At 42.5% G+C, this 72,089-nt stretch overlaps 1 protein-coding gene across 1 annotated transcript; it reads right to left on the bottom strand.

Annotated features, from left to right (window-relative positions):
• Positions 1-48,620: 48,620 nt before the first annotated feature.
• On the bottom strand, positions 48,621-52,153 carry LOC142376960 (WD repeat-containing protein on Y chromosome-like). The gene is made up of 3 exons (XM_075460678.1): positions 49,370-52,153; positions 49,062-49,117; positions 48,621-48,630 (listed from the first exon to the last, which is right to left on the bottom strand). The coding sequence occupies exons 1-3, from the start codon at positions 52,151-52,153 to the stop codon at positions 48,621-48,623; spliced, it is 2,850 nt and encodes a 949-aa protein (XP_075316793.1).
• Positions 52,154-72,089: the final 19,936 nt, after the last annotated feature.

Genomic DNA, 72,089 nt, shown 5'->3' with positions numbered 1-72,089 from the left:
GTTTTTACCTTACACTCGTCGGTCATGGTCAGCAGATCGAAATCAGGATCTGCTCCGAGCGGTTTAACTGACATCACCGTCTTCTCAAACTGCTCGATGACCTCTGCGACAGCCTCCTGCAGAAATCATTCAGGTGTAAGGTTCTGAAGAGGAAAAGGAAACTCCAAACTAACAACTGAAATCTAAACAAACCTGCCAGTCTTCCTCGGAGGGTTTGAAAGTCAGACCGTTTGAGTCCAGCATCGGCTCACACACCAACAGAGGACGGACGTTTGGGTCCTGCGACGCCGCACACTGAAGAGACACACCAGCAAAAACCAAAGTCAACGCGGCTCTGCTTCTGCTCCACAGGCTGATCTGCTGTGAGTGTCCTACCTTGGTGTCGGTTTGAGCTCCAGCAGCCTTAGCGTTGCGGCTCCAGCTCTGACTGACGGCATGGCCGGGCGTCCGAGCCACCTGCTCCTGGATTACAGTCAGAAGCTTTTCGGCTGCGTTCACCACCGGGTAATGCCAAGTGTAGACCAGCAAATAGTCGACCAAATGAATGAAGCTGGGCAGGTAAGAGACAAAGAGTGGGCGGAGTGATAACTGACCGGGGGGGTACAGTACCACACTGAGTAAAAGGTCAATTAAAAACAAGTTCAATCATTTGCAAATTATTTAGCCAGTTAAAAATAGTATAATATAACATTTCAGATGATAAAAGTAGAGATTTATTTTCTTTGTATGATAGAATATGAACTTAATTTATGGATGCAGGTTTAAACCATGTGCACCGAAATGTACACTGAAATGTTTTTAATGGACTTTTGCCACCGACAAGCATAAAACTGAAAATAACTTTGGAATAGTGGGGGGGTGCTGCAGGGTACCGGAGTCCTTTCTGCGAGCTATTCGGTCCATTTATAACCAAAGTAAGATCTGTGTCCATGTTCTTGGTACAAAGCGGAGCTGGTTTTCTCCACCAGGCCTGCCCTTCGTCACCGATCCTGTTTGTGGGATCAGTGACATGGTCATGGCTTCTTCAAGCCATGACAATGTCGGGATGAAAGTCGGCTCCTCCAGATCTGAGCTCCTGGTTCTGGGTCGGGGATGAGTCTCTGCCACAGCTGGAGAAGTTTCAGAATCGCCCACCCTCCAGGGGGAGGAGCTCCACCATCCGGAGGGAGCTCGGAGTCGAGTCGCTGCTCCTCCACATAGAAAGGAGTCAGCTGAGGTGGTTCATCTGGTTAGGATGCCTCCTGGGAGGAGGCCCCGGGTCAGAACCAGAACTCACTGGAGGGATTATATATTCCATCGGACCTGGGAACACCTCGGGATCCAAAGGAGGAGCTGGAGAGGCTTGCTGGGGAGAGGGATTTCTGGGTTTCCCTGCTGGACCTGTTGGCTCTGTGACCTCTGATAAGGTTGAGGAAGACGATGGATGGATAATAGAAGACAAAGACTTGCTGGTCATTCTGTGGAGCCTTTGAGGCAGAACAACTTCAAATCCTGGTTCATTGAATTCTTCTATCCTGAAGGCAGATCACTTTGATTATTCTAAGTAATATTTTTAATCTGAATTAATCACATTTTTATTGCTTTTAAAAGCTGGAGAAGACCTGGAGCCACCGGACAGATAAGTTGGGAATGTTTCAGATATCACTTGCATCCCATTTTTTTTTTCAACTGTTTCTCACTTTTATATTTTGTCTTTGTACTGTTCTCCATACACAGGGTTTTAGAAAATGTGTAAATGACAGCATTCTTATTGACCTTTTCCACAGCTTGAGACAAAAAGCACATAAAATCAACAAGAAGTAAGAAATGTCCTCACTGGATGAACCGGCAGGAGAAGCAGTTTAGCCCCTGAAGAGGTTCCTCGTCATCTTTTGGAGGTGAGTGAAACAGCAACACTTGGATCTCGCTGCTTCTGGACTGATACTCCAACATGTAGTCACGGCCGGCACCAAGTGTAATCTCCTTAACCTTCTCTTTAAACTTCTCAAGAACAAGCCAAACCTGAAAAAAAAAAAAGGCCCACAGAGATGTAAAAATCCATGGATATACTGCACAACGGAAATGTTTCTGCACAGATGGACGACTGCACCTCTTCCAGGTGTTTGATCTGGGTGTCCTGGAACTCCTGCAGAGTGTATGTGTGCTTTCTCTTAATGTGACAGAAGTCTGGGACACAGACTTGGCTGCACATTTTCCTGATTTCTCTCAGTGCGGGACCAAGAGACTGCGCGACATTTTCAAATGTTGACAACAACACAAGATACAGATGGTTTCTTTCAGCATATTTACACTGCGTGGTGTTCAGTTTTGAACAAAATTAACATCTGAACAAACCTCACTGGCAGAAGGCAGAAGGTTATGGAGGAAACCTCTAACACAACCAGACTTGAATCTTTTCAGCTCCAAAACGTTGGCCTGCCAGATGTAGAAGTACTTCCACTTTTTATAGAGAGCAAAGAAGGGGATCTGAAGTAGCCTGCGGAGGTCCACCTGCGGCTCTATGGCAGTGTACTTAGCCTTGTCCATACTCAGCGACATCTCACGAAAAAGGTTGTCGATGTTGGAATCACGGTACAGAGAGTCACGCTCCTGCTGGGTGCTGCGCCGAACCAAACGTGGCCTTTTCAGGAGACTCTGGGATAACAGAGCAGAGACAAAGTGGTGGAGAAACACAAGGAAGGATGAATTTCCTCCTGCAAACATAAAGCTGGAGCTAAAACAAAAGCTTTGGCTGACGTGTATGAACCTCTTAAGCACATAATGTGAACTCTGCCTAATCTTAATGTTGCCTTTATTCTACAATAAAGAAGTTACTTCCTCATAGAAAACACTTTGAGGAACTCGTCCACTCTGCTCTGTGAGCAGTGTTTAAGGTGCATGTTTGATTAAACTATTACACCTGTGGAAATAAAAGCTCTTGGGTGTTTGACCTTGGGGTCACCTTGCTGGGACATCCACTCCTGGGAAGATTGACAGCTGTCCTGAATGTTTTCCACCTGTGAATAATCTTTCTCTCTGTAGAACGATGAACTCCAAATAGTTTGGAAATGGCCTTATAACACTTCCCAGATTGATGGGCAGCAACAATTGCTTCTGTAAGATCATTGCTGATGCCTTTCCTCCTTGGCATCGTGTTAACATACACCTGAATGCTCCAAAACTTCTGCTTTTATAGAGGTGCTCACACTGACTGATGATCAATTAATCAGTGCATTGATCAGCAGAACCTGGCTGCTAGTAAACAAAGACACAGTGTAATATGTCATGTGTTCATCTGAGTTTGTTTTTACTGAATTTTGCCACCTGCTGAGGAGCAGATTATCTTTCTTTTTTAATGTCCGAATTGGTTGAACCTTTGAATTCAAAAAGAGCAAACTTTCTATTTTACCTGCCAGTAGACGGGTTGATTTATATGTGATCACAAAATAAATTCAGAGAAAGGAGCAAAGACCAAAACACAATTCATTCGTCATACAAGCCTGTCACTGACCTTTGTAGTGGACTGTGGCTCTTTCTCAGCTAAAGACAACTGAGCGTTCCTGTCTGGAAGCAACGTCAGCTGACGGGCTTTGATGCGAGGACTGTCTTGTTTTTGTGTTTCACGCCTCTTGAGCTCAACCTATTTTAACAAGAAGCAAATGACATCTGCAAAAGATCCATAACTATGATTTGATCACAGAGCACAATTTCAAATAATATCTTACAAATCATTCACATATTACATTCAATAGAAAATAGTACAAAGACAACATGTCGCAAGCAGAAACTGAGATATTATTAATATTTTGGCGGCATCCTCATTTTCATCCACTTTAGCTCGCCGTGCATGATTTCTAAACTGAATTTCAGATTTTATGAGGTTTGAAATGAGGAGGGTGGATCACTCGTAATGGGAAGAAACAGCAGAATGGACTGAGAACCTTTTCCAGAACTCTGAAGTCACATTAAAAAACTGTTCAAAGAATGATGGTGTAGCCATTCCTGAGGCAGGCTCTCTGTTCCAACAGCCCTCCACAAGTCTTCAGTCTTATTTCATTTGTTGCAGATTGATTAATCGGGTCAATTTTTGCCATTAATTTAACTCATTGGCTGCCAGCCATTTTCAGTGAAGAGAGAGCCATACTGCCAAGTGTTTTACAGTATTTTGACTGATTTTCCAAGACCCACAGAAAACTGTGTCTTATGACTATGTACACACCGAAATTACCAAACGAAAGAGTAGACTCTCTTCTTTCATCAGGAAAAAAAAAGCTTGTTTCTACCATTTTCAGTCCTTTAGTAATAGACAGTACAACATAGGTTGGTTTCACCAAAAACAGCTGTTTGACCAAAAAAACGGAGAAAACAAGCTTCTTTTTTTTTGTGCAAAGTGGCACTGCTGCCACCTTGCGGGTAATGTTGCCAGTATATTCTCTGTTTAGTGTTTGCAAGCCTAAGATTTAGTGACAAACTCCGCTAGATTGTCCCCCAGCCCGCTCCGTTAAAAAACGCAATTGACGTCTATAGACGTCTTTGGCAGTCAACGTTTTTTTTTTAAATTGACGTCTATAGACGTCAATGGCACCGAAAGAGTTAATAATAAGGAGGAGATAAACCGCCTGTGACTGACCTTTGCAGTGGACTGTGGTTGTGGGAGGGCATACGGCTGTTCGCTGTGTTCATGTCGCTGAGCGTTCCAACCTAGAAAAATCATCTGGTCACGAGCATTCGTGTGTTGAAGGATGGGATGTTTCCATGTCACACGTCTCTTCAGCACAGCCTTCGTTAAGAAGCAAATGATCCACACTGTAACTATTTATTTCAACTTCAATCCTGTTCAAATATCATCCTGAAATAATAAAACCCCGAATCCTGAAAAAGGGCGGCGTGTTTAACGCGAACAAAAACAGAAAGCAATGATCTACAAACCTCATGAACCAAGGGAAAACATGTGAAAGTGGGATATTTTAGCCCCTCGTTAAAAATGTGAAGCTGATGGCAGCAGCACGTCTGAAAAAAGGTGGAACAGCAGCTACAAAAGGCTGGAAAAGGTCGATTGTAATGGCAATAAACATTCTGCAACTATTAGGTTCATTAGCAACAGGTCACCTGAGAAGAGCACCTTAGAGAGGGAGAGTCTCTCAGAGGTAAAGATGGCCTGAGGTTCAGTAGTATGCAGAAACTGTGGAGTAGTATCAGAAAAATATCTATTCTGTTCATACTGTGAATTAAATATTGATTCATGAGATTTGCAAATTGTTGCATTTTGTTTTTATTTATATTTTACACAGCATCCGAGGAGGTTTTAATATTTGCTTTCACTCTGCTTCTTTGGACTGGCGTTGCTTCACAAAGGCTGACATACCACTGGAAGGATTAACCTCAGTGAATAATTTACAATATTCCCAAATATCTCGGTTTATCTTTCTCACCTGTGGGTCTTTTACAGGTCCTGGAGGTCTTGACGGGACAGTTAAGGGCTGCAAGTCAGGGAGCTTGTGCTGCCATTCTGAAACAGTTTGTCAATGAGAGATAAACATTTTTCTGATTGATTTATTTATGAAGTATTTAAATGTGTGGTATAAGCTTTTCCTACCTCTGGAGTTGCTGTGTTTGCTTTGACCAGAAACACCAGGCAGAGAATCCCTCAGAGATCCAGAAGCCGTGTCACTTATCCTCCCAGACTTTGGAGGGCAGGACATCCTGTTCAAATCCTCTTCAAAAAAAGAATTTGTAGAAGTCCTTAAATCTACTCAGGTGAAAGATAAATATACTTTATTGTTCCTCAAATATATACACAAGTTTAGTAGTATTTTGCTCATGTACCAACAAAAAGGTGTGCTAACTAGAGCTATAAGAAAAGTATGCTAATGTCACACTTTGAACAATTTTTCATAACACAAATAATTGTACTCAATTGGAATATTTTAAAAGAAAACAGGCCTTAAATATTTTTTTTTTTGTTAAATATATATTGAAGTGCACTTATTAGACTTGTTTTCAAAAGTACAAATACTTACACTTCAAATTCTGCTTTTCTACGATTTAATTTCCACTAAGATATGTTTTGCACAAATTCAGTTGTTTCAAAATATCAAACTTAAAGTTAACAAATCATTACCACACTTTACTAAAGATTAGTCTGACTGCAAGTACACATAAGTATGCTAAAATTATATCTTTTTGTTGACCAAACTTTGCCGGAAGCGAATTTTAGCTAGTTTTAGTTAGCTAATTTTAGGTCAGAGGCAGTTTTCAACATTGAAATCCGATTAAATTCATATTATCCAACATGGTTCATTTCTGGGAAAAAAAGGCTTTCTTGATAAAATATTATTTAAATGATATTCAAAAGCACATACCTTATCAAGGTATGTGTCTTTGTGATGCGAAGTTTTTCAATTAGCTTTCACGACCAACCGCAGTTATTTGTGCCGTTAATGACCGTTATGTAGCTGTAATGATCGGTTTCCCAACGACATGGATGCGAGCAGGGTTGCCCATAGATACGTAGACGCCTCGTAGACTGACGCTGCCAATTGGAGCTGACGTATCAGCGCGGCCGCCATCTTGGATGACTGAGGACGGTTAATATCTTTTTTTTTTTTTTTTTTTTTTTTTTTAAATTGCAACAACACATCAAAAACAAACATTGTAAAGGCGGGGTACAGTGCAATAACTAATCAAAAGAGGGAAAAAAAATTATAAGTTGCCATTAAATCAATAGTCCTTTCGGCATTTCGGCTGTTTAGTCCTTCTAAAGAGTTCAAATAAAATTTGAGTTCGTTTTTGAAAGCAACAAAAGATGGTTTCCTTCCTCCCCATTTACATTTATGAATATGGTATTTTCCCAAGATTATAAAAAGATTTAAAATAAAGATATACGGTACACAAAAATCATCTCTTTCAAAGAAAAGTAAAATATCTTTCATACTTAAAGAAACATGACAAGACCATACCTCAAAACACAATTGAACTCAACTAGCTTTCACGACCAACCGCAGTTATTTGTGCCGTTAATGACCGTTATGTAGCTGTAATGATCGGTTTCCCAACGACATGGATGCGAGCAGGGTTGCCCATAGATACGTAGACGCCTCATAGACTGACGCTGCCAATTGGAGCTGACGTATCAGCGCGGCCGCCATCTTGGATGACAGAGGACGGTTAATATCCCCAACTACAATAATCATAACTCCCCAAATAGCAAATAGCCCACGCCCTTTAAGTTTTGAAAACGTTTCTCCATGAATTCCCCCCCCCCCCCCATGTCTTAAGAGTAACCTGGCCAAGTTTCAAGTCTGTAGCATTAAATCTGTAGGACAAGTTCGATCTTAAGCAAGGCGTGAAATCGGTCAAAAATGGCACGAAAACGCACTTTCCATCCAAAATGGCCGCCTTCCTGTGTACGTGGGATCATGGCGGCAGGAGACTTTTTTGTGCGTCTGGGCATGATGAATGAGTGTACCGAATTTCGTTGTCCCACGCGAAACTAATCCTATTAAGGGGACCATTTTTAAGCATTATAGGGGCGCGCTACAGAGTCAATGAGCGACTCCCAAAAATATAAAGTTTAGATTCTTTCATGTCGTCGACTGGCAGGTGGCGCTCGAAAAATTTCCTGAGGTTTCGAGTACCTTTTGCAAAGAATAAGAAAGAAAAACGGAGAAAAAAAAAATAATAATAAACCTTACAGATACAATAGGGTCCTTGCAGTTTCACTGTTCGGTCCCTAATAATAATAATAATAATAAACCTTACAGATACAATAGGGTCCTTGCAGTTTCACTGTTCGGTCCCTAATAATAATAATAATAATAAACCTTACAGATACAATAGGGTCCTTGCAGTTTCACTGCTCGGTCCCTTATAAAAAATCCTTGAATCCTAAATGGGAGCTTGTATGTATGTGTCTTACAGAAGGGTCGTGTGTGTCCGTGTGTGTGTGAGAGACCGTGAAATAAATTCAAATGAACACTTAAACTTGTTTCTTTATTAAAATATGAAATTTATATTTAAATTCATTTATACATTTATCAATATGCCATAGCTTACCAATATATCTTTGTTAAAGAGCATAATACAAAGTCTTTCAGCATGAAAGCACGTATTTTTATTGTGTGACAGCGTCCTGTATCATAACTAAATCTTTGCCGTTGTAACAAACCAAAAAATCTGGTAAATATTTGGGGAGTTATGATTATTGTAGTTGGGGATATTAACCGTCCTCAAACAAGTCCTCCTCTGTTGGCTTTTGACCTACACACGCAACTTCTCACCTAACAAACAGATTATTTGGAACAATCATCTCATTACTTTTAAAAAGAAATTTATTTTTTTTTAAAATTAGATTAGTAATGACATCTTGTTTATTTCTCAGTTAATTAACTATCAAGGTTTGTTCCTTATATATTCAGAATTTTTAAATAAATTTGCTGTCCCAATTCAGCCTAGAAAGTACAGTATTGTATTTGATGCTATTCCTAATGGTTTTATGAGAATACTATCTCAAGCTCCCTGCGAGCAGTCTAATCCACACATTTATAGCAATATATTTCTTAATGGTGTAAACATTAGAGATAGAAAATGTAATAATAAATGGTTAAGACAGATGATACAAATACCTGTTACTCCAAGGTGTAAAAGTTATTGGAATGGCTTGTTTGCCTATGTTGATTGGGATAAAATTTGGCCTGGCCTTAATAAATCTGTACTAAATAATAAAGTCAAGGAAGTTTCATTTAAAATATTACATTTAATTTACCCCACAAACACACTTTTACAAAGATTCAAAATTGATCTGCCAGATTTATGTGTTTTCTGTGGTATTACGTCTGAATCTATTTGTCATTTATTTTACAAATGTTTTTACTCAAGATTTTTTTGGATTGAGGTTGAGCGTCTGTGTTTTGAGGTATGGTCTTGTCATGTTTCTTTAAGTATGAAAGATATTTTACTTTTCTTTGAAAGAGATGATTTTTGTGTACCGTATATCTTTATTTTAAATCTTTTTATAATCTTGGGAAAATACCATATTCATAAATGTAAATGGGGAGGAAGGAAACCATCTTTTGTTGCTTTCAAAAACGAACTCAAATTTTATTTGAACTCTTTAGAAGGACTAAACAGCCGAAATGCCGAAAGGACTATTGATTTAATGGCAACTTATAATTTTTTTTCCCTCTTTTGATTAGTTATTGCACTGTACCCCGCCTTTACAATGTTTGTTTTTGATGTGTTGTTGCAATTTAAAAAAAAAAAAAAAAAAAAAAAAAAAAGATATTAACCGTCCTCAGTCATCCAAGATGGCGGCCGCGCTGATACGTCAGCTCCAATTGGCAGCGTCAGTCTACGAGGCGTCTACGTATCTATGGGCAACCCTGCTCGCATCCATGTCGTTGGGAAACCGATCATTACAGCTACATAACGGTCATTAACGGCACAAATAACTGCGGTTGGTCGTGAAAGCTAATTGAAAAACTTCGCATCACAAAGAAACATACCTTGATAAGGTATGTGCTTTTGAATATCATTTAAATAATATTTTATCAAGAAAGCCTTTTTTTCCCAGAAATGAACCATGTTGGATAATATGAATTTAATCGGATTTCAATGTTGAAAACTGCCTCTGACCTAAAATTAGCTAACTAAAACTAGCTAAAATTCGCTTCCGGCAAAGTTTGGTCAACAAAAAGATATAATTTTAGCATACTTATGTGTACTTGCAGTCAGACTAATCTTTAGTAAAGTGTGGTAATGATTTGTTAACTTTAAGTTTGATATTTTGAAACAACTGAATTTGTGCAAAACATATCTTAGTGGAAATTAAATCGTAGAAAAGCAGAATTTGAAGTGTAAGTATTTGTACTTTTGAAAACAAGTCTAATAAGTGCACTTCAATATATATTTAACAAAAAAAAAAATATTTAAGGCCTGTTTTCTTTTAAAATATTCCAATTGAGTACAATTATTTGTGTTATGAAAAATTGTTCAAAGTGTGACATTAGCATACTTTTCTTATAGCTCTAGTTAGCACACCTTTTTGTTGGTACATGAGCAAAATACTACTAAACTTGTGTATATATTTGAGGAACAATAAAGTATATTTATCTTTCACCTGAGTAGATTTAAGGACTTCTACAAATTCTTTTTTTGAAGAGGATTTGAACAGGATGTCCTGCCCTCCAAAGTCTGGGAGGATAAGTGACACGGCTTCTGGATCTCTGAGGGATTCTCTGCCTGGTGTTTCTGGTCAAAGCAAACACAGCAACTCCAGAGGTAGGAAAAGCTTATACCACACATTTAAATACTTCATAAATAAATCAATCAGAAAAATGTTTATCTCTCATTGACAAACTGTTTCAGAATGGCAGCACAAGCTCCCTGACTTGCAGCCCTTAACTGTCCCGTCAAGACCTCCAGGACCTGTAAAAGACCCACAGGTGAGAAAGATAAACCGAGATATTTGGGAATATTGTAAATTATTCACTGAGGTTAATCCTTCCAGTGGTATGTCAGCCTTTGTGAAGCAACGCCAGTCCAAAGAAGCAGAGTGAAAGCAAATATTAAAACCTCCTCGGATGCTGTGTAAAATATAAATAAAAACAAAATGCAACAATTTGCAAATCTCATGAATCAATATTTAATTCACAGTATGAACAGAATAGATATTTTTCTGATACTACTCCACAGTTTCTGCATACTACTGAACCTCAGGCCATCTTTACCTCTGAGAGACTCTCCCTCTCTAAGGTGCTCTTCTCAGGTGACCTGTTGCTAATGAACCTAATAGTTGCAGAATGTTTATTGCCATTACAATCGACCTTTTCCAGCCTTTTGTAGCTGCTGTTCCACCTTTTTTCAGACGTGCTGCTGCCATCAGCTTCACATTTTTAACGAGGGGCTAAAATATCCCACTTTCACATGTTTTCCCTTGGTTCATGAGGTTTGTAGATCATTGCTTTCTGTTTTTGTTCGCGTTAAACACGCCGCCCTTTTTCAGGATTCGGGGTTTTATTATTTCAGGATGATATTTGAACAGGATTGAAGTTGAAATAAATAGTTACAGTGTGGATCATTTGCTTCTTAACGAAGGCTGTGCTGAAGAGACGTGTGACATGGAAACATCCCATCCTTCAACACACGAATGCTCGTGACCAGATGATTTTTCTAGGTTGGAACGCTCAGCGACATGAACACAGCGAACAGCCGTATGCCCTCCCACAACCACAGTCCACTGCAAAGGTCAGTCACAGGCGGTTTATCTCCTCCTTATTATTAACTCTTTCGGTGCCATTGACGTCTATAGACGTCAATTTAAAAAAAAAACGTTGACTGCCAAAGACGTCTATAGACGTCAATTGCGTTTTTTAACGGAGCGGGCTGGGGGACAATCTAGCGGAGTTTGTCACTAAATCTTAGGCTTGCAAACACTAAACAGAGAATATACTGGCAACATTACCCGCAAGGTGGCAGCAGTGCCACTTTGCACAAAAAAAAAGAAGCTTGTTTTCTCCGTTTTTTTGGTCAAACAGCTGTTTTTGGTGAAACCAACCTATGTTGTACTGTCTATTACTAAAGGACTGAAAATGGTAGAAACAAGCTTTTTTTTTCCTGATGAAAGAAGAGAGTCTACTCTTTCGTTTGGTAATTTCGGTGTGTACATAGTCATAAGACACAGTTTTCTGTGGGTCTTGGAAAATCAGTCAAAATACTGTAAAACACTTGGCAGTATGGCTCTCTCTTCACTGAAAATGGCTGGCAGCCAATGAGTTAAATTAATGGCAAAAATTGACCCGATTAATCAATCTGCAACAAATGAAATAAGACTGAAGACTTGTGGAGGGCTGTTGGAACAGAGAGCCTGCCTCAGGAATGGCTACACCATCATTCTTTGAACAGTTTTTTAATGTGACTTCAGAGTTCTGGAAAAGGTTCTCAGTCCATTCTGCTGTTTCTTCCCATTACGAGTGATCCACCCTCCTCATTTCAAACCTCATAAAATCTGAAATTCAGTTTAGAAATCATGCACGGCGAGCTAAAGTGGATGAAAATGAGGATGCCGCCAAAATATTAATAATATCTCAGTTTCTGCTTGCGACATGTTGTCTTTGTACTATTTTCTATTGAATGTAATATGTGAATGATTTGTAAGATATTATTTGAAATTGTGCTCTGTGATCAAATCATAGTTATGGATCTTTTGCAGATGTCATTTGCTTCTTGTTAAAATAGGTTGAGCTCAAGAGGCGTGAAACACAAAAACAAGACAGTCCTCGCATCAAAGCCCGTCAGCTGACGTTGCTTCCAGACAGGAACGCTCAGTTGTCTTTAGCTGAGAAAGAGCCACAGTCCACTACAAAGGTCAGTGACAGGCTTGTATGACGAATGAATTGTGTTTTGGTCTTTGCTCCTTTCTCTGAATTTATTTTGTGATCACATATAAATCAACCCGTCTACTGGCAGGTAAAATAGAAAGTTTGCTCTTTTTGAATTCAAAGGTTCAACCAATTCGGACATTAAAAAAGAAAGATAATCTGCTCCTCAGCAGGTGGCAAAATTCAGTAAAAACAAACTCAGATGAACACATGACATATTACACTGTGTCTTTGTTTACTAGCAGCCAGGTTCTGCTGATCAATGCACTGATTAATTGATCATCAGTCAGTGTGAGCACCTCTATAAAAGCAGAAGTTTTGGAGCATTCAGGTGTATGTTAACACGATGCCAAGGAGGAAAGGCATCAGCAATGATCTTACAGAAGCAATTGTTGCTGCCCATCAATCTGGGAAGTGTTATAAGGCCATTTCCAAACTATTTGGAGTTCATCGTTCTACAGAGAGAAAGATTATTCACAGGTGGAAAACATTCAGGACAGCTGTCAATCTTCCCAGGAGTGGATGTCCCAGCAAGGTGACCCCAAGGTCAAACACCCAAGAGCTTTTATTTCCACAGGTGTAATAGTTTAATCAAACATGCACCTTAAACACTGCTCACAGAGCAGAGTGGACGAGTTCCTCAAAGTGTTTTCTATGAGGAAGTAACTTCTTTATTGTAGAATAAAGGCAACATTAAGATTAGGCAGAGTTCACATTATGTGCTTAAGAGGTTCATACACGTCAGCCAAAGCTTTTGTTTTAGCTCCAGCTTTATGTTTGCAGGAGGAAATTCATCCTTCCTTGTGTTTCTCCACCACTTTGTCTCTGCTCTGTTATCCCAGAGTCTCCTGAAAAGGCCACGTTTGGTTCGGCGCAGCACCCAGCAGGAGCGTGACTCTCTGTACCGTGATTCCAACATCGACAACCTTTTTCGTGAGATGTCGCTGAGTATGGACAAGGCTAAGTACACTGCCATAGAGCCGCAGGTGGACCTCCGCAGGCTACTTCAGATCCCCTTCTTTGCTCTCTATAAAAAGTGGAAGTACTTCTACATCTGGCAGGCCAACGTTTTGGAGCTGAAAAGATTCAAGTCTGGTTGTGTTAGAGGTTTCCTCCATAACCTTCTGCCTTCTGCCAGTGAGGTTTGTTCAGATGTTAATTTTGTTCAAAACTGAACACCACGCAGTGTAAATATGCTGAAAGAAACCATCTGTATCTTGTGTTGTTGTCAACATTTGAAAATGTCGCGCAGTCTCTTGGTCCCGCACTGAGAGAAATCAGGAAAATGTGCAGCCAAGTCTGTGTCCCAGACTTCTGTCACATTAAGAGAAAGCACACATACACTCTGCAGGAGTTCCAGGACACCCAGATCAAACACCTGGAAGAGGTGCAGTCGTCCATCTGTGCAGAAACATTTCCGTTGTGCAGTATATCCATGGATTTTTACATCTCTGTGGGCCTTTTTTTTTTTTCAGGTTTGGCTTGTTCTTGAGAAGTTTAAAGAGAAGGTTAAGGAGATTACACTTGGTGCCGGCCGTGACTACATGTTGGAGTATCAGTCCAGAAGCAGCGAGATCCAAGTGTTGCTGTTTCACTCACCTCCAAAAGATGACGAGGAACCTCTTCAGGGGCTAAACTGCTTCTCCTGCCGGTTCATCCAGTGAGGACATTTCTTACTTCTTGTTGATTTTATGTGCTTTTTGTCTCAAGCTGTGGAAAAGGTCAATAAGAATGCTGTCATTTACACATTTTCTAAAACCCTGTGTATGGAGAACAGTACAAAGACAAAATATAAAAGTGAGAAACAGTTGAAAAAAAAAATGGGATGCAAGTGATATCTGAAACATTCCCAACTTATCTGTCCGGTGGCTCCAGGTCTTCTCCAGCTTTTAAAAGCAATAAAAATGTGATTAATTCAGATTAAAAATATTACTTAGAATAATCAAAGTGATCTGCCTTCAGGATAGAAGAATTCAATGAACCAGGATTTGAAGTTGTTCTGCCTCAAAGGCTCCACAGAATGACCAGCAAGTCTTTGTCTTCTATTATCCATCCATCGTCTTCCTCAACCTTATCAGAGGTCACAGAGCCAACAGGTCCAGCAGGGAAACCCAGAAATCCCTCTCCCCAGCAAGCCTCTCCAGCTCCTCCTTTGGATCCCGAGGTGTTCCCAGGTCCGATGGAATATATAATCCCTCCAGTGAGTTCTGGTTCTGACCCGGGGCCTCCTCCCAGGAGGCATCCTAACCAGATGAACCACCTCAGCTGACTCCTTTCTATGTGGAGGAGCAGCGACTCGACTCCGAGCTCCCTCCGGATGGTGGAGCTCCTCCCCCTGGAGGGTGGGCGATTCTGAAACTTCTCCAGCTGTGGCAGAGACTCATCCCCGACCCAGAACCAGGAGCTCAGATCTGGAGGAGCCGACTTTCATCCCGACATTGTCATGGCTTGAAGAAGCCATGACCATGTCACTGATCCCACAAACAGGATCGGTGACGAAGGGCAGGCCTGGTGGAGAAAACCAGCTCCGCTTTGTACCAAGAACATGGACACAGATCTTACTTTGGTTATAAATGGACCGAATAGCTCGCAGAAAGGACTCCGGTACCCTGCAGCACCCCCCCACTATTCCAAAGTTATTTTCAGTTTTATGCTTGTCGGTGGCAAAAGTCCATTAAAAACATTTCAGTGTACATTTCGGTGCACATGGTTTAAACCTGCATCCATAAATTAAGTTCAGATTCTATCATACAAAGAAAATAAATCTCTACTTTTATCATCTGAAATGTTATATTATACTATTTTTAACTGGCTAAATAATTTGCAAATGATTGAACTTGTTTTTAATTGACCTTTTACTCAGTGTGGTACTGTACCCCCCCGGTCAGTTATCACTCCGCCCACTCTTTGTCTCTTACCTGCCCAGCTTCATTCATTTGGTCGACTATTTGCTGGTCTACACTTGGCATTACCCGGTGGTGAACGCAGCCGAAAAGCTTCTGACTGTAATCCAGGAGCAGGTGGCTCGGACGCCCGGCCATGCCGTCAGTCAGAGCTGGAGCCGCAACGCTAAGGCTGCTGGAGCTCAAACCGACACCAAGGTAGGACACTCACAGCAGATCAGCCTGTGGAGCAGAAGCAGAGCCGCGTTGACTTTGGTTTTTGCTGGTGTGTCTCTTCAGTGTGCGGCGTCGCAGGACCCAAACGTCCGTCCTCTGTTGGTGTGTGAGCCGATGCTGGACTCAAACGGTCTGACTTTCAAACCCTCCGAGGAAGACTGGCAGGTTTGTTTAGATTTCAGTTGTTAGTTTGGAGTTTCCTTTTCCTCTTCAGAACCTTACACCTGAATGATTTCTGCAGGAGGCTGTCGCAGAGGTCATCGAGCAGTTTGAGAAGACGGTGATGTCAGTTAAACCGCTCGGAGCAGATCCTGATTTCGATCTGCTGACCATGACCGACGAGTGTAAGGTAAAAACCCAACAGCCTGATGGGTGTAGTCAGGATAACTGTCCTAAATGTTCATGTTGATATGTCATTAATATCACAGTATGCCTACATTTAATGCAGTTTTATGTTGAATTATAGGGGCTGAAGAACAAATACGAAGAAGGTCCCTGTTTGCAGATGATCCTCCAGACAGATACTCACTTTCAAAGTGTCAAGCAAAGCATCAGGGTGGGTTTTAACTTCCTGTTCACTTGTTTAGCTTGTACTCTGTCTGGACTGACCTTTGTTCCCTCCCCTTCAGGATTTAGTCCAGCAGGCCTTTAAGGCGGCAAAGGTGTACTGTCACACGTTTGAGTCTTTTCTAATGTCCTCCAAAGAGAAGAAGAGTCTGAATGTGGGTGTGATGGGGCAGCAGGATCGAGGTAATCTGCAGCACATAAGCACCACTTCTGTTTTCTATCACATAAACATGACATTTAACAGCACAAAGAATCTGGGGCGTTTCAAACCAACACAAATAAGTCAGAAAGAAAACCACAAATTCAGTTTGTTTGACTAAATTTATACAGTTTAAATGACACCACATCTACATTTAGTCACTTAGCTTTTATCCAAAGTGACGTACAAATGGGGAATAACAAGCTTCAGTGTGTATTCTTCAGTATAAGGAAGTGTTGGTCAGGCGTGTTCGGCTGTTAGAGGTGAGAGGAGAGGAGGTGTTCTCTGAAGAGATGTTCTTAAAGGTAGAGAAGGAGAAAAGAAGAGCTCATCCATCATGGCACCTGGGTTTCTTGTGGCCTTCGCTTAGAAGGAAGTTGAAGAGGCAGTTTTTCTGTTGGATTGAACGATTGGCTTGGATCTCAAACAGCTCAGTCTTTGAGAGGTTGAGTTGAAGGTGAATTTCCTTCCTCCATGTGGGTAAATCAGATAAATGAGCACAGAAACAGTGGGATCACAGTGGGATAGGAACAGTTTGGTATCATCTGCAGAGCAGTGATGCAAGAAGGAGGGTGGATCCAGGTGTTTGTCCCTGAGGTATGACCGGTGCCATGCCTGGTTTCCCCATCTCAGAGAGTACAGGTGGCAGGATCTACTGTGTCAAAGCAGTGGCAATTCTACTGATTTATACATGGGGTGGCAGGCATATATTGTAGGGTGTCAAATTTTTTAGGAAGCCCATCTTACTTTGTACTTTATATGAACCCATATACAACAGTTTTTTCAACACCCAAGTGTGATAAATTCAATATTTGATATATCCCCCCCGGTGGAAAATGTTGAGGTTCTCTCCGGGTACTCCGGCTTCCTCCCACTGTCCAAAAAATCATGCATGTTTGGTTGATTGGCATCTCTAAATTGTCCTTAGGAGTGAGTGTGAGCGTGTATGGTTGTTTGTCTCGTTTGTCTCTATGTGGCCCTGCGATGGACTGGCGGCCTGTCCAGGGTGTACCCCGCCTCTCGCCCATTGACTGCTGGGATAGGCTCCAGCCCCCCCGCGACCCGATCGATGGATTCAGCGGTATAGATAATGGATGGAAAATGTTGAACGTTGTTAATTCAATCGAATCAATCTGAGGCACTTTGAAAGCAAAATCAAGCCATAGGAATGATTTAGAAATTTGAGGACTTCCCAGCACTTTACAAAATTCCAGCATTATCCTAGAAGTAAAGCCCTCCCTCAAAGGCCTGCCTGCCAAAGTATTTTGTGAGTGTATGTGTACAGAATAGGTTAGACAGGTTTGTGAGAACAATTTCTTTATTTTTCCCCCATTAACAATAACAATAATAAAACATGTATATCAACTGATTGCTATACAGTATCAAATTTACAGAAGCTGTATGCGACGATTGCTGTGCTGTGCAGCAAATCTCTTAACAAACTTCAAGTTCAAGATGTCAAAGGCTAGCCAGCAGCTAGCTAGTTATCAACGTTTTTCAGTTAGGTAGCGCCAGCTATCTAGTTACCGAACTGGCTTGAAAAGCTATCTTGTGGCTAACCGTGACATGAGGTAAAACGTAGCTAGCGGTTATCCAGAGATTTTTTTTGGTGCAAATCCGTTCGTAACTTTACGAACGTTTCATGAATGAGACTCAAACTGGCTTGAAAATAATAATAATAATACTTTTATTTTGTACAGCGCCTTCCATCTATGAGGAATTATAAACGTTTGGAAACCATATTAAACTTGTTGCATGTTATCCACCTGTGAACAGGCTCCATCTGACAGCTTGAGTCCTGACTCCACGTCAAGGCAAAGAGATTCTGCGATATGGATGCAACCATTCGTGATGGGGGGGAGGGGGGTGGACCAACGTGTTTCTTTTTCAAATTTAACATTCTGCAGTTTGACACCGATTTCGGATTGTTTTGCATTTGATTTGATCTTAAAACGATATTAATAATAATTATCCAATAAATCATCAGCTGGTATTTTTTGACTGGGGTGGCAGGTGGGGTGGCAGACCCCTTTTCAGTGGTGGCAGCTGCCACCCCGTGCCACCCTGGTAGTTTCGCGCGTGTGTCAAAGGCAGCTCTACCTGCTTAAAGAAAGCTTGAGTGAAGGTTTACAGAAAGACTTCACAGAAGCAGAGTTACCTTTTGATCGGTTTACGTATCAGTGTATGCAAGCTGTACATTAGGAGTTATGTTTAAGGGGATCATTCTGTTTATTCTGACTTGGCCTCACAGGTTTGGTCTCCTTTGAGAAAATGCTGGAATCTTATAACAGTCAACACAAGCAGGCGTTAGACATCAAAGAGAAGAGACATTTCGGTTTGCTGCTGCTGAACAACACACAGCTCAAAGACCAGATTGTGACTTCTTCCATCTGTTCTCTGCAGGTCAGGACGAGCTTTTCAATTCTTAGATCATAGAAATAGTCTGCTCCCTATCAGACCTCACGATTCGGTAATACAACCTGCGATGAAACCAAATGGCCAATCTGTGCAGAAATCAGCGTTATCCTCTTCCACTTCAGGCCATCAACGAGGAGGCCAGAAAGAAACGAGATGTCATTCTCGCCGAGATTCGAGAAGCCAATTCGAAGCTGGAGTTACGGCCCTCTACCACTGCTGAGATGGCCGGCTCTCTCATATACCTGGATGAGATAGAAGACAGGGTGAGGCGTGCGCTTATTGTTAACAGGAGTAAATAACCAATTACCGTCAAAGGTGACAGCAAATGTTGTATTTGATGTCATCCTCTGTCCCTCCCAGACTTTGGACATCGGAAAGGAGGTGGAGTCAGTTTGTAAAATGTACAATCTGATGAGAATGTACTCACTTCCCATGCCCCTCGACGACCACGTGGAGTTTGCCTCAGTGGAGCCCTACATGGACGACTTCCTTGGCAACATCGCCTGTGCAGCAGTAGAGAGAAACTCCAGCATGAGCAAGTTCTGCAGATCCCTGAGCACAGACATGAAGGAACTACAGCACAAGGTCAACGAAATCAGAGTCCGGTCACAGGTATCTGGAGATTATCTCTGTTTCAGTGATGGATATCTTACAAGCTATCCTTATACTCCACATACTCCTCTTTTTTCGTGCTCCTGATGTGTTCGTGTGCATGTACGCTGCTTCTACTTATTTTTTTTTACGTGTAGGTTTCAGATATCCTCAACATCAACGCAGATTCCTCCCAAGTGCGTCTCCGACTGCAGGAAGTCCAGATTTCCATCGAAGATCTTCAGGCTCAGGCGTCTTCCTACAATTCCTTCCAGCAGAAACTGAAGGTGCCGCAGTTGTTTTCCGGTGCAGAGCAGAAACGGCAGTGATATTCAGCAGTTAGGGTTCACAAACTTCAGCCTGGCCACTCCCACATTTTACAACCTCCAGCATCTTTCTGAGTCGCTGCTAACTCAGAAATCACAAACCCTTTTTCCAGAAAAGTTTATTTAACAGAAACAAGAAAAAAAAAAGATTCTCAGAGTCTTCACTGACCAGCTTCTTTGTATTTAGGAAACAGAACCAAATGTAGAATCTGAAGCAGCAACACTCAGTTAAAGCTGTTCCAGAGTCATGTTTCCTATCTTGCTCCATCAGCTTCCTTTAATGACACTTTTTAATGCTTTGGGAACTGAGGATACTGATTGTTGCAGTTTTTCAGAGGAATCTGGGTCCATTCCTGCTGAATCCCAGATTTCAGCTGCTCAACGGAGTTCATCTGGTTCAGATGCCTCCTAGTCGCCTCCCTTTGGAGGTTTTTTCAGGCCCCGGGGCAGACCCAGAACTCACTGGAGGGATTATATATCCCATCTGGGCTGGGAACACCTCGGGATCCTCCAGATTGGTGAGGGATGTTAGAGTATTAGTTCTCTTTCTCCACTTAACTCACACCCCTAAACCTTGTGCCTCCAACATGGGTGAAAGGTAATTGTGTTTCAGTGTCATTTAGGACAAGTTTTAAAACTAACTGCCTCCAGTTACGAGCAACACAAAGGACCAAAGCCTAACTGAGTACTGAGCCCAAAGTAACCACTGCTAACAGGAAACTCTAAAACCAGAGGCCATGAAGGCATTTACACGGTGAACCACTGCCGCCCCGGATCAGAGTTTCTGAGCAGTTACTCTGATAAACATTCGAACTCCAATCAGTCAGGATGGCAGCTGGGAGGGAGGAGCAGGTGGGGTGATGGTCTAAACCTGGTTCATCACAGCTCTGTTCTTCCTCTGTTCTGGCGAATAAAGATGGAGGCCACTGAGTTTTGCTCACTGAAGGACTTGGCTGCAGAGTTCAGGTTGACGCAGCTCCTGTGGGACTCCCTGGAGGAATGGGACTCTTTACGGGCCAGATGGCAGCAGGTGAGGCGCACACCTGATGTCAGACTGATCACTCATACAAGGAAGTGTGGGTTCTAAGCTCCACGGTGTCCTTTAATGTTCCCCCGCCTCCAGACCACACTCAGACAGCTGGAGCCAGACCAGCTCAGCTCACAGGTCAGCAAATACAGCGACCGCATCTGTCAGCTGGAGACGGGCCTGCCGCCCAACAGTTTGGTGCCAGCTCTGAAGGACAAAGTGGAAGTCATGAAGCAGAAGGTAAGCGGGACAAAGTTCTGTGTTCTGCTGTGCAAAAATATGACCTAAATGATAGGGGTGGGACAATATGCTTTGGTCACGATTCGATTTTATCACGATTCTTGATAATTGCCATTCTACAAGTATTGCGATTCGATATAATCAGTAGGGGTGGGAATCGCCAGAGACACCACGATACCAAATATCACGATATATAGACAAATTTTCAGCTGCAAAGGATACCAACATAATTAATCTTGATCAACATGCTTATCTGTTAAAAAAAAGTTTTCAGTCAATTCACCTTACTTCAAATATTTACTCCAATAAAATGGACTGCTCATGAGTCACTCGGGAGCCGCGGGTTGGCCACCCCTGCACTATTCCATCACGTGGTTACGTCAGTTTTGAGTTTGTGGCTCGGAAGCTGCAACATTTTCTGCTTTCATTCCAAAGCGGCAGCGATGCGCAGCACTCTCGCCATAAGCCTGGCTACTGTTGGCAGCTTTAATTCCTGCTGTGATGCGAGATTAAGTTGACATGGACGTATCCCGACACAGCGACACAGATATTAGAAGCGCTGTCTGTTACAACAACCAAGTGTTTGTCTGCAATCCCCCGTTCTTCTGCTGCATTTCGCAGGAGGTCTGCGATGTTGGCCCCGGTGTGGCTTTCATGTACCGCTCGCGTTTGGAGTAGGCTACATAAGACTGCAGTTCCCAGTCCTCTGTGATGTGGTGCAATGTTACAGTCATGTACGAGTCCACTGACCTCGACGTCAAAGCGTCACTAGTTAATGCAACCCTTCCTGCTGTTCTCAAGGATTCTTCGACTTCAAGCTTAGTTCCTCGGTAGAGTTTAGGCACAGCCGTCTCGGCAAAGAAATGGCGAGACGTAATCACATACCTGGGCTCAAGCGTCTTTAACATGTTGCAAAACCCGGCATTTTCCACCACGCTGAATGGACGGATGTCTTTCACCATGAAGTAAACAATGGACTGAGTTAACTTCCTTGCACGCTCACAATGTGAAGGTAGCTTTGCCAATCTCAGTGTCCAGTGTCGGTTGATTTATTTTTTTTTTAATTATTGTGTTTTTGCAAGCGCTGGTTTCGTTTGGCCCCCCTCACCTGCCAGTGCTGCTGGGTGGTAACAGAAAGGTGAACTCTTATGTTAGTTGTGTTCCCGGAGTATTTCACTTTCGCACGAGAGTCCCTGCAGATCGCATGTGTCATGTCAATGTCTTTCTTTCCCTCTTTGTTCAAAAGTCCAAAATAAGTCCAGACATTTGACTTAAATTTTGATGGCGCATTCTCCTCCCGACATGTTGCTGTGCTGTGATCACCTATGACCTAGTTCACGTGCCAGCCAGATTTTACGAGAGCCGCGCTTCGCTGTGTTGAGCGCACCAGACAGTGAACGGTTAGCACCATTTAGTGGACTAAAGAAGCAATTGATTTTATTTTGGTGCATAATACAAAGTTTATTTTTTAGGTGTATGTGACCAAAATATCGATATTTGGTGTTTCTGAATCGATACAATATCGCCACGCCAAATGTCGCGATATGTCACTGTATCGATATTTTCCCCCACCCCTACTAAATGATGTTTTATCCTTCAGCTGCCTGTGATCAGAGACCTGTGTTACCTGTGTGTGAATCTGGAAGACTGGGAGACCCTGGAGGGATTTTTGGGCTTCTCACTGAGTGTTGAGGAACTCACTGTGGCTGCTTTGGAAGAGCTCAACATCTTCTCCCACGAAAAGGACATACAAGAGGTAACACACATGTTTACACTACAAGATTGTGCTCCAATTCTGCTCCGATTCTGCTCTGATTCTGGTCCTGAAGAGCAAAACACAAAGACGACAGAGAAAATGGAACGTTTCACTTCTTTCTTTTGACTGGATCATTCAGTCAGGATCATTTCCTGTTTCTGGTGTGTCCTGATCTCACAATCACTAAGTTGGACATGCAACCATTTCACTGTTTTTGGGGGGATTTAGACCACCTTGAACCGGGTCCAGATGAAAAACGACACTCTTTAGACTGGACTGGATCAGTTCTGGAATAGGTGTTAGATATCTAGGACCCAAAAACAAAGGTGAAAAATAATTTTAGAGCTGCCTGGTACAGGTTGAAAGCACCTCGGTCCGGCCCCAGAGCGCATGTGACACCATTAGCTCTAAATATTTAAGATGTTGGCTGAGAGTTAAATCAAGAAGGGGGATGTAGAGAAGAGAAATGAGTGAATAAAAGCCTGCACGATGCAGAAAACAGGCCTTTACTCCTCGTGGAAAACCTTTTTCCTGAATAAACTGCATCGATATTTGCTCTGATTCTTGTTCTGATTCCAGGATTTTTTAAGTTGTTTTTCTTGAAGTGTTGAGAAGTCTTGAGTTGAACTTTGACCTAGACTAGAATAAAGGTTTTCAACACACGTGAAACCTTTATGCTAGTTGTCGCGATGCAAAAAAGGGCCATTTCACTGCTTTTGTTGGCATATTGAGGACTTGAGACCAGGTCCAGGTCAAAACCATTCATATTTAGACTGATCAGCTCGTGACTTTCACGAATAGAACAAAGGTGTCACAAACTTTGCTTTGACCTCCTACGACCTGATGAGATCTGAAGAAAACAGGAAGTGACATCAGCCTGTCGTGTCAGATTTGTTATTTCCAGTTACAGCAAGTTATCTGTTGTTCCTACATTTTCACGAGAAGCTGAATATTCTTGTGTTTTGCACTTCAGGTTCACTTTTTAGAAAAAGAAAGCTTTAGCACAAGCTAATAAAACCTATCAATTAGTGTTATATCGATTATTAAAATGTATTTTGGTTTAGAAGACTTTCTAATCCTGTCAAAGGACATTTTAAAGGTTTGGTTTACATTACAAAATAAAGCATGTTGTGGGGGGGGGGTTCAGTTCTGCTGGTGGTCTGCCAACATTATGCTGCATGTGTACACACATAAATAAATGTGATGTAATGTTTTCAGGCCAAAGCTGTGACTGTGAGAGAGGCCAGATGTGCGAGTAGCACCCAGACACAGGAGGAGACGGCAGAGGAGATGCTGTGATGTTCAGGCTCCTCCTGTAGAGAAGATGGAGGCTTGTGCCATCAAACAGAGGTTCACCTCAACCACTCACGCTTTATTTATTGCTTTAACTTCTCCGACACTGTCCTGTGAAAGTGTTACTTTTATTTATTCATTTTCACAATTACCATTAAAGGAGATGAACTGGATGACTTTCACCATTTTTATGCATTATTGTTGTTATTAAGTGTACGCTCCCTGTTCAGGTTTAGCATGTGGAGATAACTGACAGTAAATATCAGGTTCGTGTTGATGGATGTGTCCTTCATGTTGACAGAAAAAAGAGGCAGTGGCATTTTGTGCAATTGTTAAAGCTGAAATTGTACAAATGAGCTGAAAGATGTTGATGAGTTGTTTCTGTTGAATATAAAACTGTCACATGAGACACAAAGTTGTGTTATACCATGGGTGTCAAACTCTGGCCCGCAGTGTAATTATATTTGGCCCACGAGGCAATCCCAAATGACTACTAGAGCTGACCACCCAGTGTTATAGACAAAACCCGAAAGTAAAGCAGCACCGCGATTACTGCGTGCCTTGCGTGTTGGTCCCATTAGCGGCAGCCCTGCAGGATGCTTTCATTGAAAAACCATTAGAGGGCACCGGCAACTGTCAGACTGTCACACTCTGCTGGCACGCAGTAATGGCGGCAGGCAAGATGGCGGGCCCATAGAGTTCTCGTCGGATTTTTGTATACAGCGCATTAGCCGCTAATACTACAAATCCCATAATGCTCTGCTGTTGTTTTGGCGCGTCAATCAGGACAAGACCCAGAAACTTTCACCGTGCTACCCCTTCCCAAAAATGTCGAAAAGAAAGGCAGAAAACCGGTGGGAGGAAGAATATCTGTTTACATATATAAAAGACAGACCTGTCTGTCTTGTTTGTGGAGTCAGCGTGGCTATAACTAAGGAGTACAACATTAGACGACACTATGAAACGAAACACGGTGATAAGTACAAGGACCTTGACATGACTCAAAGGAGACAGAAAGTAGAGGAGATAAAAAGAAGTTTGGTTTCACAACAGATTATGTTAAAAAGAAAAAGCTACATCACAAAGTGAGGCTGCTCATTTGTTTTCCACCAAAGAAGGGGGTCTCCATCCCGTGGTATTGGCTTCTCTTCTGAGTACCGGCGCATTTCAATAAAGGCATCAGTTCCAGGTGTGCGATGTTCCTGGAATGCAAGGACTTGGGAGTCAAATTCTGCCCATATCCCACCTATTGCTGCAGGTGAGCTTGAGGTAGTTGCAGGAGCAGCCACTGAGACAGAGCCGGTGGCAGAGCTTGTACTTGGTTCAGGAGCTGACACTGAGGTCCGGTTCACTGACTGCATTTCAGTGATCAGTCGTTTTTTCACAGCTTCAACATTTGCCATGTCACGGAACCCGAGGTTTTTAAATCTTGTGTCCAGGAATGTGCTGACAGCAAGACCATAAAAGGTTTCAATGGCTCTGAGACGGTGCTGGCATCGTGATCAGAGCTCAGCAGCTAGCTTGATACCTTGGCTCTCATGAGTTGCAGTTGATCTCCGAAGTAATGGAACCAGGGGTATCACTTTTGAAACTGAGGCATGTTTCTCTGTCGATATCTCTTTTGTGACCTCTTCGAATGGTCTCAGGGCATCAATGGAGAGACTAGCCATGGACCAATCTTCCTCACTCGAGCACAGTGAGCGTTTTCCACAAAGACAAAGTGCTGTAGTAACAGCTTCCTTTTGCTCAAGTAGTCTCTCAAACATGTAAAAGACAGAGTTCCACCATGTTTCAGCTGACTGGATCAGTTTGTGTTCTGGTAACTTTGGTTGTTTCTGAATTTCTTTGAGCCTCTCTGCTGCTCTTGTGCTGTGGTGAAAGAAAGCTACAATAGCTACAATTTGTCTCCCATTAAATTTTTCCTACTTGGAATCTTGTAGCGATGATCGAGTGTCTTTACAAAATTCCTAAAACCCTCATCTTCAACCACAGACACAGTTTGTATATCCTTAACGATCATTTCAGAAAGGGTCCTTGTGATATCCATAGCTCTTTGGGAATCCTCTAGATCACATATGTCAAAGTGAAGGCCCGCGGGCCAGATCCAGCCCGCAAATTAATTATCTATGGCCCCCTGGATGATATTTAATTACTATTAGAACCGGCCCGCAGGCCACAGCCGCCCGCTGGTGTTTTGCACGCACCAACACTACATTCCCCACAATGCAACGGTAGCCCGCGAAGTCACTGCAGCGCGCACAAGCAGCTTCATTATTCATCAGCAGTCAGAGCAGAGATCAACTTTCAACTATCCCCCTCCTCAAAAATGGCTAAACGTAGGGTGGACGCTGAGAACAGGGGGTTTCAAGCCAGGTGGGAGGAAGAGTACATGTTCACGGAGGTAAAAGGCAAACCTGTGTGTCTTCTGTGTGGAGAAAGTTTGGCTGTAATGAAAGAATATAATCGAAGAAGGCACTATCAAACGTCTCAGAAACACAAAGACAAGAATATGGACACGGAACAAAGGCTACAGAAGATATTAATATTAAGATATTGATTATTAAGAAACATAATTTGTTTTTAAAAACAATTACATTTTTTGCTGTTTGCCTGTAGAAAATGTATTCACTTGAAGTTACTGACAGAGCCATAACAAAATATTGCTTTATTCATTTAATCATTAAATAATATACAGTGTCTTGGTTCAATAGGCTATGTGCAATCATTTCAATATGTTTTAATAAACATTGAACCAGTCCGGCCCTCGGCTTGTAACAAATTTGTTTTTTTGGCCCTCGGTGTATTTGACTTTGACACCCCTGCTCTAAATGAAACAAAAAATGATTGAGTCACAACCTCATAACCTGTAACAATGAGCTTAGCCTAAACATAGGAATACTACTGTTCCTTTGACAGTCAACTGGTTTTCCTCATCATAGAAATGTTTTTTAGAATTTAAAATCCATAAGCCGGCAGATATGCTGTGATGTTTACTCTGCGGGTGCTGTTTGGCGTCTCTTAGGAAACTCAGAAGGAGGACTGAAGGGATGCCCATCGTCTTCCAACTGACTGACCCGGCTCTGCAGTGTGCTGATCCGCAGGCAGGACCCTCCGACTCTGCCAACTGCTGAACCAAATTCAGTCAGCTGTATACATCCAGAGTCAAAATAAAGCTTTCATTCACTGCAAACTGCTGATGCTGCTCTACTTCTTACTGAAACTTCCCAGGTTGCATTGCCACATTTTATAGTCTTTATGAAAGCATGAATGGTTTACCCACAAGGTGGAAAACAACCACCACAAGCCGGTCGGACGCTAACTGCTGATTGTAAAAGTGGCCTCCTAATAATGCCACATCGATGAAGCTGAAACGGTGTTCAAATGAAAGTTGGCAGGTGGCTTTTTGGTGAAGCAGCGAGTGCTGCAGCGTGTCGGCGCCACGTGGACACAGAACATTCAGTCAACATTAGTCTGTGGTTCTCCAAAGATTTACAAGAACCACTAATGAATGTTTGGAGAATGCGTGCAGAGGCTTTTGGGAAAATAAAAACTCCACCATGTTCTGAGGACTGACCACTGAAAATGCAGAAGGCTGTACCACATTCAAAGGAACAATCCTTCAGCATCCTGAGGTCCTCATGAAATATCTGGGATACACTACAGGAGACCTGTTAGTTCACTCCTCTGTTCAAGTGGGTCACTTTAGGAAAGCGGAGGGACCCACTCCACTCCACTCTGCCCATCTCCTCCTCAGGGTCTGCCTCTTTTGACATCTGTGGTCAAATGATAAAGTCGCTCGTTTATCTTCTTTCTGGTTATGCAGAAAAAACAACGCAATTCCAAGTAAATAGTTGAAAACTTGACATTGTTGTCAATTTTTACAAAGATCATTTATCTTTGCATATAAATCTTAAGCCTCGTTTCCACTATGCAGTACGCTACGGTTCGGCTCGCTTTGGGGTCAGCTTGCGTTCCCACCGTACAAAGGGGACCCTCAGGGGTGGGCGGAGTGCGTGCCGAAGCGTAAATAGCAAATAACAGCAAATAACACATAACATCCATAATTTGGAACCACCTCCAAGCTTCTTCAGCTTAATGCCACACTGGCTCTCGGTCCAGTTGAAACCAGCTCCCGCTGCACAGCCTCCTCACCCACAACGGTTAGCAGAGCCTGGAACCTGTGTGCTAGGTACCCCAAGCAGAAGGGTTAAAAAAAAAAAAAACCTGCTGCGTCCTGTGAGCCGAGTTCCGGCCTCGTTTTGGCGTTGACGAAGGTAGTCCGGCTAGTTGGCTGGGGTCACAAAAATAAAGCGTCTTGTTTCTCAAAACAATATGCGTTCAAAAGAGTAATACATTTGCATCACAAAATGGTTATCCAGAAAAAGTCAGACCTCACAATCGCTTGGCACTATTTTTGCCTCCCTTCATAGCGACAGCTGCACCTGTTACGGTGTTTACTGCTCGGAAGCAGGGGACTGCTCGGTCTGCTTTTCGGTTTACACAGCCTGTAGTGATACGAAGGGAGAGAGAAATAGCGCCATGCGATTGTGAGGTCTGATTTTTTATGGCTACCGATTTTGTGATGCAAATGTATTACTCTTTTGAACGGATATTGTTTTGAGAAGCAAGACGCTTTATTTTTGTGGCCCCAGCCAACTATCCGGACTACCTTCGTCAACGCCAAAACGAGGCTGGAACTCGGCTCACAGGACGCAGCAGGGAGTAAGAAAATGTTCATAAATGATGTTGCTAATATGGGATGTCATACAGCTTCATGTCAAAAGAGGCGAACTATCCCTTTAAGACTTTGAAAGTCATGTAGTGTGACCAAAGCTTAACATTAAATGCCAACCTGACAGAATTTAAGCAGCAGTTTGTTTTTGTTTTGTCTGCCTCAGTTGGATCACTGTAAGCGACCTGTAAACTGTATTTGGATTGGATGTCTTCATTCATCTACCTACAAGTCATTATAAGAGATGTAGACAGAGCTTAGTAGCACAATTCAGTCATTTGTACCGAATGGGAGAGGCAACTCTCAAACCTTGCTCATCTCATTCAGTTTTGCTTCACCCTAAATCCTTAAAGGCTGCCTTTTAAAGGAAACACGCTTAAAAGATGGAATTAGGGTTAAGTTGCACTTGGTTAAAGTTAGATTAACATCATTACAAAAATATTTCCCTTTGACTTCCTTTTCTTTATGCAATGCGGAGTACAGTGCCTTCACCACCAAGGGACAGTGAGGCCAGATGTCAGGAGACAGAGAGCAGCACTCAAGAGAAAATCAGGGCCAGGCAGGGGACCCGAGACGATTGTTTCCTTATAATGTGGCACAAGTTGTGTAAGATATTGTTTGGGCTTCATAGAAATACAGCAGTGTAGATGTTGGTCTATTTACATTATGAACTTCTGATATAAGTCTCTCTCTCTCTCTTTCTGGGCTTTCTGCTGAATTTTCTGTTGTCCCTGTTTATCTTCGTTTGCTCAGCCCTGTTCATCTGGAGGAAGATGAGAATCTTGAAGAGGCAATTCAGTGTTGTCTACTAGAAGACTGTGCTGTTAATATTCTAAAGTAAGAGTTACAAGTATTTTTTTACTACAGTAAAACTCTTGTTTACACCAGCGTAAACATCGCAAACAACATGGAACAATTCCTCATGCACTGAAGGTGATAGTGGAGTAAATGCAGAGGTAGCCAAAGGTCTGTTTATCTTTGTCATTGTCTTTTCTTTAATATAGGTCATCTGAAATGCCGAGCAAAGTAGAAGTTGCAGGCCTTCTACAAGCTCACAGTGAGAGAGTTATAACATCGGAAACAAGACAGATCTATATCAGTCGAGCCAATGCTTGGCCAACAGCCCAACGTGTGTTTAAGAGAACCTGTTTTGCACAAAGCTGTGACATGATGCTTTATATCACATTTGCAAGCCATGAACATGACGCTGAGGAAGATGCTGCTGACCTTGGAGGTCCCAGGCGAGAGTTTTTCCGATTACTGTTGAAGCTTATCTTCCAAGACAGTGGAGCTTTTGAAGGTTTTTTCTAAATCTATTGGTTTGAAAATGCCAGAATACACGATACAGAATGCGGTGTTAATTTATTTAATCTTTCAGGCACACCAAATGGATGCACACCAAGACTGAACATTCTCCACTTGCAAAATGGACTGTATGGAACCATTGGCAGGATGAAGTCTACAGTAATAATAACTGTAGGGGCTGAAGCACCTGCATTCCTGTCCCCGAGTGTCGTGGACTACATTGTGTCTGGGGACATCCTTCAACCTAAAAAGGTAATGGGCAATATTCTGACCTGAAGACTATTGTAGCAAGCCTTTGCTTTTTTTGACTATTCCACAGCAGTACAGTTACTTTTATTTTGGTAGAATGCATTATCAAAATAATTTTGGTTTCATATTACCCAATAAATAACTAAAAATGACTTTCTTGCCATTGGTAGGTAACTAAGTGTAAGTGAAATGCTACATAGTACTTCTGTAAATGTTGATTAAATGCAGTCATTTGAGAAAATAAGATTTTTTGGGGGCTTTTTATGCCTTTAATAATAGGACAGTTGGAGAGAGACAGGAAGCAGAGAGAGGGGGAAGACATGCAGCAAACGACTGTCCGGTGCGGGACTCGAACCGGGGCCCACTGCAGCAAGGACTGTAGCCTCTGTACATGGGGCGGCTGCTTAACCCACTACACCACTGACCACCCTGAGAAAATAAGATTTTAAAGATCTGATCTGTAATATTTAGGTTCAACAGGCAACCTTGCAGGATGATTTGGAGAAAGCAGTCAGCAGCTGTGACTAATGGCGATATAAGGTGAGGGTCTTCCACTTGTTGTCACCATGGCCAACAGAGATTTGTTTGTGAAAAATGCAGTTCTACACCATACTGTTGTGCAACGGCAGAGCTGTCTTGATCAACTCATTGATGGCTTGTCCCACTATGGAGTAAGATTCACCTCACAGTTCTGTATCATATTTGCTCCGTGCTGTGGTAAAATTACTAAGAATTGTCATATCCACATTTAACCATAACTACTCATTTTTATGGCCTTTCATTTATGGTGTTGAATTTCCTTCTAGGTTTTATCACTCCTGAGAGAGAACCCCAGCTTGCATGTGCTGCTTGACATACCAGGAAAGGTCAAAGGTCGAGCAGCTGATTTTGTAGCTGGTATTCTCAAACCAAGCTACTCTGTACTGGGGAGCAACGGAAGAGTTAGGGAGGAGTTGATGCTTCACCTTTTTGTGAATGCAACAACAATGACTGATGATGATGAATTCAACTACTGCTTCCTAGTGGCATTAATGAATGGATTTTTATTCAGCACCATTTAAACAAATGTCAGGATTCCACTCTTTAGTTTCGGATATGAGGTGCTATTAGTATTTATGTTGTCTACAACTGGACTAAAGTATTGTTGTGTTTTGAGATGTTTAACAGCTACCATTAAAGTACAAGTAAAGGCTTTGTTGTTGCAAGCACAACTTTAGCATAAATGTGCTGTCCTAGTTTTAATTTTTACTGTAAATCTACTAATAATTCACTGAAATCAGTTCATCAGGCTGCTGTGTTGTTCTGTGTACCCTCTGCCCCTCGCATGGTAACAACCCTAAAACTTTCCACTACAGCCCAGTGGCTGATGGTGTCCATGTGTAAATGTATTCCATAGAGGAGATTTGAGGCATATAGAGTTTGTTCATATTAGAAAGCAGTGGTTTCAATTGCATTACATAAGAAAGCTGAAAAATAAAGACTATAGCTTGTGTTTTCCCATCTTGCTCCACATTCTTTTCATCTTGTTATGAATTTAACTCGAGTTAAATTAGCAACTAGAGTTACTAGTTTTTTTATACTCAACAAACAGTAGTGAAGGAATGAAACTATGTACATTTACTCAAGTAAGGTACTTAAGTAGAAATTTGGAGTACTTTTCAGATCACATTTTTTAATTCCCCTCCTCACCATTGAAAGCCATGTTTATTCAGATTCACTGATGTTGAATATGTTGTGACAAACTGAAGAATGTGTTCTTTCTCCTCATCCTACTCCTCCTCAAGCTCTTTACAAAAGTGGACTTTTGAAAGTACAATGAGGCTAATGTTACCCAGTTGTCCATGTTATGCTGAGATCACACATTTACAAGTTTATCCAAAATAAACTGTTGTGTTCTCTGAAACAATGTTTTGCCATTGTTGTTGTCATGTAGAAGAGGGTTAATGGCATCATTCAGTTCTTGCAAATCCCTGCCATTCAATGGGGAAAATCCTCTTCTAGAGTTTGGTGAGGAACAAAAAACTATCCCTGCTGTTGAGAGTTCTGGGTTGTGAAGATGAGGCAAATCATTGTCCAGACTAAAAAGCTGAACTGGTGTTCTATCTCCTTCAGATGAGATAGAGTGATTGTTAAATCCAGCTTAGAATTCCTCCAAAGTACGGTTGATTCTGGGTAGAAAGAGCTAATGGAGACAAAATAGGTCTGTTGCATTATCTATGTCTAGGATACTCAGGGATTCCAGTTCATAAAAAATGGGTGCATAAATATGGCTGCAGTTTTTGTTCAAGTCTCGGTTAAAACGCTCGATCCTCTGGTTGTGTACAGAACTTCCTGTTAAGACAGAGCCTTCAGCCCTGCTTGCATGCATGTCCTCCCAAATCTGAGCGTTCTCTCCTCTGTGATCAGTCCTGATGTGCAGTGGTCTGCCAAACTGTCCAACAGCTGCAGTGAAGTGGTCTCTCACAGTTTCAGCACGATTATTGTTGGAACAGTGAAGACACATCAACATCCTACTGTAGCCGTCTATGGCACCTTGAACAACCAATTTCCACCTAATCAACTTGTGATTTCCGTCGACATGCCATATAAAATTTGGATGTGGGACAGAGTACACTCGCCGAACTATTGCTGTTCTTCTCCTGGCTAAGACACCAACTGGGTCCATCCTTAGCAGTGAATCTCTTACACGTTGTCTTTGAACCACAATGTTTTTGGAGCGGACATGCCCCATAAGCATCACTTCTCTAATATTTGGGTGTTCAGTTTTTATTTGTGACACTTCAAGATCCAATTGTTGATCACTGATGCTCTTAAATTTTGACGTTGGGATGTTATAGTCTTGCAGTAACTTGTAGAAATTTGGCCTCGAGATTGAAAGAATAGATGCCGCTTCTGTAAAGGTGGTTTTCAGTGAAAGAACATGTTCAAGCTCCTCTTTGGAAATCTGATGTCTTCCTTGTTAGTCATTCTAGAACACAGCAAAGAATATGACATTTGGCATGTTTCTATAACAAACAAGGGTTATTCAAGAGGAAATTATAGACCTAACAGATGAGCATTCACATCACTCATCATCTTTCTGACTGAAGAGAATTATAGATTGTACTGTTTGTTTATTTAAGGAATGTTTAACTAAATAACATGGACCATCAAAGATGAGAGGTTACTGAGAGGTAAATGAGAAGTAAATCAAACAAATATGAACATGAATATGAATGAGTACTTACTGAGCAAGGTCTGTTGCTGGTAAAGGTATGGTAGCGCTGGAGCAGGAACCCTGAGGAGTTTTAAAATATAAACAAAATACCAAAGACGTTATTATATTGTCACGTGTTAGTGTAAAATATGCCACCATGATTGGAAACAAAACGGAAACAGTATACCACACAGAAAACAAACAAACAAACAAACAGCCAGCTAGGTTACATGAGTATGAAAGTATACCGAGCGGTATGACGTCCCAGTGGAGGTGGTGGGTGTGGCTGGCCCAGGTGGGATGTTGCAGCTGGTGGGAGCCTGAAGAGACATTAGCAAAATATTAGCAACATTATCTTTCATGTGTTTTTTCTTTTTATACGCCCAGCAGTCAAAAACCACCGATGTGATTGGCGAAGGACAAAAAAAGCAGGAAAATGTAGAAACAAAGAGAGATAGATTTTATGCTTTTTTACAGTACGCACACTCATACCTTATTCACATTAAATGAAATGTCTTTATCATTGTGACTGCCTCTGTCCTCCATCAGCATAACTCTCTCTCGGCAGTAGCGATTCTAGAGATTTATACATGGGGTGGCAGAGGGGTGGCAGGCATATATTGTAGGGTGGCAATTTTTTTAGGAAGCCCATCTTACTTTGTACTTTATATGAACCCATATACAACAGTTTTTTCAACACCCAAGTGTGATAACTTCAATATTTGGTCTACATACATGAGCATTCCACTTTTTAGTACATTAAAACAGTGTTTCCCTTGGGATTATTGTAGCAGCAGAAATGTTGCTCATCCCAAGCCGGCCTTCTGGGGGTGGGGTGGGGGGTTGGGTCATTGAATTAACAATGTTCAACAAAATGTTGAACATTGTTAATTCAATTGAATCAATCTGAGGCACTCTGAAAGCAAAATCAAGCCATAGGAATGATTTAGAAATTTGAGGACTTCCCAGCACTTTACAAAATTCCAGCATTATCCTAGAAGTAAAGCCCTCCCTCAAAGGCCTGCCTGCCAAAGTATTTTGTGAGTGCATGTGTACAGAATAACAACAATATATAAACATATTAAATTGGGGATTTTTTAAAAGGCTTAGACAGGCTGGATATAAATAGTTAGATACTGCAGCTGGCTAGTTAGATATAGGCCTACACAATTTAGTAACTAAATGTGTATTGATACTTTAAATAAGTCTTTGATACGTTTTGCTTTATTTTATAACAGCATTTAACTTACAGAAATAAAATGCAGATGATGGCGCATTCAGCCTACCTCCACATGTCTTTTACAGTCATTAAGTATACTGTGCACCTCGCCATGGTGTCATCATTCTTCACCTTCACTAGACATGGATATACTTTAGTAGGCCTATATTCTGCTGTAAAATGAGTCTTATATTTTCCTTTTTTACTCATGGATTCACCCTCTGCCATTTGGCAGGATGCGCAGTTTTGAGTGGTAACTTAGGTGACTGTCAGAGAGTAAATCGAAGCCCTCCCACACCGAAGGTTATTGGCTTATTTTGCTGAATAAACCGCCCTCTGACAAGCAGTCGCCCTGAACGCTCGTTGAACAGAGCATCGCTTCGGACAGATACGCACAGGTTTCACAAGCAACCTCTCCCCACACCCCTCTCTCTCTCGTGCCTGCGCAGTCGATACGCGCATGGTGCACGAGTTATTTTATTGCCTGCACGCTCTCACTCACATTGAACAAAAAAAAAAAAAAAAAAAAAACACACACTCCCTCGCATAGTCTAAAATGGCTCGCGGGCATCCGTGATGTGTATGACTTCGGCAATCGATTAATTTGTGCGCACGACTGTGGAACACGGAAGCTGAGAAAGTAAGTGCGCTGTTTTTGATGTTCTCAAAATGTATAATGTCTGTGCTAGCTAGTGGTATGGTTAGCCCCTGGGTTGAATTGTATTGCTACTGACACCACGGCCAATTCGGTCAAAAGTATTTTGATACACGTTAAGAGCCTCAGGAAAGGTTAAAAGCTTGCCCGATACAGCCCGCTTTCATGGAAATCAGCGCAATCGGACAACTTTGCGCAGCGGGCATGAAAATTTCTCGTGTTTTTCCCTTTGGCAAACTTTCCTTGGTCTCCAACAGATGGGATATGTTTGTAAAAATACCGGAATTCTCCTATAACTATATCCAATTTGGCCTAGTTGCGCTCTAAAGACTCCATTTTTCATCTTTCTGGAAAAAGTCATAACCATGTGACACAGAGTTCCGTAGGCCTTGTTGAAATGCAACTGCTGGCTACCCATATGCCCTTTTTAGGACAACACACTGCGAACATGATGTCGAGGGTGAGTGCACAGGTAGACTGCCTGAACACAGCCATAATAAAAAGAAAATTGTTGACTGTGCACTGTACTTAAAAAGTATTTATTTCATGTGACAATTAAAAGAAAATAGTACATAGTCAGGCTCAAACCACAAGTAAAATGGATATTGCGGCGTATAAACTTAAAAACCAATACAAACGCCGCGGCCGGCTAAGACATGGGCTGTGTTCGAAACCGCCTACTACATACTACATACTTGCAAACGGCATAAGGCCCATTTATGCCCTACGTTAAAGGATAAGATCGGTTTTTTGACATTGGGCCCTTGATTTCACATTATAACATGATGTTCTACTCATCCCTGCTTGTTGTTGAACATTTGGAGCTGTTCCGAAGATATTCGCGAGGCGTCTGGCTGCTCTCTTGAGATATTCGGCCATGAAACGGTTTCCTATGGGCAAGCTTATACAGGCACAAACTTTATAATTTATAATTTATTAATTACTCTACACTAGCACTGATAACGTGGAGGTGCGTCGCTTACTTAAAAAAATCCGGGTTATTGTAATTTTGATTTTTTTCGTCGTAAAGTGGGTGTTACTGACGTCCTCTGGTGCTACTGCCACAGACAGCCCACAGACCTGCTGCCTATTTATTCATTTGGCTAAAATTCAAAATTAGTAACCCGGATTTTTTTAAGTAAGCGACGCACCTCCACGTTATCAGTGCTAGTGTAGAGTAATTAATCAATTATAAACAGCATAGTTTGTGCCTGTATAAGCTTGCCCATAGGAAACCGTTTCATGGCCGAATATCTCAAGAGAGCAGCCAGACGCCTCGCGAATATCTTCGGAACAGCTCCAAATGACCAACAACAAGCAGGGGTGAGTAGAACATCATGTTATAATGTGAAATCAAGGGCCCAATGTCAAAAAAACGGTCTTATCCTTTAACTACGGAAACGGACGCTTTCACCCGGTTCCGGGGGTCGTTTCATCCGCCAGTTTGTCCGTAGGTCAAGAGCTTAGCAATCCGGTGAGCTCCGGGCGAAACGGAGCAATACCAGAGGAATTCGTGGGGGCAGTAGAGAGTCAGGAGCGTGTTGGCTCCGGAAGTTATGGAGGAAGAAGAAGAACGAAGAGTGGAAGATTAAAACATTTTAAGATTTAAAAATGCCAGGTAATGGAGGAGAGGATTTGTGAGATGGTCAGGGTGTATATACATTTGTATGACTGCAACTTCCTCAATTGACGCCATGTTTCTCAAACCCGCGGCCGACAATGACTCAATATATAATACCGCCCTCTAGAGGATTTCTTACGGACGTGCGCAATACGGACGGAGGCATAAGTAGAAGCTCCGGGAGCAACATATGGACCGGACAGACGAATTTCGTCCGGTTCCGTAGGGCATAAATCGGGCTATACTCATCGATCAGACAGTATGCAGAGCGTTTACACACAGTGCACTCCACTCCTGCCCGAGCCGAAATCAGCCAGCCTGAAAAGCTGAATAACTAAACTCTGTAAATATATAACTTTAGCAACATTTGAAACATTTTCAGGCGAGAAAGTAGTCATTTAGACCCCCAAGGTGTTGAAAATCTGACAAAATACCGGCTATTTACAATTTTGTTCCCACGAATTTGGCACTAAAGCTAGCCGCAGTGAGCAACGCACTTCCGGTTATGCCGTTTTGACTGCTGTCGTCCCGTTAACGGAATTTGACCGTTAAATGGCGATGGGCAACGTCACGTTACGTTGCATCTTGGGTAGTTTGAGTGTGACAAGTAACCTCATGATGAATACTCAACATTTCGGCGAATCTAGTATGCATCTAGTGTACATCCGGGAACTTGAAAAAGTATGACTAGTAGGAATAGTAGGAGAAGTAGGCGGTTTCGAACACAGCCATGGGGTTTTACTACTGAAGACGCGTCACGCAGAACTATTGCATGAATGTTGTTGTTTATTGCTTCATCTCACAAGCTTGTACATAAAAGGACACTTACTTCATTTGATGCATTTCACAAGCCGTGCATGGATGCCTCTGACAGTGCGAGTTATTATTATGCTTACGTTTACATTCACGATCAACAAAAAGTTTTTCCTCAAGCTCAGCCTGACCCAGCCGCCATGATCCAAGCTCATCCCATCACAGCTGAGCTCACCTGCTCATTTAAAGGAAAAACACACCCAAAGTGCCACCCACAGAAAGAAATAGAATAATACAAAGTAAAACAACTCAAAAATCAATGTGTGGCTCCTACAATGGATAAAAAAAAAAATATTTACTGATACAATGAAGCAATTCTGGGGCACATAATTGAAGCCTGGCAGCTATACCTTGTTTTATGCAGCAGTTGGGTAACTCACTGCATGAAAAGAGGGATTTGTGGATGTATGTGGCCCCTTACATGTCCGCATACGTTAAGCCCCTGCATTTGCGGTGGTAAAAGTGAAAACTTGGCCCAAGTTGTCGCAAATTGACCTGGCAACTGCTCCCCCATGCCCCCCTCCCCTCCCCTACTTAGGAGAGCCCTACTTAGGAGAGCCTTTAATATGTAAATGCCAGTGATCAGGTCGGGAGCTGCCACAGTCATTTTCAAGTGGGGTGGGGTGAGGTGAGGTGGGGGGTGGGCAGGCCTGTTTCTACACGTTCATCACTATCACCTCCAACTCCAGCCAAGTTTGTTGCTGTGGTGTCTTGAAAAAGAAGAGGTGCACGCTGTCTGCTGGTGACAGGTGATGCATATCTGTTTTTTTTTCTCCCAAACACCTCTTTTGTAATAACGCTTTTTGTGGGCAAAATTCAAGGATTCAAAGGTTTATTGTCATATGTGCAGTTAGAAACGTGTTTCCCTGAACAATGAAATTCTTTTCTTTGTTGCCCGCACTGGATGTCCAAATGTATAATAAATAGTGGTGGGCATAGATTAATTTTTTTAATCTAGATTAATCTCACTGAAATCTTGAAATTAATCTAGATTAATCTAGATTAAAATGGCTCATTCAGGGGTCCGACAATCCGCGGGGTTCGCGGAAACAGACGTGTAAACTTTAGTTCCTATCCAAACAATAGTCCTTTAATCCTGAGACTGTTGCAATTGCCGTGTCGAGTGCTTCCATACAATAGTGTAGTAACCCCACGCATACCTTTCTCACTGCAATTAAGTTTTATTTCGGATTTATTTCGGATTTTATTTCGAATTTAGTTTATTTTCACAGCTGCCTCTGCTATTCCTGCTCTTCTCAGGTGTACCTAATGTAGTTTTACATTATTTGTAACGTGATGTATATCTTGTATAACAAATTGTAAATAACAACATGTTTATTCGTGTCCCTGCCCTCTCTTTCCTCATGTTTTTTTCCGCGGGGGTGCTGCACAGCCACGGTGCCTTTAAGAATTTAACATTCTAAATGTGACGTCACGAGCTACCAAAGCTACCAAAGCAAATTCTCAAGCGAAGCTCGCGGAGGTCGCTCTTGGTGTACACGCAGTATTAGGGCAGACCAGCTTATTCACATGCATGGCTCCAGCAGTTTCTCTAGCTACGCCAACTTCTCATATTCAGCACTTGTTGGGAGGGCCAGATGGTGCTGCTGTTGAGATAGCGTTGTGTGCAGTGCGTCTCTGTTGCGCCACACGCGCAGTATCCTCCCTGCGGCCACCATATTAGGAGCGCTGTCTGTTCCAACAGGGCAGATTTTGTCAACTATCCCCCACAGATAAGCGACCTCCATAAACTGCCTAGCACAGGCTTCTGAAAAGTAGCGTTCTTCTGTTTTAATCTCACCTAACGGCAGACAAAGTACATCGGCCCACACCCGAGCTAAAATATCAAGGTAAAAGTCATCACAGTTTGCTTAGGCTACCTATTTTGACCCAGTTCCCAACCCAACTTTGAGAATAGATTAACGGCGATATTTTTTATATCGCCCGATAAGACTCTCAAATTATCGCAGCACGTTAACGCCGATAACGGCCCACCACTAATAATAATAAAGATAAGATAAAGATAAAATAAGCATGCAACAGCAATATTCTAAAAGGTTTCTTAAATAAAATAGAAATATAGAAATAAAAATATAGTAATCTGGCCTGTATACATAATGTGCAGTAGTGCGCTCTGTGTTTTATTGTGTATGGCTTAATTCGGTGTCACAATGGTCACAAAATCGCAGAGGTCTTTTCTTTGTCCTTGCAGAGTCCATTTTTGTGTCAAAACAGTGCAAATTGCCAGCTGTGGTCAGACAACATTAAAGATGAACTGAACCGAATGTTCATCTATCATTCAAATTAAATTTTTGTCTTTTTCTAAAACCATCAATCCAACTTGAACTAAATTTTCCGGGCATAACTTGTTAAAACGGCCATTTAAAAGTGTGAATTATGTGGCCTTTGGTGCGAAATTGGCCAAGTGACCGTGACGTCATAGGGTTGACTCCCTTATTTGCTAGTATGGCTGGCTGCGAAAATAACATACATTTGATGGACCTATATCTCATAAAGGAACCAAAATTCTGATACAAACATCAGCAGGTCGAAAGAACACACCTCTAACATTATGTGGAAAAACTTTCGTTGAATTTAAGCCACACAAATCGATTTAGTATCTATATTGTAGAGGCTCTCTGCACCTCCCGTATGGCTAATGGAAATGAAAGTTACCATTTTCGGCACAGGATCGGCGGCACAAAACAGCCATCGCTCCTACTACACGCTGATTATTATTAAGATGCTATCAATCAAATGACACAATAGTGTATGTTTGCTGTGGTAAACTGGAAAAGATTTGAACATTCCGGTTTCGCAGATATGGCATTCTGCTGCGCTGTCTTTGACACGTTGAAACCTAACGAAGGGGCACTTTGAAATCCAGCCACTTAAAAAAAACGTATGTGATAATAACATGGTTTTAATGTAAGCTTAATAAACAATGGCGTGGATTAACGGGTCGGAGATCCTCCAGTGCGCGGCCCCGTCTGCAGATCCTCACGGGTCGGCGGCAGGGAGATGGGCACCCGGCCAAGGCACGACTGACAGCAGCCATCGGTAGGACTGATCCACGGAGCCTCGGATGTCGTAGCCGGCGCAATCACCGGAGAGACCAGACAGCAGATGGCGAGCGTTGTTGGTGGAGGGCAAAGCCAGGTGGGCTTTCAGCCGGCATATTGCTCCACCTCTCTCTCTTTCCATCTCTTCTGCGACGGCTGTTGCGTTGCAACCGACCAGGTAGATGCCATAGGTAAGAGGGTACAGACGCCAAAACAGGTGGCGGTGAATTTGTCTGAGCGTTGACGTGATCGATATTATGTCCACAGAATCTCTGATTTTCAAGAGACTCAGGCGATCATGCATCAGTAGCGATGAAAACGATAAAAACATGACAAAACACAAAAAAGCTAGCAGAGGTAGACGGCCGGCCACTCACAACGTCGCCAAATTCTAGCTGGATATGTGTGCAGACCGAAGAGCAGAGCGAGCAGTCCCCTGCTTCCGAGCAGCAAACACCGCAACAGGTGCAGCTATCGGCAGGCGGCAGCAGGCAGTGATACGATCCACCGTGCTCTTGTGTTTGCCTTCTCCTTGTCAGCCTCAGTTCCAGTATTTTTTAGTTTGGGAAACGTGCAGAGAGATGCCTTCAGTGAAGCTGTTATTTTTGCAACTAACACCATTTGACCCTCCAGCAACACAATATTTTCCACCGTGCTTTGATGTCTTAGCCATAGACGCCGCCATTACAGTTAGACGACTAGAACTTCTGTGTCAACCCTATGACGTCACGCATAAAAAAATGAATTCGCACAAAAAGACAAAATGTGGCTCCTTTTGAGCCCGTTTTAACATGACTTCCCGGATAAATTATTATCCAGACAATATCTCATTTTAATCGCAAGGCTTGGAACCTTTAGAATCGGCAGCAAAAACTGTGAAATTCCAACAATTAAAATTCGTTTCATAAGTCCTTTAAATAGCAAAAGGATGGGAGGTTGTCTCGCGAGTATTCCGTGTAATGACGTCTACGCATATGATTGGTGGAGCTTAACGGCTCGCATAAGCTCTCGTTCAATCACGTATGAGAAATATTGTGTCGTGCAGTGTAAACAAAAAGTTTAAGGAGCAGATCTGGCGGCAGAAAGGCAGACAGAAATCGCTGAGGTCCCGTGCTGTGAAAACTGCCCTGGTTTGCGGAATACAATGGCTGGAAGACGACTTGCTTTCAACTCCCCAGCAACTCTCCGCAGGTCTACAGGTTTGTGTGTTTTTTTCTACTTGCACATGACCATTTGATTGTTTAATTTTAGTCTTGTTGACACTGTACAGCACTTGGGACAGTTCTCGCTGATTTTAAATGTGCTGTATATTAAACTTACTTACTCACTTGCTTACAGGCAGATAAAATGAAAGTCCTGTTGAATGCTATGACCGGAATGTCTCGTATGGTGGCCAGCACTGTGGATACGGTCGTGGAGAGGGTTCTGGAGGGAATCGACCAGAGATTCGCTAGGTTGGAGGCAAGATGGCCGTCGAGAACGGCCTGGAGTTACATTCCAGAGAAGTTGAAGAGTGCACCCCCAAGAGAAGGCGGATACAGAATCCGAAAATCGCGGTAAGAGTAGGTTATTGACTGTGGCTTTAGGCTTAACTCAACTTAATTGTGTCCATCACGTGAAAACCAGTGTGAGTTGCTTTATTTAAAAAAATGTATTTCGTGTTTTCAATTTATAGGAAGCAGCTCGCCGCCTGCATAACTCACGGTGGCATTATAATCCAGGTCAAGGGTAAGAATAAGTGACTGTTCTCCCAATATCTAGTTGAGTTGGACCCAATGTTACGTTAATGCAGTTTTTTTTTATTAACCATAGGCCTGTTGTTTTTACAGGCTACTGTCACCTCACAATATGGATGTAACGAGTCGCTTGAAGGAGGCGGTGTCAAACAGTCCGAACTTCAGAGAGGTAGACGGGGACACTATCCAGGGTGAGCGGCGCTGGCTTTTACCACGGCTGGCACTGATACTTTTAAGCACTGGTCATTTTATTCATTCCTCTTGTTTGTTTGTTTTTAGCTGCGTGACGGACCTGTGTGCTGTGCTAGAGGCGCGTCTTGAAGCCAACCCGAAATACTCACAGTCTCACCACAGAAGAGTGAAAGAGAGTAAGAACATATACGCTGTCAATATGACTTTCGTTACTTTATAGACAAGTTGTCAATATGCTGTGCATGGATAGACTATGTTTTGATTATTTATTGGTTATTCCAACAGCTCCCAGAAGCCAGCTTCTGATCCAGGATGAGGACGTCTGACAACTCCTGCAGACCCTGCAGGGACCGGAGGAATGCGAAGAATGCGGATTCCAAACGGCGGCGTTTAGGCTTATTGTGTATATTGTAGGCTACAGCAGTGTGTGTATATATAGTTTTCAATTCTTTATTATCAATATGCTTCTTATTACAATGTAAGCTATGTACATTGTGTGGTGTGGCAATAAAAGCGCTTTAAAAAAAAAGTTTCCTTTTTCATTTCCTCAATAGATTCACATCATTCATGCTTGCATTAGCCTAGTCATAGTGCAGCTTATAAGAATGACGTGAATATATGAAGTAAACAAACATCCCAGGAATATTAGTAATAATCACAATTATTAATCATAATTGCTGAGTGATATGCCCATATAAAGTATGCATATATTAACCTTATTGGCCAATGGGCGGTCAGCTTTACAGGAGCTTTTTTATGTAATCACGTGCCTTTTTCGTCCAATACCAGCGAGGCCAGTGAGAGGTTCAGGCGCTCTCACAGCGGGGTGCTAATCGCTGGGCCATTAGCACCCCGCTGTGTGAGCGAGTAGGGTTCATTTCCGACGATTTTCTCGCTCAACAAACTTAAAGTTTGTCTGCCTGCAAGCGCCCAGGTGCGTCCGAAAATTAGGCAAAATCGCGGATGTTCACTGCCGTCCACAGTGACACAAATCCCTCTTTTCATGCAGCGAGACTGTTTTTACATTCATAGAAAACCGCAATACTTGTGAGCGAGGAAGCACATGTGGAGAGCCTCAGTAATTTAAAAAAAAATCTAATTTCTCTTTCTTCTCCTCTTGCATTGGGATGATTTAAATGTCTCATTTCAATAAGAAAAATCTCTTCCTCCCAATATAAACTGGTGCAACAAAGAAAAAGACAATCATGTTTTTGTACATTTGAAAGTGCAAGTGGACCATCTTACTCAACGCCTTGTGCCAGAAGAAAATACTTGAAACTAATGTCTATGTTTAGTTTGAACACAGAGATGAGGTTTGATTATGCCAAAAAAGATGAAGGAGAATCCATTTATTAAGTTTTAGGTGGCATGCGCAGCCTTCTTATATTTTGACTTTCTCAAAGGGTGCAGCTTCTTCAGTTGTTACCTTGTACTGTTAACTATAGGACACAATTAACTCTTCCAGATTCAGATCTTGAAATTAGTTATGTATTTAGCAGGTTTGAGACCAAGTAATACGGATTTGTAAATCAGTGCATTTATGTTCATAGGATTTTATATGAAAATACATGCATGGTTTAATTGTGCTATCTATGGGCCGTATTACAATTGAAGAAAAAATTAAAAATAAGAAGCATGTTTTACTGACAAAAATGAATATATGCTTTAGTTTTAAATGATTCGTTCTTACTTTACATTACGGTCATTTTGCAGACACTTTTATCCAAAGCGACTTACAATAAGTCTTTTGCCTAAGCGACTTTTTCCTACCGATGTGTGTTTAACATTGGTAGGCAAAAGAACTTCAGGTCACAAGAAATCATAAGTGCATTTCCTTCCAAAACCAAACAGCTAAGAGTATCACTAGTGCCAGAGTAAGTGCAATAAGTTAGGTGCCTAGACAAATGGGGAAAAAAGACCATTTAGAAAACAAATAAGTGCGTAGGAAGTTGGGATTCTTCTAAGTAAATTAAGTGCTTCAGATAATACCTAGTTGAATTAAAGGATAAGACCGGTTTTTTGACATTGGGCCCTTGATTTCACATTATAACATGATGTTCTACTCACCCCTGCTTGTTGTTGAACATTTGGAGCTGTTCCGAAGATATTCGTGAGGCGTCTGGCTGCTCTCTTGAGATATTCGGCCATGAAACGGTTTCCTATGGGCAAGCTTATACAGGCACAAACTATGCTGTTTATAATTTATTAATTACTGTACATTAGCACTGATAACGTGGAGGTGCGTCGCTTACTTAAAAAAATCCGGGTTATAGTAATTTTGATTTTTTTGTCGTAAAGTGGGTGTTACTGACGTCATCGTCGTGCTACTGCCACAGACAGCCCACAGACCTGCTGCCTATTTATTCATTCGGCTAAAATTCAAAATTAGTAACCCGGATTTTTTTAAGTAAGCGACGCACCTCCACGTTATCAGTGCTAGTGTAGAGTAATTAATAAATTATAAACAGCATAGTTTGTGCCTGTATAAGCTTGCCCATAGGAAACCGTTTCATGGCCGAATATCTCAAGAGAGCAGCCAGACGCCTCGCGAATATCTTTGGAACAGCTCCAAATGACCAACAACAAGCAGGGGTGAGTAGAACATCATGTTATAATGTGAAATCAAGGGCCCAATGTCAAAAAACCGGTCTTATCCTTTAAGACAAAAACATGGAAAAACATTTAAAGTTAAACAAGCAATTTATTGAGTTCACAACTATGTGTGAATTGTCTTATGCAGAATGCAACACTTTTTCTAAAAATCGGCGCATAAATGTGTAAAACCTGCTTCACACGTACAAGTGAAAATCAAAAGATTTCCACGTTTATGTGTGTAAAAGCTTTACGTGTTTTTTGCACATATGACTTTAACATAAATAGAAAATACCTCACCCCTCCCAAGAATCAAGAAGCAAATGTTTTTCTTTCAGATCAAATATGAGCAAAAATGTATTGATTCTCTGAATCGTGAATACATATGATGGAATTTCTAAGTCATTTTCTTTTCCAAGAGAAATATCTTCACATGTCTGTACACAGTTGTACAAAAAGTACATCACAATTTATGTATTCTATGGATTTATTGAAGATTACAGTGTCAAATTTTCATTTCATTTGTTTGTTTTAGTTGTCGTTGTCATCGTTGTTGTTTGTTTGTTCGATGTTGTTTTATACTGTGTTTCTTTGTATATTTTGTTTTAGTTGTCGTCGTTTGTTTGTTCGATGTTGTTTTATATTGTGTTTCCAGGGCCGTTTCTAGCTTTGTGGGGGCCCTAGGCAAGATACAGTTTGGGGGCCCCTAGTTTGTCAAACTACAATGAAGAGATTCCTAACCCTTTAGATGGAACACTAAGATCAATTACACTTTATGAGCAAAACAGGCTAGAGTTTAAATTAAACATCTTAAGTTGAACCACTCAGGCAAGTGAAACTAATAAGAATATATAATATAAAGAAAACAATAAATAAAATATTTTGAGTTTTTTTTAAATATTAAACTGTAATGTACAGCGTCCCTTTAAAGATTGTACCCAATTACAAAGTAGATAGATACTTTATTGATCCCGAAGGAAATTCAAGCATCCAGTAGCAGACATAAAGCAAAAAAAATGTTTATACAATTAAACACTTTAAAAACAATCTAAGAATTTAAAAAACTATTAAAAAAAAAACAGTTTAAAAATCTTAAGTGACAGAGTGAATTAAGACCAAAATGAAATATAAAGTGACCAGTGAAATACAGAAGCGCCATCACTTAAAGCTGTTGTACATCCTGATGGCCAGAGGAACAAAAGAGCTTTTGAAGTTGTCACTTTTAAGAAGTTTCTGCATTTATCTACACATTGTACTAGTTAAAGTATTAAAACTAAGGAAAATGATTCACTGCCACAATATTCTAAAACAAACAGGATGCCTAATATTTGTATATCACTTAAAAAACTAACAGTAGAACACTTCTAGAGGCCTATGAATAACACAGCAAACTTAGTAACTGAATCCTAAGTAATGCCAAAATCGTGTCAAATACCTGAGAGACGACTTCCACTGAACAATGACAGAGCAGGACAACAACCAGCCTCCCTCCCTGCTAGAATCTGAATAAACCAGAGTCAATCAGTCATTCCCGTGGCAGGACTGACTGTCATACTCATCTTAATATAAGCAAACTTTCATGAGGCAAACACTGAAGCCGAGTTTATAACGAAATTCCAGCCAGGTACACAACATTTATCCGAGACTAGCTAGCAGGACAAATAAACACAAAAAACGTCCCCCCTCCAGCTATCCAGCCCACATCACCCAACACATGCCTTACCTTTGTCCTCAGGCCGTTTTTCTTCCTCCATTTTTCCGCGACACTACTATACCTTCTTTTTTATGCCATTACGGCGTTTGTCTTGTTAACTTTTCTCGCTTTTTAGGGGAATGATGGGTAGATGTCAATCATTCCCGTCACACCTGTTGGCGGCCTGCTGCGCCACTCAGCGTGTGACAGTGCTGTACTTTACACAAACTCTACACACGGTCGCCAGCATTCGTAGATTTTGTTCGTAACTCCAAACTTTTCGTCAAATCCAATCGCTAACCAAGCCTAGGTTGCTGACGTTAGCTGGCAGCAATATCACTGAACGCTAGGTTAGCGAAACAATTACACCAAAAACACAAATTTACCAGCAAGGGATGCACGAGCGTCATCTCTCCGTTTTCTTTTCTTTCTTTTGTCAGCGCCAGAATCATGTGGCCTTTTACTTGACATTCTAAATCTCCTTCACTGTTAACGGGCATAACTCGGAAAACGTCAGGTAGGAGGATGCTCCACCACCTCCGATGCGGTAACTTTGAAGACTGTACCATTTCAGGAAGGGGGTGAGGGGTGTGGGTGGGGGGGTGGGGGGTTATAGATAAGGTAAACACATCTAATTTGCCCAAATGGAGTAATAGGGAACACAATTAAGAAAAACAACGTTGGGCCTGTTCATAACTATTTTTTATAATTTCTTTAATGTAATAAAATAATAACTATCATGAAATTTTGTTTTAACAACCTTAATTTTGGGGGCCCCCGCCAGGTACTTGGGGCCCTACGCGCTCTGCGTACTCTGCGTATGCGGAGCGGTGGGCCTGTGTGTTTCTTTGTATGTTTTGTTTTTGTAGCAGTAAGTAAGGAAAGACTTGGTTGGGAGAAATAATGAAAATACATTGTCATGAGAAGACAGACCTGAACGAGCCTCTGTCTCCCATAACTGTATACTAATTACTCCCCCAACTGTTTGTCTCATTTCAGTGCACTCTTTACTGGCCGACTCGGACCTGAGAGACGCGGGTTCTTTGGTGGATTTGGTTTGAATTGGGTCTGGTTTTGCTGCAAATGATCGGCGATATTTGGCAAATGTATTTGCTTGGTTGTCTTCTCAGGCCCCTGTTTCATTGTGCTGTTCTTTTTGAGTGCATTTTTTATCAATCTATAGTGGTCTATGGGCTTCGGAGTCACAAATGTCACTGGTTTGATGTCGATCTGTTTTTGTTTCTGCACCCAGGCTGATATGGGTGGAAATTGTCTATCCTCAGTCGTCATCCCAGGTTTTTGTTCCACAGGTTTACGGAGTCTGATCAAACGAGATGCAAATCTAGTCGAACCTGAGGGACAAGGAGTCAGAGGCGGACGTGGGCTAAACTGGGTTGGTGTTTGCTGCAAATCTTTGATGGGTGGTAAAAGTGCATGGCTGGTTATGTTCTCAGGCCTTTTTTGTACTGTTCTGTTCTGTCTCAGGGCACTTTTTATGGATCTAGTTGAGTCTGTGGGGTGTGGGGTCAGAGGTGGACGTGGTTTGAAGTGGATCTGTTTTTGCTGCACGCAGGCTGTGATGGATGGTAATGGTCTATCCTCAGTTGTCATCCCAGGTTTTTGTTCCACAGCTTTACGGAGTCTGATCAAACGAGATGCAAATCTAGTCGAACCTGAGGGACAAGGAGTCAGAGGCGGACGTGGGCTGAACTGGGTTGGTGTTTGCTGCAAATCTTTGATGGGTGGTAAAAGTGCATATCTGGGTATGTTCTCAGGCCTTTTTTGTACTGTTCTGTTCTGTCTCAGGGCAATTTTTATGGATCCAGTTGAGTCTGTTGGGTGTGGGGTCAGAGGTGGACGTGGTTTCTATGTGATGGGCAACTGATCTCTGATGGGTGGTAAATGTATATCTTTTGTTTTCTCAGAACTCTGGTTGACTGGGTTTTTGTTTCTGAGCAAACCATTTGCAGGTCTTCCTGAGACTGGGGGATGCGGGATGGGTGGTAAACGTGCATGCTGGATTGTGTTTCTAGGCCTCTGTTCTACTGCGCTGTTATTTTTGAGTGGTGGCAACCGTATGTTTCCTGATGATTGCTTTGAATACCTGGTGGCAGGCAGAGGTTGTGATGGAGATACTTTATCGATGATCCCTGGTATGGTCTGTGACAAGGGTTGGGCCTTACTGATAAGGATCTGTTGGCACTCTTCTTTGTGCTTTAGTTGTCGAGTGCAATCTTGCCTTCCTGTAACCATCAGACTTTCTATGACTTCAACTTCTTCTATATATCTACTAATCTGGTGAGTAACTTTATTCAGGATCTTAAATCCAGGCACATGTTTATATAGAATGGGTCCCGGGAGTTCATATGGTATTATGTCTATCAAATGTCTAAAAAGGGGATCTCTTCCAACCAATTCTCGAATATCAGTATCACAATCAGTAGATGTTTTGGGAAAGGTTTCTTCCTTTGGGGCGTTGACTTGTTCTTCCTGTTCCTTGTCAATGTTCTCCCTTATTTGACCTTGTGTAGTATTGGACCCCCATTGATCTTTCCCGAAAAGGCCAACAAACTGACCAGTATTTGTCCATTGCTTAATATTCTTCTGCCCTGTAGTGACTATGTTTGCACAAGCATTATCACAAGCAACACAGACCAGCTCAGAACGGCAAGCCTGCCAAGACGCCAACAGTGGAGGTGATTGCAGTGACACACGCCATGGCCCAGTATCTGCTTCTGTTTTGTATCCAAAGTTTTGAATATCCCACAAACAAATCCTTCCAGTGCTGTCACCAGTCACAAGTGTCTTCTCAGATTCATCAGTTATCATGTAGGTAATAACTGCATTGTTTACCACCGCCTTAAACTTTCCTATTTGTCCTCCTTTAGCCTTAACTGACCAGGCACCGATGTAACCACCTGCTGAGATTAGCAGTGTGGCTGTTCCAATATCAACCTCCCTTGTCTTCAAAGATACAACAAAGGGGCGTACATTCTCGTCATTCTTCTCCTCTGTAGGATTAGACTGATCCAGTCTTTTGACTTTCTTTTTAGTTGGTATCACACCTGAGTGACCTTTATCCCTAAATGCCAGGTGTGTTCGGAGGCTCTCTCTTGTTTTTAGATAGTAAACAGCATCTAAAGACAATGTATCCCACATGACAACATTTCCCTCATTAGATGCAGTAATCAAAGTTTCCTTGTGGAGTTCCATGGAGCAAATATCATTCAATAAGTGGTGCTCCAAAAATATGTTTTCTCCTCCTTCAATGTCCAGCCTAAAGATGGTCTTGCATTTCTTTGCTGAAACAAATATTTTGCTGTCTTTACAGATAATCTGGGTCACATCTTTTGGCATTTCAACGGGGAGGACTTTGAGCTCCTGCCCGTTACTGAAGTTCCATAGTTTCACTTTCCCATCGGGAGATATTGTGATGACTTGACGTTGGGCTTGATCGAAGGCAATAGCAGTGTGCCCAACAGACTTTTCTGGAGTGACTCTAAACTGCATTGCTGCCTTTCCTGTAAGAACATCCCACACAGTCACAATACCACTCATGCAAACAGAGACAATCTGCTTGTAAATGTTGTGGTATAGCACACTGCACACAGGCATGTTGTGGGACGTTAAAGAATTATGAAAATCATTTGTTCCTCTCCCTAGACATTTGGCTATATCCGAGTTAGCCAGGAACAACTCGTTGTTGTATATGTTGTAATATACAGTGGAAATTGGGGCCTCTTTCATGCCCACAATAAAAATCCTCTGCCGGCAGGTCCAGTCACCGTCGGACCATATACGTACATTTTTATCAGTAGATAAACTGACAAAGACATTCTCTGTTGGATTATAAACTATATTTGTGATGGCTGTTTTATGTCCTTTTAATATCTCTTCGCATGATGATGTTTTGTGGGGGAACCACACCCGCAGAAGGCCATCTTTGCCACCAGTCATTATAAAATGTGACCAAGGGGAATATTCAGCACAGGTAAAGAACTTGTCATGGCCCCTGCATTCAAAGACTTTTTTAGAGATTTTGGGTCTGACAGACTCAGGGCATGTGCTTAAAGTAACAACGGCCATGGATTTAGATGATTCACCACACATGATGAATGATTCCATACAAGGAAAGTATTGCAAATTTCTGAATGTTTCAGGAAAAATGGGAATCCTGAAAGAAACAAAATCTTTGGAAACAGTCTTTAGGAGGGATGAAGTGTATGCAACTGGATAGTGCCCCAGGGTTTTTTTCTCAAACATGTTTTTGCAAAAGAGCCCATTTTCACACACATCGTAGGAAATGAATACGGATAAAAATCCTTCTGAATCTCCAAAGGAAAACATACCTTTTTTCTCACTGTGGCTGTAGTTAATGGTTTGGATTCTTTTGTCTTCATCCACAATTAAGCAGAATGAAATTCTCAATAATTCTGGGATTTTGTTACATTCATAGAATAGCAGTTCTCTGTCAGATGTTGCGACAGCCAGCTTCTCGATTTCTTTGATGTACACTACATCATTGACGTGCATTTTCCTTTTGTGATGTAAAGGAGGAGTTTCTTTGTCTCTCTCATACAAGGGAAACGTGCATGACATCTTAAAGTCATCAGGCCAGTACTTCAGCACACCATCTGTACTGATGGAGAGGTACAGACACTTTTGGTAAGGCCGGAGTTGTTGTGATGCATCCTCTGCTCCGTCTTTTGGATTGCTGATATGCTTAAAAGGGAGGCATATTATTTTGACTACTAATCTGTGGGTATCAAAGGTTATCAATTCAAAAGGTTTGGGGAAAAGTTGGTTCTTGTAATCCAGAGCCTCTGCATTACTTGTTTTATGCATAAGAAAATTTAACAGCTCCCCAATGTTCACAGTATTATCGCAGTTTGTGTCGATCTTCATGTGTAGCACACGCAGCTCTTCTTCATCTACTTTACTGTAAAGCTCCTGCATTGCCATAGAAAATTCGTCGATGTCAAGGCCGCCGCTGCCGTCAGCGTCATATTTTCCGAATACCTCGAGGATTGCTGGAATATCGTCAGCAGTGAACATTTTTTCTGATTCTTCCAGTTCACTGCCGGCTTTACCACTAGGGTCATCATTCTTCATGTTAATGAGTTCGTCCAAGTCCAAGTCCAAGTCCAAGTCCAAGTCCAGGTCTTCTTCTGAAGAGTTTTCTCCGGGATATGCCATGTTTCCAACTATTGTATGTTCAAGCACCGTAAGATTGTTAGAAATTAGTGCGAGTGATATAACTTTGTAATGCTGTATACAGAGAATCTTTAATTTCACTGGGTATATGTATTTTGGTGAAGTCATCAGACTCCTTTGTGACCTCATTATGACACGGGTGAAACATTAAAGGCTAATTATGACATCATCTCTGAGGTCACGGATGGAGTGCTCAGAAACTGTTGCCTAGCAACGGGATGGTTCTGGACTCTTGTAGAACTAACCCCACAGAACAGCAGAGAACTCCAAAAATCAAAATGTTCCCAAGACATATTATACATAGATGTATTGCCCACTCTGATTCGTTGATGCAAGATGCCAACATATCCTTCATTGTGGAATGGGCAAAACTGGTCTAGAAATAAATGTAAATTTATCTGGATATATGATTTTTTTATTTGGATTTTTTTTTTTTTGGGATTGCTATAAACTCAAAAGCCCTTTTCAGTCTGAGCAAGATGATATCTTATTACCTCAACTGCTACTATGAAGTCACCTTTGAAAGACTTCTATGATTTCTGCTCTTTTATTTTGTTCTATTTACACATTTAGATTAAGCTTTGACATTTAAGCAGTTTGCAAGAGTCCAGGAGCGGGCAATTTTAGCAATCCCTTCGCCAAAATTAGTCTTAGGCTATGTACACACGTAGCCGGGTATTTTTAAAACCGAATATTTCCCCCCCTCCGTTTATAAAATAATTTGTATCCACATTACCTCGTTTTCGAAAAAAACACCTTCCACACATAAGCGAACATCTGCGTTTTCACCTGTCTTGACAACCCAAATGCATTTGCTGTTTTGCGCAATCTGCCCTCGTTAGCTAAATAATAAAGTGTGCACGCAACTTTTTTGAGCACATTGACAGGTGATCGCATGACAGTGGACTGCCCCTCGATATGAGGATGTAATAATTCCGACAGCGACAGGAGTGAGGACCGGGACATGCGGAAATTGTCATGCCATTCCTCTGGGAGTACGACTTGGGCGTGTAAAATCAAGGCAGTAAACAGCGCCTGCACAATAATAACCACCACAGTTCTCAAGGCATCCATGCTTTTTCAGTAAACAAAAGTCGCACGTTTGACATCAGAGCAGATTTGTTTTTGTTTTGGCGCATATTGTGACGTTTGAAAACGCAAAACTCTGGTTATCTCTGTCTACACGCAGCTGCATAAACGGAGTTTTCAAAAATCTTCACTTTGCCCGGAGTTTTTAAAAACATTCGTTTACGATGCGTTTTTATGCGTTTTCATGTGGATGACAGGTCCAAATGTAGAAAAATATATTCGTTTTAGCAGATACCCGGCTACGTGTGGATGGGGCCTTAAAATTGAAAATAAAACACTGTCAGGAAACACTTAATATGGTGGTCTTGGATTTTTAAAGTAATTAGCTAGGAATTACAAAATAATAAGTATCCATCCATTTTCTGCCCATTATCTGGGACAGGATTGAGCAAAGATCTGGGCAAAGATACTCAGATCTTCCTCTTCCCAGCTACCTCGTGGTATTTTTGATCAAGATGACAAACGATATCCGCCTGAACACAGACGCAGACAAAGTCTGTGGCTGTGTTCGAAACCGCAAACTGCATACTCATCGATCAGACAGTATGCAGAACATTTACCCACAATGCATTTCGCTCCTACCCGAGCCGAAATCAACCGGCCTGAAGCTGATTTCCCTTAAGCTCTAAACTCTGTAAACTTTAGAAACATTTGAAACATTTTCAGGCAAGAATGTAGTCGTTTAGATCCCCAACGTGTTGAAAATCTGACAAAATACCGGCTATTTACAATTTTGTTCCCACAAATTTGGCACTACTAAAGCTAGCCGCAGTGAGCAACGCACTTCCGGTTATTTTCACAAAATAAAATACCTTTGCCTTTTATCATAGGGAAAGCCATTACGATACAATTGGTGCTTTTGTTTTGAAAACAGGTAGTGAACGTACCCTCGTTGTAGCTAGCTTGAAACTGCCGTTTTGACAGGAAATGACGATCGGCGACGTCACGTTACATTGCATCTTGGGTAGTTTCAGTATGAGTAGTAACCTCATGATGAATACCCAACATTTCAGAGAATCTAGCATGCATTCGGGAAAAAAGTCAGTATGAGTAGTATGAGTAGTAGGAGAAGTATGCGGTTTCGAACGCAGCCTCAGTCTTAGTTCTGCTGGACCGGAGTGCTGCCTTTGACACAGTTGACCATGCAATCTTATTACAAAGGTTAGAAGACTGGGTGGGAATCTCTGGTAGTGCTTTAAACTCCTATCTTGAGGACAGGAAATATTTTGTTGAAATTGGTAACTGCGTCTCAGACCAAATGGCTATGACCTGTGGGGTTCCCCAGGGGTCAATCCTGGGCACCCTATTGTTCAAGCTCTACATGCTTCCACTGGGCCAGCTAATACGCAGCTATGTGTCCTACCACAACTATGCAGATGACACTCAAATCTACATGTCACTGACGGCAGGAGAACACGGGCCTGTAGATACGTTGTGTCACTGAACAGATCAGTGTGTGGATGCAAAACAATTTTCTTCACCTAAACTGAAATCATTGTCTGTGGTCCACAGAAACAAAGAGAAAGTGTTATCAGTCACCTTGAGACTCTCTCTCTAAAACCTAATAATCAGGTTAGAAATCTAGGTGTACTTTACATTACGGTCATTTTGCAGACGCTTTTATCCAAAGCGATATACAATAAGCGTGTTCAACATCGGTAGGCAAAAGAACTTCAGGTCACAAGAAATCATAAGTGCATTTCCTTCCAAAACCTGACATCAGTCGGGAGATCGTTCCACCATCGGGGTGCTAGAACAGAAAAAAGCCATGACCGTGTTGATCGTGCACAGGGACCACTGAGTGACGGCGCAGCCAGGCGCCTCGAGGCCGCAGAGCGAAGTGGTCGGGCGGGGGTGTAGGGCTTGACCATAGTCTGGAGGTATGAAAGAACTGTTCCTTCCACTGCCCTGTAGGGATAATATTAGACAGCCACATTAAATCAGTAACATCAGCAGCTTTTTACCATCTCAAAAACATGACCAGAATCAAAGGAATAGTGTCTCAACCAGACTTAGAGATACTAATCCATGCGTTTGTCTCCAGCAGGTTAGACTGCTGTAACGGCCTGCTCACTGGGCTCTAAACGGGCTGTAAGACAGCTGCAGTACTGAGACAGGCCTCAGCTCTGACAATGTTCAAATCCAGCCTGAAAACAGTTCTATTTAGCTGTGCATATGACACCTGGAGGGTTTTTATCTGCACTCTTCGCTTTTAATGTAATTTATTGATGATTATTTTTATGTTTTATGGAATGATTTTATTTGCCTTTTTGTGATTTTATGTAGCTGTGAAGCACTTGGAATTGTGCTCTAAAAATAAACTTTCCTTGCCTTAACAATGTGGATTCAGTTTATGTTGTATATTTACATTTTTTCAGCTGAGTCCGTGATGTGGTCTTGCTGCTTGTGAGCACACATTGATGCTGTGCTGAGACCCCTCTGTTTGGTATGTGTGAACTACCAAAAAAGACAAGCGGCTGTGTTTGTGCTAAAAAAAAAAAAAAATCAAGCTAATCCGAGAGTACAAAAACTGTACAGGTGTAAAGGAATGTAAATGTGTGAATAAATAGATTTTGAACGGGAATGGAAACATACACATTGTCTGATAAAATCCACCTTTATTGTGTAAAAGGGTTTGTACGATCAGGTTAAGTTCATAGTTGAGCTGTTTGGAATAACAAGCATCAAGTGCATTTTCTCGTCAACTTAAGAAGACTGGAAGAAGAAGACCCTGGTAAATGTCTAAATAGAGTTCATTTCATGCTTTCCACGTATGTGCAAGCCTTCTGTGTCAATTATTCCAATGTAGCAATTAGAAGAAAATAATCAGTGAAAATAATCAGTGTTGGGAGTAACGGTGTTTAAAGGCGGGGTAGGGGATCTTTTTCTGGAACATTCTTTTACATATTACTTGAAATACTCTTCACACCCCCATTGCAACCAATTAATTAAAAGTTTTGACACAAATATGAAAAGTTTTAGTGGCCTCTAGAACGTACAATCTAGGAAAATCAGTATCCAATCATTGTGAACGGACCGTTCACAATGATTGGATACTGATGCCGTCTATCAAACTGCAATCTGCTCCTCCCTCCCCCTCCTCCCCCCTGTGCGCGTACCCTACCCTCCTCCGTGAACGAATTACACGTCCAGAAGCGTGGCAGGAAGCTAAACTACAGCCAGCTTGGCTAGCACCTAGCATTATTAAACGTATAGTTAGCATATACTAAATACGGCAACGATTGATGCTTGCTGTCAGAACAGCGCTCGTGCGCGTTCATGTACTCTAGAGGTGTGCCTTCGGGGGGAAGGTGAAGAAAAGGGTTGGGACTTTTTACCTGTGTATTTTCAAAACGCAGCTTCGCTGGACTCAAAATCCAGGATCTCCTACCCTACCTTTAAGTATAACGGCATTACTAACGGCGTTATTTTTCCAGTAACGGAGTAATCTAATCAATTACTTTCCCCATCATTACAACGCCGTTATCGTTACTGAGAATATAAAGTGGCGCGTTACTACAATTTGGTTGTAGGCTTTCAGCTACACATCAGCTGCATGCTGCCTGGAGAGAGCGGGGGTGGGGATGATGATGACACCGTTGCAAATGCGTTGATGATTGGCTGGGTGGGCGGATCATGCCCTGCTCACGCTGTCTCACTGCATGCGCTAAACACACACAAGACAGTGGCGACGAGCCAGGGAAGTTCACAGGTAGCGTTCTCTAACTGGAAGTACAGGCACTACTTCTCACCCGTGGAGATAAAAGGCAATAATGTGTATGTAACATGCACGCTATGCCCAGGGGAAAAAACTTTATCCACGTCTGCCTCAAGTAACTCAAATCTAATGAAGCACCTTTCATCAACCCATGTGAATATGAAGCACTTGTTGCTTCTGCAGCTGCTAGCCCAACCCCCAAGCCCAAATGCAGCTGGCTAACCCTAGCCCAGGCCCAAAGGCAGCTGGCTAACCCAAGCCCAGGCCCAAAGGCAGCTGGCTAACCCTAGCCCAAGCCCAAATGCAGCTGGCTAACCCAAGCCCAGGCCCAAAGGCAGCTGGCTAACCCTAGCCCAGGCCCAAATGCAGCTGGCTAACCCTAGCCCAGGCCCAAAGGCAGCTGGCTAACCCTAGCCCAGGCCCAAATGCAGCTGGCTAACCCAAGCCCAGGCCCAAAGGCAGCTGGCTAACCCTAGCCCAGGCCCAAAGGCAGCTGGCTAACCCTAGCCCAGGCCCAAAGGCAGCTGGCTAACCCAAGCCCGGGCCCAAAGGCAGCTAGCGTGAGCCCCAGCGAAGGAGACGGAGCCACTCGAAAACAAACAACACTCAATTTTTCGGGTCAGAATTTTTTTATTAATTTATTTCTATGCATCATATGGCAGGCTGCTATTGAGTTCAAATAAATACCGAATGTTCTAAATTACTGTATATAGTGTTTTTATATCTTCTATATAGGGAGTATAGGGAAATATTCACTGAGCCTGGTCCATTTTTTTTCCTTTAGCACAAGTTTCTTGTGTTTACCTTGAATGAATTAAATCAGTTAATATAAACATATTTGATGTTAAAGATGTTATAGAACATAACAGCGTTATAGAACACAAAAATAACGCCACAGTTACTTTGCTGAGTAACTAATTACTTTTACAATGTGGTAACTGAGTTACTAACTCAAATTACTTTTTGGGAGCAGTAACTAGTACTAATTACTTTTTAAAATTAACTTGACCAACACTGAAAATAATAGCTGAAGTGGAAATGTAATCAATTCTTTAGCACTTTGCTTTGACGTGTGTCTGAGAATTAAAGTGAAAAAACTAAAGGAAAGCACATCAAGTCTTAAAAAACAATCATCAGTTGTAGTTATTTCAAAAGCTCCTGCATTGATCTGTTTTTGTGGGGGAACCACACCCGCAGAAGGCCATCTTTGCCACCAGTCATTATAAAATGTGACCAAGGGGAATATTCAGCACAGGTAAAGAACTTGTCATGGCCCCTGCATTCAAAGACTTTTTTAGAGATTTTGGGTCTGACAGACTCAGGGCATGTGCTTAAAGTAACAACGGCCATGGATTTAGATGATTCACCACACATGATGAATGATTCCATACAAGGAAAGTATTGCAAATTTCTGAATGTTTCAGGAAAAATGGGAATCCTGAAAGAAACAAAATCTTTGGAAACAGTCTTTAGGAGGGATGAAGTGTATGCAACTGGATAGTGCCCCAGGGTTTTTTTCTCAAACATGTTTTTGCAAAAGAGCCCATTTTCACACACATCGTAGGAAATGAATACGGATAAAAATCCTTCTGAATCTCCAAAGGAAAACATACCTTTTTTCTCATTGTGGCTGTAGTTAATGGTTTGGATTCTTTTGTCTTCATCCACAATTAAGCAGAATGAAATTCTCAATAATTGTGGGATTTTGTTACATTCATAGAATAGCAGTTCTCTGTCAGATGTTGTGACAGCCAGCTTCTCGATTTCTTTGATGTACACTACATCATTAACGTGCATTTTCCTTTTGTGATGAAAAGGAGGAGTTTCTTCGTCTCTCTCGTACAAGGGAAACGTGCATGACATCTTAAAGTCATCAGGCCAGTACTTCAGCACATCATCTGTACTGATGGAGAGGTACAGACACTTTTGGTTAGACCGGAGTTGTTGTGATGAATCCTCTGCTCCGTCTTTTGGATTGTGTGGCAGGCTTGTGCCACCGTGGGTTCCCCAAAAGATATACAGACCACTTTATTGCGAGTTAAACTTTTTATTTTCACTAGTCAACCGGGCTCACGCGGATGCTCAGTCGTTTCTCCAGGCTTCACTCTCCACTCCCCTGTCGTCACACTGACAGGTGTAGCAGTCACAGTGCCGTGTGGATTAAGAGTTTTTCAAACTTTGACAAAACCAACATTCCTGTGGGGGATGTTTACGTATGTGGATATAAACCAGATCTTCATTTTCTTTCCACATAGGAAAAAGAGACAGAAACTGCCTAATTTACAACACCCTTAAGAGCTTTTGGGGAGTCGAACTCCAACAGACACTTGCCATTAAAATTGGAAAACTCGAATGAACAAAGAACTCACTCTTGGAAAAGTGGGACACTTACTATCTTATCTAGACCATAACTCGAAAGTTGACACTTTAACACCCCTCTTCACCATCAGACCGACCAGATGGCTATACATACGAACTGAGAAGACTCACTTTTAGTAAATCTTAAAACTATATTAAATGTGTTTGATAACCGTGTACAATTTCTTTCAGGTTTCCAGCTTGATCACAAGACGCATATAGAGACAATTTGTACGATTCTGGCTTAAATATTGACAAAGAACTGATTTTGGTGGAAAATGCCCAACCTGCCTGATGGAACCACATTGCCCCCTAGTGGTCTGCAGTGTTGATTAGTTGAACATATAAAGGACTCAGTAAAATGGATATGGACCGGACAATATATGCAGCTAGTGACTTCTAACGATGTCCCTTCGGTATCTATTTGGTATTTGTTTAGTGTCCCCATTGTTAACACAGAAATTAGCATTGTGTAATTCACAATTCATATGTCACGATTTCATAGATATTCACCTGAATTTTGAAAGTCATAATTGTCTTTATCATGTGTGTTATTTTGATGTCTTTATATTACAAGTCTATGTTATATCTTTAATCTGCATATCTTAACAAGATGTGGTGTTTTCAGAATCACCGAGACAAATGTTCTATGAGATGGGAGTAATGGAGAAACACACAGTTCTTTTGTCTCATCCAGAAAGCCCCCTATAGCACAGATCACCTTACAGAGACATGCACACAGTTCAAGCATGTCATTGGCTGAAAAAGTAGTGTAAGCCCCGCCTCCGAGAGTCAAAACCCGGAACCGCGGAAAACACAGTCTCTCTTGCCTTCTTCCCCGCTGGCGCTCGTGCTTGCTGGCTCGCTTCAGGCGTCTGCGCTTGCCCTCTGGTGCCCTGGATCTTGTTCCAGAAGGGTTCCAACCCAGAGTTTCAGAAGAAGATTTGAGCAGAAAACAGCTGCTCATAGACTTTTAGAAATGGTTTAAGCAGAAGAGAAGAGCTCGCCGGAGTTTGGGAGTTTTTCCCATAATCTCAGGAGAGAGCGGAAGGACGTGTGGATAACGATGCAGCGGACGACCGGAGGAGACCCTCCAGAACCCAGTGAGACCCCGGAGACGAGAAAGAAAGACCCGAACAAAGAAACAGATTGAAATACTCTGAAGATGCACGTTTTACGTGTTTGTGTTCGTCCCTCGCCATCCACGTCCTAACCAACCTGTTTCACGCCATCATCACCTTTTCCTACCAAGAAAGCCAACTCCAAGCAACCTTTTATTAATCTTCTGTGAACTTAAGTTCACTTCATCAGAGAAAGCAGCAACGGACCAACTCTGACACAACGATGGATTTGATCATCCCACAGTAAAGCCCTCGACATCATCGTCCCCGTTTCCCGGTGAAAGAAGCAACTGAGAAGTCCGCTAAAGTCAGCCACCACAGCCAGGAAGGCCCAGAGAGCGGAAGAGAAATCCCCTCGGACCCCGCGTGGCCGCTACCATTGGTCCGAAACGACTGAACAGAACTTCAGCACAGTAAGACCGACCCGTTTTCACCTTAAAGTGGGTTTGATGGATGTCTCGAGGCTTTCACAGAATGATAAATTAATCCGAAATGTCAGTACAGTATTTAGATTCAAATAGTCAGCCAACCCAAACTATTTGAATAAATCCAGTATCTTCCCATTCCCCATATTTTATTTTATATTCACTAAGTGTTTTATATAATCACCCATATGCAATGCATCTCCTGTTTGTTTAAAGGTTCATGTCTAAGATCATATCATCGTAATAAACAGCTCATATATCTATATATATGTTATAATCACAGATTGTGTCGTATGCTTTCTTTACGTAATGTCTGTCCAACCAAACGAGAACTTCACGAAAGTAGCGAGATATGAGACTGAATATTAATTGAATATTAATTTAACACCAGGATCGTAAGATTTCGAACAGTTTTCCGACCTGACTGTGACTTAAAATTAAGTCAAAACCTAGGTTGGTGGTGCCCCCTAAATTCGAGGTAAGGTTTATTTGAGACTGTAAGAACATCTCATAAATCCTTATATTTAATAGGTATATAAATACCCGGTAACGCTACACAGGTCATCTCCTGGTTCTCCTCTCTTCCGCCCGGACCAGCACGCTACTGATAAAGGGGAGAATGATTAGCTGATGGTGTGCAGATGTGCCCACCATCTCCCCTCCCCCTGTCCCCTGAGCCCTTCCCACCTCTCCTCTGCACCTGATGCACCACGCCCCCCCTCCACATACCTCCACCGCCAGACTTAGGCCGGGGAGCTGTCCGGCCTAACCTACTCCCCCCCCCCCCCCTCCTCGTGGGAGTGGGAAAGGAAGTCGGCCACAACCATCTGCGTCCCCGGCCTATGGACCACCCTGAATTTGTATGGCTGTAAGGCCAGGTACCACCGGGTGATCCGGGCATTCGTGTCCTTCATGTGGTGGAGCCACTGGAGGGGAGCATGGTCCGAACAGAGGGTGAATGGCCGCCCCAACATGTAGTACCGCAGAGCATCGTCCACCCACCGGATGGCCAGGCACTCCTTCTCCACGGTGCTGTACCTGCAACGGCGCTCTCGGGATGGCCCGGTTGGTTAACAAACTGGCATTCAGTGCAGGACGCACACCAGCGGCGAACGTCCGCTCTAATGCCAGGCCAATAGAATCGGGCCATTACCCGGTTCAGTGTTTTCTCATACCCCATATGCCCAGCCATCGGGTTATAATGAGCCGCCTGGAAAACCATTTCCCGGCGGCTTTTCGGTACCAGCAACTGGGTAATTATCTCCTCATTCTGAGTGTCACGACTCACTCTGTACAACCTGTCCTTCTGTAATGAGAAGTGTGGATACGTTAACGCTGTCAGGGCGCACCATATGACCATCAATTCGTATCACTTGGTCAAAGGCAAAGCGTAGAGTATCATCACAAGACTGTTCAAGTGGAAAATCTTCCATGGAGTTAAACACGGGAACCTGCGGAGCCTCCTGTGGAGGCGCCGCCGGCTCCCCCTCCCCGTCTGCAGCGTCGGACAACCTCGCGTCACCACTGAGCACTGCGCCCATATCCCATCTCTCTGTCGGTCGTGAGCGCACCCCCACACACTGTCCCACTAGCTTATCAAACCCCGGCCAATCAGTACCCAGAATAAGAGGGTTTGCCAGGCGGGAGCTAACCGCAGCCTTTACACTATGCTTTTTCCCCTTATAACGAATTTCCACTGAGGCAACCGGGTATTTGTGAATATCCCCATGCACACATCTAATCTCCACCCAGCGCTTCTATCAAAGCCCCGGGCCGAATCAGATTCTGGTGAACCATGGACTGCATGCAGCCTGAGTCCACCATCGCCTGATGTGTACCCCCTTGGATCCTTACCCGAACGCTGTACGTCCCTCCCGTACCGGCGGAGGGTGCTGCAGGGCCGACCACCCGGATCACCTGGCCGACCTCCATGAGTGGGCACTCCCGGCGGAAGTGTCCGGGCCGTCCACACCTCCAGCACTCCTGCACCGTCGCTTGAGGGACCGTCTGTGGGTCGGGGACCGGGTCCGCAGCGCGCTGGCCCTGTGGCAGGAAAAAAGGAGACGGCCGGTTAGAGCGGGAAAGCGGGGTGGGTCGGGTGGCCGCGCTGACTGGAGGCCCGGGTGCCTGAGGAGGCCTCCTGCGGGGTGCCGGCGTGGGACGGGCCGCAGGCACTGGGCGGACCTCCGCTGCTTGGCCATAGGAGTGGACTGCCAGGTGGTCCTCTGCCAGCGTGATGGCCGTCGCCAGGTCCGCCGGGCGATGGCACCGCACCCAGGCCGAGGTGCCGCTCGGGAGCCCCTCCGTGAATTGCTCCAGCACGACCGTCTCCAGCATCCGCTCCTCTCCAGCCGACCCCCCGGGCTGCAGCCACCTGGTTGCCGCGTCTTTTATCTGCTGCGCGTATACGAAGGGCCGGTCATCTGGCTCCAGCCTTGCCCCCCGGAACCTCCGCCGATGGTCCTCCATGGAGCAGCCCAGCCGATCCAGGACGGCGCGATTCACCTCCCGGAACCGCCCTCGGCTGGCGGCTGGCAGGCAGAGCGCCGTCGTCTGCGCCTCCCCCGACAACAGCGGCAGCAAGCGTACCGCCCACTCCGCCGCGGGCCCGCCACACGCCGTTGCCGTTGCCTCGAACATGTCAATATAAGACTGCGGGTCATCCCCCGCAGTCATCTTGTGGATAGTCATCCCCGCGAGTGAGGGCCCCTGTGCCCCCGCCTCTGCCTGGGATAGCATCGCCTCCAGCTCCGCCTGGTCGTGCAGAGCCATCAGGTGCTGCCTGTTCGCAGCGGCCTGGTCGTGGCTCATCCTGGCCACTTCCCTCAGCATCTCTGCCAGAGCGGTCACCGGCTGTTGTGGCTCTGTCATGCTGTTAGGGGTACGTTGGGCGCCAGTTGTGGCAGGCTTGTGCCACCGTGGGTTCCCCAACAGATATACAGACCACTTTATTGCGAGTTAACCTTTTTATTTTCACTAGTCAACCCGGCTCACGCGGATGCTCAGTCGTTTCTCCAGGCGTCACTCTCCACTCCCCTGTCGTCACACTGACAGGTCATCTCCTGGTTCTCCTCTCTTCCGCCCGGACCAGCACGCTACTGATAAAGGGGAGAATGATTAGCTGATGGTGTGCAGATGTGCCCATCATTTCCCCTCCCCCTGTCCCCTGAGCCCTTCCCACCTCTCCTCTGCACCTGATGCACCAGACCCCCCCTCCACAGATTGCTGATATGCTTTAAAGGGAGGCATATTATTTTGACGACTAATTTGTGGGTATCAAAGGTTATCAATTCAAAAGGTTTGGGAAACAGTTGGTTCTTGTAATCCAGAGCCTCTGCATTACTTGTTTTATGCATAAGAAAATTTAACAGCTCCCCAATTGTTAGCCCAATTCTTTTATTGGAAGCCCAAGAACAAGTTAAGTCACCTTGAGGCTCTCTCTCTAAAACCTAATAATCAGGTTAGAAATCTCGGGGTAATATTGGATTGGACTCAGGGTTGAAATTTAACAGCCACATTAAATCAATAACATCGGCAGCTTTTTACCATCTAAAAAACATTGCCAGAATCAAAGGAATAGTGTCTAAACCAGACTGTAACGCCATGTCACGAGTTTTAGGTCTATAGTTGTAGATGTTTTGGTTTATAGTTCATGTCTTTAGTTTTTTTTCTCATGTTTTAGGTTCAGGTCTTGTTTAGTTTTCATGTCACGCCACCCTCTCCTTCCCTGCAATCAGCCTCACGTCCCTCACCTGTGTTTTCCCCTTCAGCTGCACTCAATCCCTAATCACCCTCCACAGTATTTAGTTTCCAGGTTTCTTTTCAGTTCTTGTGAGATCCTTCCCCGTCACCATCCATGCTACGCCACGCCACGTCACGTCACAGATAAGTTTCCATGCTTTTGTTTTGTTTCGTCATAGATATTTCCACAGTTAAGGTTTTTGTATCCGGCTCAGCCGCGCTTTCCTTTTGATACTTTGTTTTTGTTAAATAAATCTATTTTTACTTTTGGAAAATCCGCATCCGTGTCCTCCCTTAAAAACCCACACCCTGACACAGACTTAGAGAGACTGATCCATGCGTTTGTCTCCAGCAGGTTAGACAGCTGTAATGGCCTGCTCACTGGGCTCTAAACGGGCTGTAAGACAGCTGCAGTACATCCAGAACGCTGCTGCTCGAGTCCTGACTACACTGGAAAAACAATGCCCCTCCAAAAATAAGTAAAAAAAAACAACAAATACAAGACGTTTTTGCTTGAAATAAGCAAAAAAAAATCTGCCAATGGAACTAGTGACAATCGGCTTTTTAGGACTTTTGAGTTAAAAGTGATCTTGAAATTAGCTTAAAAATCTCTTCAAATGTAAAAAAAAAAAGCTTGTTTCATGTGAAATATGAAAAGAAGATGTTTTCAAGACTTTTTCACTTAACAAGATATTCAAGACAAATATACTTGGTATGATTTAGTGTAGAAACAGGAAATACGACCATATTAGTCCAATGCTCAGGTCTCTGCACTGGCTTCCTGTCGCTCAGAGAATAGACTTTAAAACAGCTCTGCTCGTGTACAAGTCTCTTCATGGTCTAGAGCCAAAGTACATCTCTGACATGTTAGAGCCACATGAACCCACTGAGGCTCTGAGAACCTCAGGGAGGGGCCTCCTGCTGGGGCCCAGAGTCAGGACTAAACAAGGTGAGGCTGCGTTTCAGTTTCATGCTCCTAACATCTGGAACAGTCTTCCAAAATGTCAATAGAATGACCATAGAAACACGTTTACAATATATGTGGGTATGAGAGATTCAGAAGGCGAGACTCAGCTAATCTTTTGTTTTGACACAACGTATTTTATGTACTTGTGGCTCTGTTTTGACAGATGGTCAGTGAGCACTGATTGGTTACCAAGTCCCACTGAAAAAAATAACATCAAAATTAAAGACTGGACAGTCTGTAGTACACAGAGAGAAATGGGATGATCTTTTCTGTACTCAAAAGGTACATTAAACCGAAAAGTCCCCTGTAAGGTACAGAAATGGTCCTTGACGTAATAACTGTGGACCTTTGTTTCATTTTAAAGGTACAAATTCATGGCTGATAGCAAAAGGTACAGATGTGTACTTCTAGCAAACTTAAGGTACAATCAAATGGTGCAGCAACTCAGTGCTCACAAAATCTCAATTTAAATATGTAGTTGTATTGTTAGTAATTGGATTATTTTGTAAATAATTATGATTACAATGAATTGAATTCCAATCGGCTTAAATTGGACTTTATTATTTAAGTGCCTTGAGATGACATTTGTTGTATTTGGCGCTTTATAAATAAAAATTAATTGAAATTGAATTTAACACTGTTGTAATAAGGAAACAGTAACTTGTTACTACTCGATACTGAAAAAAGTAGCACCGTTAGTAACGCCGTTTATTTATAACGCCGTTATTCCATCACCGTTCAAATGCCAAGAGGCTGTCACCCTCCTGCCGTTATTTCAACAAACCAACAGAGGTCGGTGTTCTAGAATCCTCGCCATCTGGAGTGGATTCCGACAATGCATTAGAAGTTCAGACGGCGGATATGTCGACCACTTCTGCTTTATCGAGCTTGTCCACAGATGAGCTAATTAAAAAAATAAAACTGAAGCTGGAATACAAATTAATGAAGAGGAGGCAAGGAAATTTAAGGGTAAGTAACATTCCCGCTCACACTACTGTAGGTAATTAACTTTAACTAGCCTGATTCAGGCAATGTATGTTATTGTGAGCTAACTGCTAACATTAACTGCCATTTCTCGTTATTCCAGAGTGATTTTAGTCAAGTGACTGTCAATGTTTGGTAGTTTTATCCTTCAAAGTCTTTGCTAAGTAATGTTGCAGGGTTGCTGGCTGCCATTTACTTAAATGTTCTATATTAATCCGGCTTTTTTTATGCAAGGTGAACGATGTAATGTCCGCCAGTTGTTAGCTAGCTAACTACTCGGTTTGGTGTGTGTTCGCTTTGTTTCGGGATTCTAGACTCCATGCTGTGGTTTTGGTTTAAAGCTGCAGTCTGCAGGATTTGTTATGTCATACGTAAAGTCCTACTTTTTGGCATTTTAAGAGTTTACATGATCTATCAGAACGTTTGAAGTTGAAAACGGTGACCTCCGTAGTCGCAAAATGCAAGAAATGCTTATTTTTGAACCGAAAAATAAAAAGTTATTCAACTTCCTGTCCCGCCCTATCAAAACACATGAGAACTCGTGCACGTAGACGTGCACGCCAGTTGCGCTTACACGACTCCTCATTCATCAACTCACCTGTCATTTGCGATCATGGAAGACACAGTAAGTAGACTAGCCCGTAATGAAGTTCAATAGTCTAGATAAATAAGCGTGGGGACGAGCCTACCTTGTATCGCGCGTGCACAATCGGTGATTGACAGGCAGCAGAGCCCAGCTCGTAAACCTGATTGGTCACCTTTTACCGGTCCGGTCTGCAATTTTGTAAACAAACCTGCTGGCTTTGGAGGGACCTAGCGGGACATATAGGAGACCTAGAGAACTCATTTTTTTTTTGTATTGGGGTATTTAATGTACTACTTTCAGAATCCCCGGACAGTTCCAGGCATTATGCTTGAAAAAGAGTTGCAGACTGCAGCTTTAAAGACCCCCTTGATGAAAATCGTATTTCATGTTCATGTGGCATTTTTCCGATGCTACAGGCAGAGGTGTCAAGTAACAAAGTACAAATACTTCATTCCTGTACTTAAGTACACTTTTTAGGTATCTGTACTTTACTCCATTACTTATTTTTCTGCCTACTTCTGACTTCTACTCATTACATTTTCACACAAGTATCTGTACTTTCTATTCCTTACATTTTCAAAACAAACACCCTCGTTACTCTTGGCTTCAATTTCCTTTTTTTAACTCTTGGCTTCAGTTTAATGTTTATGTATTTCACGTCATGTGCGCCATCCAATACAGATCAGTGGCGCCATCCACACCTAGTGAGAACGAGTGTAATTGGATGAATCATATAACGCAAACACTCATCAGTTAGGCTATTCGTCAGAAACGCTGATTTGAGTGAGTTTAATCAACTCTGAGTACATCACCTTGAGTTTTGCGTGTGCGCCACAACTTCAAAAAGCCAGCATCAATGGAGCCCCGATTCGACGAGTCACCATGGCAACGGTGAAGAGGAGGGGCTACGTTTTTCACCAACCTCGAATTGGAAATCGAGGTTGCGCTCATATGGCGAGTTTCAATACGTTTTTAGAAATAAGTGCAACACCGCTGCAGCAGCAAAAGTGTAAGTTTAAAGCAATACTATGTAACATTTCTACCTTAAAATAACAGTTTGAAAAAAAATTGTGCGGCTAGAATGAGTTTTAATATTACGATTGGCCTGTCTCCTATGCCCTTCGGGGGTCTGAGTTGGAAAAACTGTGCTATGTAACTTTGCTGGAGCGGCCTGGGAGCTGAGCGGAAGTACTTCGACTTGCTTTCTGGCACACCTACCGCAAAAACAAATAGACCCCTCTCACGCTCCCAGGTACATTTGATTACTCTTATCTTCTTGGTCGGCATAGCTTGCACCTTCTGACTCCTCGCCGGTTCGTCAACAAACGTGAAACGTGAAAGCGAAAGGGTGATGTATTTACGACAGTGTAATCGTACATTACCTCCAAGCCTGTAGGGGGAGCTCCATAATGGGCTTTTTGAGAAGTTACATTGTATTGCTTTAAATGTAGTCCTTTGCAATCAAAATAATATTACAGGGGAAACTGCTTGAATGGTAACCCATTCATTTATTTAATTTAGGTGCAATCTCGCGGGGGAGAAGCGCACTTGGCAGCAGTTTAAGATGAAATATAAAAACATTGTTCAAACAGGTGAGACCTCGGCATGGAGGTACCTCATTTTGATCATGTTTTACACTGTAAAATAAATATTAAGAGGCTATTTGACTGTGCAGTTATTTTATCCCCAACATAATGCTGTTTTCACACACATAAACTATGTCTTCTCATCTATATCATGTTCTGTTAAATACTTATGCCTATTTAAACTAACACAGACTTCTACTGAGCCAACAGAAAGAAGGCAGATGCCCGTAAAACGGGTGGTGCCCAGCACCACCACCCCTAATGGAAGGCCAGTGGCTGAGGGAATCCACCCCAAGACACGAGTGTCTTTATAAAATATAATAGACCTATATATGTCTTTTTTAAGCCTATTCATACGAATATTTATTTGTCTTTTATGTCTTTTTTTTCTTTTGTCCCAACAAAATTCTGATGGTGCCGCTCAAAAAGATAATTGTCTGTAAATGCAAAAATCTATGCGCGGTCTGATAACCATCTCCCGACGAATATTTATTTCTCTGCGCAATAATGCTGCACCTTCATCCACGGGATCGTTGTCAAAAGGACATGTTCGTGAAAAAAGGCATCTCCTACTGTGCGTAATGGACTTATAGAAGTAGAAGAACTCGCTCTGCTAACTGAATGAATGAGGAAATCAAATGTTGTGTGTGGCTGAAAGAGGGCGGAGACAGAAAGAAACTCAATGTTTCTTGAGGAAAACCTGGTCCCGACCAGGTTAGGTTCAGAGAGTCTGTTACTCTGGTAACCGAGACGTTAAGTTACCTCTCTTTGTGAAACAGGCTAGAGTTACCCCTCTTTCTCGGGGTTGAGTTACCTCCCTCTGTGAAACGGAAAACTCAGGGTTTCCCTCATTTCAGGGTTAATCAACTCAGAGTTTTCACTAAACCTGCTTCGTGAAACGGACCTCTGGTGTTCTACAAACTGCAAACGCGAAGTGTGTACGCCACAATGTCGGATTCAGAAAAAGATGGCGAAATGTCTCAAAGGTCGGACACAGGCGAGAGCGTATCGGGAGATGGAGACGGAGATCAACAAGACCTTCCTCATCCTTGGCCCTATCTCAAAGAATTTTTCGAAATAGTCGAGTACAAAAATGACTCGTGGAAAATGCAACGCAAACTCTGCATACCCAAGACCCACGTGTATAACTAATTAGTTTTCAAATTAAGCTTGCAATCCATATAGTGGCATCTATCTTTTGTGTGGGTTTTTTAAAAAAGTTTTTTTTTTTTTATTTAAAGGTTACTTTATACTTTAAGTACGTTTTGGAGCACTTACTTTTTCACTTTTACTTGAGTAAAGAGGTCAAGTTGATACTTCAACTTTTACCAGTGTTTTTAAATTGCATTATCTATACTTCTACTTAAGTAACAAATGTGTGTACTTTTGACACCACTGGCTACAGGACATATCAGCAGAAGAGTAAGTTCAATTTTGAGTACTTCTATCTTCACATTGTTATGAACCAATGGCAGACGCAAACTGGCAGTTTACAAGCTTTGCCCTGTGCTGGCCTTAGGAAGAGAAGAGACGGCAGAAGCACAGTATGTGCTGTAGCTCAGTGGAGATTCTAGAGATTTATACATAGGGTGGCAGGCATATATTGTAGGGTGGCAATTTTTTTTAGGAAGCCCATCTTACTTTGTACTTTATATGAGCCCATAAACAGTTTTTTCAACACCCAAGTGTGATAAATTCAATATTTGGTCTACATACATGAGCATTCCACTTTTTAGTACATTAAAACAGTGTTTCCCTTGGGATTATTGTAGCAGCAGAAATGTTTCCCCCCCATTAACAACAACAAAACATGTATATCAACTGATTGCTATACAGTATCAAATTGCTGTGCTGTGCAGCAAATCTCTTAAAGGTAGGGTAGGAGATCCTGGATTTTGAGTCCAGCGAAGCTGCATTTTGAAAATACACCGGTGAAAAGTCCCAACCCTTTTCTTCACTTTCCCCCCCGAAGGCACGCCTCTAGAGTACATGAACGAGCACGAAGGTGCACGAGCGCTGTTCTGACAGCAAGCATCGATCGTTGCCCTATTTAGTATTTAGTATATGCTAACTATACGTTTAATAATGCTAGGTGCTAGCCAAGCTGGCTCTAGTTTAGCTTCCTGCCAAGCTTCTGGACGCGTGATTCGTTCACGGAGCAGGGTACGCTCCGTGAACTGTTTTTCCTAGATTGTACGTTCCAGAGGCCACTAAAGCTTTTCATATTTGTGTCAAAACTTTTAATTAATTGGTTGCAACGGGGGTGTGAAGAGTATTTTAAGCAATATGTAAAAAAATTTCCAGAAAAAGATCCCCTACCCCATCTTTAACAAACTCATCCAAATCTAAATTTTTTGCACGTTTAGACTCAATACTGAGAATTGCTAAACCTGTGAGTCTGTTCTCTGACATAGTTTAACGCAGATGATTTTTGATGAGTTTAAGAGCTGAAAAACTCCTCTGTATGGTTCCAAAAAACACAGAAATTCTGCTAGCCTTAGCCACCACTAGCATACTAGCCAACGCCAACTAGCAGACTTTTTAAGAACGGTTCGTAGAACAACAATGATATGAAATGCCACAACTTCAATTGGTTTCAGTTCAATATGTCAAAGGCTAGCCAGTAGCTAGCTAGTTATCAACGTTTTTCAGTTAGGTAGCGCCAGCTATTTAGTTACCGAACTGGCTTGAAAAGCTATCTTGTGGCTAACCGTGACATAAGGTAAGACGTAGCTAGCAGTTATGTGGAGATTTTTTTTGTGCAAATCCGTTTCATGAATGAGACCCGAACTGGCTTGAAAACAATAATAATAATACTGTAGTGACTTCACGGAGGCTCTGAGACTGGCGGTTGCCGAACTGCTCTTTATTAAGTTTTACACTAGCAGTACAATCAAAGAACACGGGTGACTTTCAGTCCTGCTCCGCAACCAACCCCAGGAGAGCACCAGACCTGCAGACAGACTGGCCCACGCCCACTCCTCTCCCCCAATCACCAGCCCACACCTGAGTGACATGACCTGCGGTCACTGCTTGTCAGTCGCATTGAACGACCAGAAGGGGTGGGATCACCACGATACTTGGTATTCATTGGATGCAGTGTTGTTTTTGACAACCATCTTAGATTTAGTCTTAGTCATAGGCTGTGTTCGAAACCGCCTACTTCTCCTACTATTCCTACTAGTCCTACTTTTTTAAGTTCAAGGATGTACACTAGATGCATACTAGATTTGCCGAAATGTTGAGTATTCATCATGAGGTTACTTGTCACACTCAAACTACCCAAGATGCAACGCAACGTGACGTTGCCCATCGCCATTTGAACGGTCAAATTCCGTTAACG

Source organism: Odontesthes bonariensis, chromosome 3 (genome assembly GCF_027942865.1).
Source record: "Odontesthes bonariensis isolate fOdoBon6 chromosome 3, fOdoBon6.hap1, whole genome shotgun sequence".
NCBI classification, from domain to species: domain Eukaryota; kingdom Metazoa; phylum Chordata; class Actinopteri; order Atheriniformes; family Atherinopsidae; genus Odontesthes; species Odontesthes bonariensis.
The sequence above is the reverse complement of the archived record's forward strand: the minus strand, read 5'-3'. Positions and strand labels throughout refer to the sequence as shown.

Bases quoted from the DNA above. Each gene is read 5' to 3' on its own strand.
- LOC142376960 (XM_075460678.1), bottom strand. From the start codon at position 52,153: ATGGCATATCCCGGAGAAAACTCTTCAGAAGAAGACCTGGACTTGGAC. The intron at 49,118-49,369 runs GTTGGAAGAGAT...CCCTTGTCACAG, and splicing joins ATACTGATATTCGAGAATTG to ACCATACCAGGGATCATCGA.